We start from the raw sequence: 72,089 nt of genomic DNA on the forward strand, positions 1-72,089 counted from the left end.
TTAGTGAGAGTACTGTCAAGATTTTACTATTTGGATGCTTTAGTACCCGACATTTATTTTATTTTGTAGTGTAACACTATACAAAGCTTCAGTTTTCTTAAAGAAAAATCATCTTTATGATAAGCACTTTTCAGATCTAAACTAAAGGCCAATTTTTAAAAAACTATACAAGATTTGTAAGATAGCTATTTGTTGAGGGTTAAGATTGCGGGGTGACAATAAAACCCTGGCAGATGTATGGTTAACCTTCTCTTCCCCCGCTTCCCCTGTTTGCCCCTCCCTCTCCCCCCTTTCCACTCAGGACAGACGATGAGGAGGAAAAAAAGGACAGAGAGAGAAGAGTTGGAAAAATTAAAAATGTTCTACTAATGCTACTAATAAGAATAGAGAAAATAATAGAAAATATACAAAACCAATCTTGAAAGTCTCAGCAACTGCAGAGCCTGCACCCAAAGTCCTGGATTAGACTCTGCAGCCAACCGGAGCTGGATTCAGTCTGTCACTAGGCCTCAGTTCGCAGGGACGACTAGCAAGGTCCTCTCCTAATGACGGCCATAAGGAAAAAAAGGGATGATATCCTCCTGATCTCCCACTTTTATATGAAGTATTCACGTGAATGGAATGTTATACACCGTTGGTCATTTTCTTGGTCACCTGTTTCTGGTTGCCCCTCTTACGAGATGTCCATCCGTGCTTATCAATAAGTTTGCATTCTATTGTTAGGTTTACCAAAACATGTGTCTGGTTCTCCAGGAAAATGCAGCTATTATGAAGGCTTTAAGCTGACAGGCAAATTCACTAAAAGAGAAACTTGTTTTTTTAACAAAACCAGGACACTATTATAAACTTAAGAAGTCATGTTGAATTCTGTTGAAGGTATCTTTCTTTACTGTGAAGTAACTAAAAGCCATTAGCATTCTTATGATAATCATGTTCAATTTCCAAAATACATGAGCCTCAATAATTCAGTTCCATATACTCCTCATAGTTTTCTGTTTGTAAAATGAACACTCATTAAATGTGAAACACTCAAGAGCACATTGTACAGATTAATGATTGATTATGCAGATTATTGAAATGCTGTTTAAAGAATCAAGACATATCTTAGAAAAAAAAAAGCTGTACTTGTTTTCTGGATGCTCGCATGGTCATTGTTAGTGTCTCCTCTGGAAATATACTGTCATATTCCAGTAGTTTTATCTCAATTATGGATGTTGATCAATCAACTTTTCAACTTGAACCAGCTGGAAAATGGACATCAGGATTTGGAGCTGGTAAAGAACAACAAAACTGTAGGGAATAACAGCAGAGACAGAGATATGGGAAAAGTTAGAAGAGAAGTGGAAATACCAAGGAGGAAAAAAAAAAAAGCACCAAAATTAGATTTATGGAAAGACAGAGGAAATAGAAAGGGAAACAATATATAAATAGGTGCAGGGTTTATCTCAACAGGGAAAGAAAATGTTCAGAAAAATGAAATTGAATAAAGGAGGAACAGATAATGCATATCAGCTCCAAATTACTAAACAGATATGGTCATATCAGTGTAGAGAGGAGGGAAAATAAAGTATGAGAGTCACTCAAACAATGCAGACTCATGTGGTATTAGATTATGATATTTCCTTGTACATTTTAACTGAAATTTAAGGCAAAAGTTGAAACAGAGTAACACTGTATGGAACAAAAATGTTTTAAGTCTTACTTATATGCTTGTAAGTTGCATTTGCCAGAGCTGTTGATGTGCCTGATGGGAATTTTAATTCTGGGTCCTTAATGTCTCATACTACAAACTAAACTGTATTTCCCATGGTGCATTGTTGATTTATTATACTTAAAATTCTGAGGCACTATGTATTCAGTGGGAAATGGTGATAGCATGTCTATGAAACATAATCTTCCTCAAAAATTCTACAACAACAAAGTGATATGGCAGAAACTGCTTTCACTTTGAAATTAGGTATTCTGATTCAGATTAAACTGAAAGGTTTCTTTTCAATTTTCTTCATATAAATTTTTAAAATATTAAATCTACTAACAGTAAATATGTATATGTAACATGGGAGATGATTCCTTGGGCCAGTCAGAACTCATTAGAGAGTGAAAGAAAATTCACATATGGTGTGTGAGCTTTGGAAAATTGACACAAAATGAATACTTGAATTTTTTAAAATCTTATTTTAAAAATTATTTAAACTTTAAAAAATATTTACCACGTTGTTATGTCTTTGAAAAACCTTTCTTGGACTGCTGAAGGTGGAAAAGTTTTCTTCATTACCTCTTGGTCATCAACATGTTCTCTTCATCTATCACATTTACTTGTATCTTTAATATCAAATAGCATTTAATAATTCACTGACTCTCAACACTATCATGTCTTTTTCTTCTCAGATCCTAATCCTACTACATTTTTAGTCCTTTCTAAATATCTTGCGATAATGCGATTTCAGAGTACACTTCTTGCATTTTACCATTGAAGGTGACAGTTCGATGAAAATACAAGTCAATACAGATTATTCCAAGCAGTTCCAGACAATCCCAGCCTAAAAAAAAAAGTATTTTAAGCTATATTCTCCCACATTTTTTCCAACTTCATAATGGAAATAGTTTTAAGTATCTAACTAGTTGTTATTTCTAATGTTTGGAAATAAGACCGTGAAGAGATCTGCCAAATATGTCCAGCATGGAATATTTCTAAAGCTTTTTACAGATTGCAAAGCAACAAACAGGCAACTTAAACACAACTGGGTAAAATAAATTGACACATTAAAATATACTAATAACTTACAAAAAAGAGCATATTAAGTGATTGCTGAAGGGCATTCATTTTTATCAAAGCATGGATTTTAGAAGCACTTTTCCTAACGCAGGCTAAGATGGGATTCTTATGGGAAAACAGAAAACAAACTGACGATAACTGCTCATTTTGAAAAGATGGATGTATTTCTGCTCTGACGTGTTTTTATTACTGAAAATATTTGGTTATCATAAAACCAGCTTTTTTTGCAGTGTTACTGTTTGTTTGTTGTATTAGACACTAAAAATGTCTAGTGTGTAAACTGATTCAATCAAAACATATTTTTTTAAATGTTTAATTTAATTTTCATAGACACATATCATAACCATACTTGGAAAATATGTCACAAGTATTTTTGTAACTTTCATGTAGCTAATTTTCTATCACCATGCTCAAATACCTATTTTTCACTTATGTGTGTTGGTTTTTCGTGAACCACTCCTTCCCGTGACTGAAATTTTGTATGCAAGGTGTTTAATGTTTCACATCAGGAGCTATGCATTTCAACTGTGTGAAATACAGTTGCTGTTTTACAGGGGGGCTGACAAACTCTGGTTTCTGTTTTCATTCTTAATCTGCTTACATTGGGATTTGCATATAGTCAGCATCTTTGAAAGCTGAATCATTGATAGATTTGCTTAAAACAACTGTGAAGAACTTGCTTCATCACACTCATTGTTGCAGAGCCTAATTTACAGACTCCCTGTTGTGTTATAGAAACTGCTTCCCAGAGTCAGGTGCACTTGTTCTTACATGATTTGTAACAGAAGTCATTACCTGAGAACTGGGGTTCGTAGAAAGTGACTGCCTCAAAGTGGGAGATATCTCATAGTTGATATACAGTGCAGAATGCAAACAGATATCAGTGCTCTGTGAGCTGGATTCATACCTGGTGAACTTGGCATACTAAGGTTGAGCTACTTCTCTGTATAGACATTGTCAAAATAACCCAGTATGAAATACCTAGGACAGGAATAACTAACAGCCTAATCACAGCATGCACAGTTTACACTCCCAAAGGATATTTTCAAAACCCTGACCTGCCTGGCTGTGCAGGGAAGATATAATTGCATTTTTTTCCACATAACCAAACCATCAGATCAGTGGATTCTCACATTGCATTCTTCTCCCACTGAGTTTCTATACTAGCTATATGATTAAATATTGATAAGGTTAAAGAAAGTAAAAAGAGAACTTCAGATGCATTCTGCCTGGCATTTGTAATAGCCTGGTGTTTCAAGATTTCTCCCGGAATTACAGAGAATAAGGTACATGTTCCTGGCCCATATGATTATATCCATACTAAGAAATTGAACATGGTCATGATTGTTCTCTGTCTCTGAGGGTAATTTTCACCTGTTAGGATTACAGCCTGGGCTGTGCTGACTTCAGGACAATTTTGTCTAAAGGCCATTCTAAAAAATGCAAGTGTTGACAAATGACTTGCAGTGCTCAGGGATGTTCCCTGGAACTCATGTAGATACAGATATAGCCAAATCACTTTCCAGCTGGTGGAATGCAGGTGCCCAATCCAGCCAGAACAGACCTTTGTGCAGCAGTCTCTTGCACAGGCTGAGAATGACTTTGAATGGAGTGCAGCAGACAAACGAAATAATTCGAGAACTGAGAGCCTGGGATATTTTGTGTATAAGTGCTAGCAGAAATGTAAACATTTACAGGGCAGAGGAGAAGCCAGGCTGACATCAGTAATAATGAGAACAGAGGGAAGTTCTTAAACATATGTTGTGATTTTTGTTGTGGTTTCAAAATGTGGATGCCCAAATTAGGTATTTGGATATATTATTTAATTTGTTTATATTTTACTTATTGATTTCCTGGTTTACCCAAGATGAGAGGCCATTTGATTATCTTCTAAGCTGTTGCTTGAAAAAGAGATAAAGCTGTGCTGGCTTCTGTGCCAACATAGAAGTTGTAGGAAGCATGGTACCGAGGCAGTGCTTACCAGTTGCAAACTGGCCACTGTTATATAAATAATGTTGCTAGTTATTAGAATATGAAAACAAGTAGAAAATGATACTGTTAATTGCTGGGTTAGTGTATTGTTGATATAGGTTGTTATTTAAATAAACTGTACTTCATAACTATTTAACTCTGCTGTTAGGTAGAGAAGTTTTTTTGCCAGTTTTAATTTAAAGGCAGAAATTAGGTGCCAGTTGTCCTTTACTACAGATTTCCTGCTGGTTCTTTATCTGTTTTTTAATGTCAAAGAATAGGAGCTCCAGTTATTCATTAATATTTAAGAGGTGAAAATCTACTTGTTATTTCTTTGAGTAATCCAGCCTATTGTGCCTTACAGTATCAATCACAAAACATTGCAGAGGGTAATGAATTACTATGTGACTGCAGGAAACTGTAAGGGATATTAAACTAAACTTAATCTTTTTAACTAATGATATTATAAAATGAATGCAGAAGATAGAATTTCTCAATAAATGGCAGAGTGGAAGGTTTTCTTTGGAGTTTCTGACATATTATTTTTGCACACTTCCTCTATGAAAGACATAACCACTAAAAATAAAGAAAACAATACATCTTTTCTTTTCCTGCGAACAAATACCAGGCACTGGTGAAACAGTTTTGAAAAAAGCTAACGTTCAGTTAAGTTTCACTCTAAAGCTCTAGTTATTGACTTCCCATGCCTATTAAAAAAAAAAAAAAAAAAAAAAATAAAGGTAACAAAAGCCTTCATTAATATTATGATAGGATCACCTAGGTCTATCTCTCTGTATGAAAACATTGAAAACAACTCTCTGTATGTTCCTTAGGCAGCACCCGTAGGGAAGGTTGCCTCTTGCCCTTCGGTAGTAGCAGTTGTATAGGACTGAGCTTCCTCATACCAACCTCAAGTTTCACCCCATAAAGGTGACTGGAGGGTGTAAAGCCTGTTGATTTTTGAAGAAGGTTACAGAAATTCTAGACACAGAAACAGACCCAAGAAAATTCCTTAAAATGAACTGCCCTTTCCAGTCAGTGTTTAAAGAGATATGATTTGTATGGATAGTCAGGTCCTTTACCATCCGTTGCCTGAATTATGCCTCCTCCTTCCATAAACAAACAAACATACATAGTGGAAAATAGAGCATGGAAAATTTGTTCTGTGAACACATCTGTTCTTTTTCAATGCATCTGCTTAAGAGTTTTTCTCTGCACAAAAAAACACATGACTTTCAGTGAGCGTGGAGTGGTGCAACAAAGAAGTATAATAGGCTGGTGTGTAATAGCTTTCCACAGTCGTAGCAGCAGTAAGGTAATTATTAGATTCCCAGAGTTCATTTGGTTTAAAATCATACTTCTGCCCCAATAAGTATTGAATAATGAGCCCCAACTCCTGAAGTCTAAATCTAATTCTGCTTTGAGTTTTTTAAACTTTTTTTATGTGTAGGTGTAGGGTTTAACAGAAATCCTGGACTACTGTGACTTTTGCTTGAATGAAGGCTACCCTGCTATGTTTGCTGAAGGAGGATTAGAGAAAAGTTGTATTAATAAATTATGAAGCAGTTAAAATAAAACTGCATGCTAGCAGAACAACAGAGTACAAAATCAGCAAGACAAAACCTGTACATTTTATATCTGTACAGTTCAGAATATGAAATAGGCGTGCAGTGCTTCACGCCTATGAAAGTGAATGTTGCTGATTAGCTGTTATCTTTGCCAATGCATTTGCTAACATCTCAGGCAGAGGCAGAAAGATTAATGTTCTTAGCCATTAATGAATTAAAAGTTCTATTTTTACATATGTTTATTTTTAAAATTACAAGAATTAAAAATGCCATTATGCAACATTAAGAGGTGAAAGACCCTCAGATCCATCACTTTCCACAAACTATGTTTCAGCTTTGAAACATCACTATGTCTTGCATATCTTCTATTACTGCTTTCTGCCAAATGAGTTAATGTACTGATCCTGATATTCTCTCTTGTTATATATGAACATGCATTCTAGAACATCTTTGGTGCTATAGAAGAACTTATTTAAAAATAAACAGCTATATGCAACATCCCTCTCAAAATTTATTGGATTCTGTTTTTTCTATGAGAAGACTGCATATACATTAGCTTTTTAGTTTGAATTACAGAGTGATTTTCAAGCGATTCTTCCAAATGTTTCCATTCTCACATTTGTTTTTCAACATGAAAGTGCATCAGAGACCACAAACTGGTTTATTTTGAGCTGATATTAAGATGGAAAATATATGCCAAGAGTACATTGCATGCAATGGCTAATGGACATTGAGTCCTAGGGACAGTCAAAAATAACGCCCCCTGAAATGTATATGTTGTGGGTGTTGAATATTCAGCATCAACTCCATTGATCCACATGTCTACTCTTAATTTCAGCTGGGTTACTTGTTAAAATAGGTCTACCTGTAAGTTTCATGACACTATTCCTTGTTCTATGACATCTTAGAAGTACCATACCTTGCATTTTAACTTTTCCTGAACTATTTTTGTTCCTCTTCCAGAAAATTTCTGCTCTGATTGTTAAAAAGTTTCCTTCCCCCAATTTTATTTCTGGATGCTGTCATGATCAATTGATTTCCATTTGTTTATGTACTAATATTGCTTACACAGGTCTTCTCTTTCACTGATGAAGACAGTAATGTCCTCTTTGAGTCACCTTTTTGTTAAGCTATACTAGCCAAGCTGTTCAATACATGTGTGTATATTTTTATTTAAAATGAAGCAAAGATTGGTAGGATCTGAGCAATTACGGCATTTTTAAACATTTCATTAAATAAACCTTTATATTTTCCATTATAGCTCTGTAATCATGACAACACAGGGATGGAAATTACCTTTCGTTTTTCTTATTCTTTGTTGCCATGGTTATAGTTTTAACCACCACTCCAAATTACTGCAGTACTTCATTAGACTGTTCAATTTTTATTAGATTTTATTAAAATGTTCAGAATAATTGGTCTTTAAAGCCAAGTGAAAAACCATATTGTATTTTAAGACTGAAGTATTTGTAAAATAAAATGCATTTTTAAATACAGTTAGGAAGCTAAGATTTATGATTTATCTTAAAACTTGCATAATCTGGGGAGGGAGGAATGGAGGGTATGTGTATGTTCAGATCTAGTTCTAAGAAACACTAGAAAAAATACTTCTTGAACTTGCTTCCAGTTCATAACAGTTATTCTCAGAATGTACTTTCTGTGTGTCTTAAAATGTTTAAGATGTTAAGAAATATTAAAAACAAAAATTCAAACTATTCTTATACAGGTATTGGAAGATTAGGCAGTCTTACTGAAGAGGAAAAAAGACCTCTTGTTCTTCTAAAACTTTTTAAAAATTCATACAAGTGCTTTGTTTGTCATGCTGTGAATGCTGTTGCTAAATGCTGTGTTTGATTTCCTCACTTTAAGAAAATACCAAGGCCATTTCAGAGTCTCCAAAGTACTGAAATATCATTTGGATTTTGTGAACAGGACTTTGAGGGTCTTCGTGTCACAGTGTGAACTGATTATTTACCTGTTTTATTCTGAGATTCACATTAGTGTGGGACAGACTGACCTTAAATGTTTTCCTCCTTCACTTCAAAAGAATGTAAGGCCCAGAGACACCAGACTTGTGTCTGGTAGGTGCCTCAGGAACATGCAGCTCTGCCTTTGTGCATGCCCAGAACAGCCTCCTGAACAGCCACAACATGACTGAGTGGTTTGTCACTTGCCTCATGCTATTCCCAACTGGATTTTCATCCTTTCCCACTTTGCTCTCCTGCAGAGCACACAGCTCACAGCTACAGCTAGGACCCTCTCAAAAGAGGTGCAACGGTATTTTTTTCTTGAGCACAATGTTCAGGGTACTGACTAAGGAGAGGGGAATGTTATATTTGGTCCCTCTTCCAAATGAAGTAACATCTTCCTACTACAAGCAAGTATTTGGTGCAGGAGTGGAATAATGGTCTCCCAGTTGCTAATACCCATGTCACTGAGCTATATGTACGCTCCTTCCTGCTTGCTGTCCTTCAGGCTGAAGGAATCCTGGATTTGTTGCCATGCAGTGATAATTTACTTGGTAAAGATACTATTCCTTTTTCAGAAGAGCCTGTAACGTGAAGGAGAAAGCTAAATTGTTATTCTCAAAAAAAAGTACTCCCTATAATCTAAACCCAGAATGCAAATAAAGTAACACTAAATATGTTATTTTTACAATATTCCAACATCTTAGAAGACTTCAGTCACGGTTTTGGAATGCTTTGAAGAGCTAGTGTTGATAATGTTGTCAAGAGTACGCCAATGAGGAAAAAAAGACAAGAAATATTTTATTATACATCACTATGAAAATGACCTGCATTTATCCACCAGATGTATATGTCAGTAAGACATAAGGGAGCCAGATAGTTTTGTCAGAATGTCTTAGCAATGCTTAATGCTTTAGCATATGCATCATGCTCTAATCTACTTTGGGAGTGGCTGTATGCAACCCTGCTTATAGTCTTTCCTCACCCTTTCATCTGTGGGTGGGCTATGAGAGCATTCATTTGCTCAGGCATTCAACAAAAGAAAAATATTTTGCTATTCTGTCTTACCTTCTCTGTTCCACTTACAGCATGGCCCCACTGCCAAACAGCCTGACAACAGCATGTACAGTTTAAATTAATGACAAGACAAATATTTTTATTTGTGAAGAGTTGTGATGTTTCTCCTTTAGGGTTTTTTAATAAAGGAATGAACATATGCAGCTCACACATGACTCTGCCCATCATAATCCTATTCAAATGTAATAATTTTCATATCAAAGACCACTCCCCAAACTGGCAAGCTTATTAACTGCCTTTATATTAAAACAGATTCACACACGTGGGAAAGAACATACCTCCACCTAGGGCATTTATATGCCACTGCCTGAAGTTATCATCCACCTGTCCTCTCAAATGCTGCAGAAGGAGCCCAGACCACAGCAGAGACTCTGCATAGGCTTTGGAGTAAATTTTACCTGTGCAGATAACCGCAAGCAGCAGCCTCCTGCTGCTGGAGCTGACACCTGCCCTTCCACCACTTTTTGAAGAAATGAGTATGCCTGATTCCTTATAAGAAGCTATGCCTTCCACTACCACTTGAATTACCAGTTCTAGATAAATTTTGAAAAAACTTTGTGGCCTCAGGTGACTTTTCTGGTACCCTGAAGGATTACTGTGGTCCCATGGCAGCTAAGAATCTGAAGAGGAAAAGACTGATTTAAAGCTGTCCTTTCTGCTTTGCTTAGAGTTTGTAGTCAGAAGTAGTTATAACTACTTTTTAAAATGGGAAACTGGAAGTCTTTCAGAGGACACGCATGGGAAGTTCTTAGGCATTCTGGCTAGTGGTAAAAGCCTTTATAGTATCTGGTTTGTGTTCGTTTTCTCAGGTGTCTATCTGCTTTTAACAACTAACTCATCATAGTGAACCACAGCTTGATCTGCAGTGCCTGTATTTATTATGCTATTTTGTGAGTTAAATGAATATAGGCTACAAGCCTTTACCCTGGAGTACATCTTGAGTAGTTTACTTAATGTGTTTTGCTTCTAATATGCACACTTATGTTTGCTTGTAGCCTTTTACTTTCGCATTTAAAAATGATCACAGCCTGAACCAGGAGAGCTGAAAACCACATGATTATTCTCTTTCAAATGCAGAGCCATCAGAGTCCTCTCCTGCAGAGGGCTGATAAGTGCTTTAAATTTTTCAAATATGGTAGAAGTAGTGGCCTTTCCCCTTTAGCCTTGATTAGGGTTGGGATTTAACACATGCTGCCTCCGTATTTTCTGTGATTAGATTGTCCTTGGGCAAGTGCATGCAGCACATGCTAGGCAGGTCAGTGATCAGTGTTCCACGGGGAAAAGAACATAACCAGGAAATATTAATAATTCATTGTGATCAGACATTTAAGAGTACTCTAGAGATATCTGCTGGTTGTGGGCATTTATTCTACAGTCTTTTAATTATTATTTTACAATTTGCTCTTCATGTCTGTCATTACCATACGCTTTAGTTATTTTAAGGCATTGGCATTTCCTACCTCTGTATACATAAGCCAGAATTTAATTTTCACCATGTTTGCCTGTAGAAATATTTTGTTCTTTCAAGCAGTGTTCTCAGGGCTAAGAAAATATCCTCTATTTAAAAATAAACAAAGCAGGCCGATACATGATCTTGAACTTAATAAGAACTTCTGAATATTAATAGCATAAGATACTTTTCTGCAAGGTTTTAACTGTTTTCTGCATTCCAATGAAGTAAATATACATGGGTATGTTGCTACATAAATATTTACAATGCACTGTTCTCAGTTCTAGAAGAAGTCACTTATTTTTCCTAACTTTTCTAAGCCGTGTTTGAAGATCTTAAATGATATTCTCAACCTGCAGGCTCCTGTTCATAGCTGAACACTGAGCAGTGAAATTTGCCTTTCTGCAGGGAGACAATGTGATTCCTGTGCAACATAAGTTCTACTTAAAACTTGACTTCAGAAAGCTTAACATTTCACAGAATCACAGAATAGTTGAGGCTGGAAGGAGCTTCTGAAGACTGTCTAATCCAATCCCCTTCTACAAAGCAGGGTTAGCTAAAGCAGGTTGCTTCAAGTCATGCCCAGTTGAGCTTTGAATATCTCCAAGGATGGGGACTCCACGACCTCTCTGTGCAACCTGTTTCAGTTCAGCCACCCTCGCAATAGGCTTTCTTTAAATGTTTTAGTATGATTTCCTATATTTCAGTTAGTGCTTATTGCCTCTTGTTCTAGCACTGGGTACCAGTGAGAAGAGTCTGGCTCCATCTCCTTTACTTCCTGCTGTGGTGGGTTGACCTTGGCTGGCTGCCAGGTGCCCAAGAAGCTACTCTATCAGTCCCCTTACTCAACAGGACAGAAGGAGAAAATAAAATGAAACAATTTGTGAGTCAAGATAAGAATAGGTTGATCACTCAGCAATTACCATCCCAGGCAAAAGAGACTTGGGGAAATGAATTTAATTTATTACCAATCAGATCAGAGTAGGGTAATGAAATACAAGAACAAATGTAAAACCAGCTTCCCCACACCCCTCCCTTCTTCCTGGACTCATCTTCACTCCCAACTTCTGTACCTCCTCCAAATGACACAGGGGAATGGGAAATGGGTGTGGTGGTAAGCCTGTAACACTTTGTCTCTGCCACTTTTTCCTCCTCACTTTCTTTCCTTGTTCCAGCATGGAATCCTTCATGAACTTCACTAATGTGAGTCTTTCACTAATGTGAGTCCTTCCCACAGGCTGCAGTTCTTCACAAACTGCTCTAGTGTGGGTCCTTTCCACAGGGTGCTGTCGTTCAGGAACAGACTGCTCCAGCGTGGGTTCCCCACAGATTCACGGGTCCTACCAGAAAACCTGATCTGGCATGGGCTTTCAAAGGGGTCACAGCTTCCTTCAAGGTATACCTACCTGCTCTGATGTGGGGTCCTCCACCTGTTTCAGGGAGGATATTTACTACACTATGGACCTCCATCAGCTGCAGGGGAACAACCTTCATCACCATGGTCTTTTCCACTGGTTGCTGGGGAATTTCTGCTCAGGCACTTGGAGCACCCCCTCCCCCTCCTTTTTCACTGACCTGGGTGTCTGCATAGTTATTTCTTTCGCATATCCTCTCTGCTCTCTCCAAACTGCTGTTGCACAGCATTTTTTTGCCTTTTCTTAAAAATGTTATCACAGAGGTGCTACCACTGTCACTGATTGGCTCAGCTTTGGCTACTGGTGGGTCTGTCTTGGAGCCAGCTGGAACTAGTTCTGTCCAACATGGGGCAGTTTATGGCATCTTCTCACAGAAACCAGCCCTGCAGCCCCTCTTGCTACCAAAACATTGGCACATAAACACACCTGCTTCAGATATGAATATAAATATTGATCAAATCTTCCTGAACCTTTTCTGCTTGAGGTTGATAAACCTCAGGTCTGTTGGCCTCCCGTTGTGTGTCAGATTCTCCAATCTCTTAATCATCTTCATGACCATTCTCTGGATTCACCCCAGTATGTCCCTCTCTTGGGCTGGGGAGCTCCGTACTGGACACAGCACGGCAGGTGTCGGACCGGTGTTGACCAAAGAGGAAGGATCACTTCCTTTGACTTTCTGGTTATGCTCTTCCTACTACAGCCCTGTCTAGCTGTTGGCCTTCTTAGCTGCAAGGGCACATTGGTGGCCCATGTGCAACTTAATGTCCTCTAGGACCTCCTAAATCACTCTCTACCGAGCTGTTTTTGAATGTTCAACCCCCAGTATATCCAGGTGCATGAGGTTCTTCCTTTCCAGATGCAAAATATTACCATTCCCTTTTTAAAAGTTCCTGACATCCTAGTGAACCCATTTCTGCAGTCTGTCTGGGTCTCTCTGAATGACAGCACAATTAACTGATGTGTCAAGCACTCATCCTGGTTTTGTATTATTAGCAAACTTGATGAGAGTTCACTCTGTCACATCATCCAGGTCATGAATGAAAATATTAAATAGTACTGGCCCCTGTGTTGACCTCTAGAGTTACACCTTCTTTTATCCTTTACTTGTTTGGAAATAATTTTCTGGAGGATTTTCTCCATCACCTTACCAGGATTCAAGATTAGGCAGACCAATAAGTAGTTTCCTGTCTCCTTCTTCTTGTCCTTCTTGTAGCAGCATCCTCATGGTAACACTGGTGATCTCCCTCAGCACCTGTGGGTCCATTGCATCAGGTCCCATGGACTTGTGTATGTCCATTTTTTTTACATGTTCCCTAGTCTGATCCTCCTCTACTAAGGAGAACTTTTCTTTGCTATGAAATTTCCCATTGGTCTCAGAGACCTGACATTACTGAGGGCAAATCTTATCAGTAAAGACAAAGGTGGAGAATGCATAAAGTGTCTAGGCCTTCTTCATGGTCTTTGTCACCAGGTCCCCTGCCTCATTCATCAGTGGACCTGTATTTTCCCTCATCTTCCTTTCGCTGCCAGTACAAGCCCCTCTTGTTCACATCCCTCACCAGATTAAACTCCAAATGGATTTGGCTTTCCTAACATCAGAATGGGTCCCCGTTTAGTTCTTTTGTTGATTACAAGGCCTGTGTCATCCACATGCCCCAGCACTTTTCGCTGTCTAACCTGGGCCACATCTTCATCATTTGACTGAGGGTAGCCATCTTCTTTCTTTACCATTCCTAGTTTAAAAAATTACATGGACTTAATATTGGCCAGAGTAATCTTGGGATCCATGTGACTCTGCCTTGGATTTACAGCCATAATACGGGTTAATTACAACTTGAAGCATTGAGCAAGAGTGCAGTTTTTTTCTGATTAAAGCCTTGAAGGAAATTTTCTGATTTATTTGCTCTTCAAAACTTTGTAGACTGTTGTCTGATTAAAACTTTGAAGACCACTGCATTATGACTTTTTTTTTCTTAAAAAAGTACTATTCAGAATTTATTTAGCAAGATAAAAATTTTAATATAGTAAAGACCTTTTAAAAGAAATGTTCAAAAACGTCCATCCTTTTTTTATACATTAAACATTAAAATTGAAGTCTGCCTCATTCCTTTTTCTGATCTGTGAAGTCATGAACGATCCAGTAAAGAGGATGTTCTTCTGATTACTTTGAAACTGTATTGTTCACAATTGTAAGGAACAGTTCAGAATGTTTCTGGAAGTGCTTTTCATAAAGATTTTGTGTTTTCATGAACTCTAAAATTGTCCCTGTTCATCTTGCTCTTGACCTCTGGATTTCTGGACTGGGTTTTGAATCAGAGACATTCAGTTTTCCAATAGTATGCTAATAGACACTCCTCTTCATTCCTGAAGCATTTTTTCTTCCATGGACAACTTGCAGTTGGTTCTTTACTCTGTAATGAATTTCAGTTTGTTCTTCAGCATATACAATGAACTAACCCTTACTATTTTTCTTCTGATCAAGTGTCCTGTCGTAACTATTGGTACTAGATTTAGTGGAGGTAAGTAATATAGCCATTGAAGCTCAGTAATTCAACCTGATACAAATCTTTTATAATCATAGTATCACACCAGATCATAGCATGTTTTTAGATGCTTTCACCATTGTGTACATATGCGTGTTTCTTGCTGGCTTTACTGTTATAGCTAATAACTGTAGCCTATTATTTACATACTTTCCTGTTCCTGTTTACTCTGTCTTCCTGAAGTGAAATGCAGAAATATTGACAAATATAGATTTGCTCACACATTTTTGAAGATATATTTTTTTTATTAATTTATGTCTTCAATTCAACAACTACATTATTCAGCTCTGTGTTGCTGTGTTGCTTCCTTTTAAGCCAGAGGGAATAATCCTATTTTATATAGAAGAATCAAGACTACAACCAATAGAATCATAGAAATGTACAATCGTTTGGGTCAGAAGGTAACTTTAAAGATCATCTAGTCCAAGCTCCTGCCATGGGCAGGGAAATCTTTCACTAGATTAGATTGCTCAAAGCCCCATCCAACATGACCTTGAATGCTGAATATATTGCTTACATGTCAGTAATAATGGCATATGTTATGTGAGCTTGTTCATATTAAGCAATTCTTTTTCTATTTAAAATGCAAGGTATTTAGTAAATATTTCTACAGTGGGGGAAGGAACCTTTCAATATTAAATGTACTCAAAGAGTTTACTACTCAAATTTGCTGTGTAAGGAAATTTCTTTTGTGAAGCCAATATGCTTTCTCTTGCAACTACCATCATTTTCCCCAGTTTCTGATTATTTACAAAACAACAAACGTTTAGGCAGGCGTTAATTGTTTCTGTTCAAATATTTAATACATTCTTCATTACTTTTAAAGCATGTGAACTTATCACCCAAGCACAGTTACAATTAAGACTGATGTAATCATAAGATGTATTGCAAACATTCAGTCTATACATATAGAGTTTGGCAACATCTTAAAGCTCTTCTGTCAGGTTCATTCACTGTTTAATTATTTATTATTGATACTGAATAACAGTGTGACTGTTGTCATTTGTCATTACACTTTATTGTGGGCGCAGATTTTTCATTGTGTGGCTGGTGACTCTGAGGAGGTTTAATTTAACTGAACAGGAGGGATAACATCTTATGAAAGTTTCCTTGTGAAAGAAAACCACTATGTTCTTATGATTCATGAAGAATAGCAACAAATATTGTGACTAATGAGCAAATACTGTACTTTCCAGTACTCAAATTTAACTTGCTTTTCTTGGTAATGATGGCTCCTAACTAAACAAAGTAAGTTACATTTTGAGAATCAGAATTGTCACTTCTTGCTTCCTGCTGTTTTCCAAATGAAATCTGGTAACTTATTAGCTGTCTGTATCTTCATCTTGTCTTTTATCTATGAAATATTACCTGTGACTTATCAAGGAGTAAAGCCTAGTCCTCTTTACTGTCTTTAATTCCAAGCAGAATATACCTTTTTGAACTGTATCAGCAGTGAGGACCACAGCAAAACTTGTAGTTGAACATTTTAAACTAGATTTTTAATGGAAAAATAACCCCTGTTTCAAGTTATTTTTATCCTTTTATCATTGGAATAAGTGAAACAGATACAAATACAGTACACAAGTGTGTAAGTGTGGAGCACACTAAGTAGTCAAAGTTTCTTCTTAGTGGCTGATGTATATGTCTTTCCTCTCATGTGTACACCTCTTCTCACACTTACATGGTTGATATAGCTGTACACGCCATCTATACCATATACTGTACTTTAAAACTTACCTCTATGTTTATTTGAAGCAGAGAGATGAATAAAAAGCTGGGGATTTGAGGTCCTTATTTTCAATCCATGCCAGCATCCATCCACCTTAGTATCTCTGATCTTCTTTACTGCAAAGAAGATGAAGTATAGATCTCTGTAGTTGCTTCCTTGTTCCATTTCAGTCTTTCCCTCTAAATTGAAAAATACCTTTTGTTGAAAGGACCTTTCTCTACAAATGTGGCTTGTTCATTTTCAGGGAAGAAATGTGTATAAAGCCAGTTTGTTAATAGGAAACAATTAAGCTGCCTTCTGGATCAATTTCTGTACTTCTTGGCTTTCTACACAAATGTACTTCCAGTTCTTTTCAGCTTAGCCTTCTAATGCCCAGACCCTGAGCAGCTTTTCATTGCAATTCTAAAACTGCGTGACATCAGTGGAAATCACCTTGATAATGCTCATTTACTTTGTCAAAAAGGTGTTGTGAGGCTTACAAAATTATTACTTAAAAACCATTTGAAAATCTTTAGTCTAAATGATGAGGTTGCAGGTCTTAAAATCTGGGACATGTCTTGAAATCTTAGAGAATATTACCTAATACATAGGGCATTGCTTATGTATTATTTGAGACGACTTCAAATAATGAGATGTTTTTACCTGGTTATAGAAATCCTATTAAATGCAAAATACTAACAACAAGTCTGGCTGGATGCAGGTGGTGAGAGAATTTTTTCCATGAAGGATTCTGAAACATGTGCTCAGTACATGTACTCAGCAGCAGTGAGACTTAAATGGGCTACTTTTGTTCCCTCAGAATGACTCATAACCTCATCTGAAACACATTTGCTGCAGTGATCTGAGGTTGCTTGTTACTGGGGGAGCTCTATGTGAAAAGATTAAATCACTGTGTGCTATGGTAGCTCTTTCATACAAGTTAAAACTGCTGTGACTCATGATAGGAAGCACAGTGTATTGGTCTGGGCAAAACTATGTTAATGTACTGCTTCTGCTGTACTCAGAGCGGTAGGAAGGTGCTTGGTAATAAGGCAAGTTGCACCTCACTCATTCTTTCTTCCCTCCCCTCAATGAAATTTTTCTAGCTCTTTAGGCACTCCTCATAGCTGCTGCCAGGGATCTGCCATTTCTCTTGGCTGTGTATCAATAGCAGCTGACAGCACTCAGGCTTTATTGTTCACATTTTGATGATGTCCTTCTTTCCATACTCTACTGCAATGCTGATGATGCAGTTTTCCAGAGCTAGACTGGTTATCTTAACACTATGCATTGTATGCACCAATGTAGGCATCGGAGTAGAGAGGATTCACCTCATCCATCTTCAGATGTGTGCATCTTAAGTTGTTAACTCCCCTTACAGTCAGTGCAGAGAAAGGCATGTCTACAATTCTGATAATTAATGTATTATCAGGCTTTCATTTAATCATAGAATTGTAGAATCATTTTCGTTGGAAGCGACATTCAAGATCATTGAGCCCAACCATTAGCCTAACACTGTCACTAAACCATATCCCTAAGAACCTCATCTATGCGTCTTTTAAACACCTCCAGGGATGGTGACTCCACCCCTTCCCTGGGCAGCCCGTTCCGATACCTGACAACCCTTTCTGGGAGTAATATTTTTCCTAATATCCAATCTAAACCTCTTCTGGTGCAACTTGAGGCAATTTCCTCTTGTCCTGTCTCTTCTCCCTTTACTTGGGAGAAGAGACCAACACCCTCCATGCTACAACCCCAGGTAGATGTAGAGAGTAATAAGATCTCCCCTTAGCCTCCTTTTCTCCAGGCTAAACAGTCTCAGTAAACCACTTTTTAGAAGTACTCCTAGAAGAAATTTAGAGGCTATCTAGACAATTAAATCTAGGGGTTAGACTAGATGACCTTTAAAGGTCCCTTCCAATCCAAACTATTATGGGATACTATGATTCTATCAACTTTTGGTCATATGCTTCCCATGCTAAATGATAAAAATGATTGTGCAGCTCCGTGATGTGTTATCTACCCAAGGAGATCAGCCATGTCTTATATATATATATATCTGCCTCAGTATTCCAATTTGTACATTATCACAAAAGTTTTGTTTCTGAAACTGGAAGTGTCCATAAGGTAAACTCTGGCTGATAAGAGGGACTGGAAGTGTCCAGTGTATTCATGTTTGTTCTGAAAGACCAATGTTCCCCTGATGAAGGTGAGCACCTTTTTTCAATGTCTCCTCTCATATCCAAGACTTCATTACTTCAAATGAAAAACAGAAGTCATTTTGATTTTAGGAATTTACTGATATTTTTCCAAATATGTAACAGCATTTAGCTATTATTGTCTCTTTTGTCAGTATTTGATGCTGGAATTTTCCAAAACTCAAATAGCAGCAGGGGTTGCTGGTACACTCAGAGTCTGGTTTGACTCATTTGCTTCTATCTGGAGTAAGCTACATCCAGCTAATACAGTTTAAGCTTTGGCACATCTCAAAGAGCTTTTGCAAGTCTTCTGAATTTTTAATACTCAGATTCTACACTTCAGGTGGATTTCTCATCAGTTTGACATCATGTCATTGGTTAGGTAAATGATAGCCAAGTCTATTTTACACTTCTTTTGATCCTCACACTGCAGTCTCTTATCCTAGGTAATGACCTCTATTATATATAACTTTGGATGCCACATATCTTAATGAAATTAAAATGGTTTGCATTTCCAGGTTACATATGGTGTATAAGCATTTGTAATGTCTTCCCATGGATGTTGGCCACATTTTTCTGGCAGATGAAGTTGATTTTTTTCATATTTGACCTGTAGTCTTGTCACAGACATCTTTGAAGCCTCATATTGATTTTAAGACGCTTAATAAATTACAAAGTCCAACACCTGAAATGTCTCTTAACATCTCTTCCTGACCTTCCATTGTCTTGTATTTCCAGCCATTTAAGAAGAGCTCTAGATGATGATTACATGTCACAGTGGCAGTCCTTTTGAAAAGTTATCTTTTTTACCTTATCTGGGTGGCAGAAGCAGCAGCTTTAAAGGGATTTATGTTTCATTGCAATTCAATCATGTTTTGAGTGACAACGGCAACCAAAACTCAGGCATATTATTTCCAATTGGTGCCTTCTTTCTTGTTTCTAATTTTAACTCTGAGTATCCTGTTTCTCAGAGCTACCTTGCATATTGTAGTGTCCTGCAGTGTAGAACTCATCCCATCTAAGAGTAGATATGCACGCGTAATGTTATGCTTATACTAATTCAAGATGAAATTATTTCACTCTGGTGATAATTAATGCTTGATGTTTGGAGATATCATTTCTTGATTAAATTTTAAAGCCGGAGCTTTTGAAATGGAATAAAGACAACTGTTCTAATATAGTACTTGTAAATCAATTAGTATACTTAAAGTAAGGCATCCTATTTAAAATTATAAAAATTTTGCTTCTTGCTGTGTTGCATGGAAAATTCACAACAGTTAATAAATAGGCAAAGATCTGGGTAAGGGGCTAGAAGCATAGACTGGGATGGACAAACAACCCAGAGAAGAGTCTGAACCCTGTGTTATGCAGGGACACTCACTAGCTTTTTCTTTTCCTTTCTGTGAAGCTTGAATCTTCTGCACAGTGAATTATCTTTGCAGTGTGGGGAGGCTGAGCAAGCATGCATGTACACATATATGTCTACCTTATAGCCTAAAAAGCGACTGGGATACTCAAGGGAATGCAAAAGAGTCGGCAACTCTTTCATATCTCTTCAGAATGAGGAGGTACAAAATTTCAGCTAGTCACTCTAGCATAAGTATTGTTTTAAAAAGCAAGGATTACGGTAATTTAAAAGAAAATATGTCTGTGTGCAACCAGAACCCATAGTTATGTGGCAATGTCATTAAAAGCCCCACCGTCTGTTACATCATTGAGAATGTTGGTAGATGGGAGTCCCGAAACTGAGAAGCCTGACACTTGTCTGAGTTTGCACAGGCTCGGAAATTTAACTTCCTGATAAAATATTACGTAACATTTTAAATTGTTTCCAGAACTAAATGGATTTTATCAGCCACTTTTGGAACAGAAACAGTATGCAGATGCAGTCATTCTGCCCACAGTCTTCTTCTATTAGAGCTCTGTTTCTTCAAGAGAATTTTCTTTCTATAATACAGGAGAGATTTCCCATACTGCAGTTTTCATTCTCAGTTTTTCAATTATGATAAAAAACATTGCAAGAAGAAATGAAAATTTCTCTTCCACAGGTGTTTACTTCTAGGAATTTTAGTCTGAAATGCATCATTTATGAATCAGAGAAAATTACTTCTGTTTGTCAGCTCAAGTGTTCCATCCAGCTATCCATATTTTTCACTGATTTTGATCACTCTAAAATAGAATGTCTCTGTTTTAATACATTCTTTTATAATGCCTCTGTGTCTTCCTTGTCACCACCCTGAAAGCTAAGAAAAGGAAAGAATCAAAGTGAAGTTTCACTAAACACTTGGAAATTTTTTTCATATTCAGAATGAAAGCAGGTAACAGAGATTTATATTTCATTGCAGGGCACTGGTGTTTAGGGTCTTAAGGCACCCTTGAAAATCTTACTTCTAGTGACCTGAGAAAATATGCAGGAAGTGTATATGGAGAACTGAAACCAGCGCTCCTTCCTTTAGGTGTTTTAAACTTAAATGAGAATTTTGGCTGAATATATAATGTTGAAGTCTGACATTATCTCTTGGTTTCCTCATTATATATAGATCACATACATTTGCTGGGTCACATTACCTTCCAGTTCTATACACAGGTGAAAGACTAATTTATACATTTTCCCTGTCATTTCTATATTTTTATATTTTACATTAAAATTCAGGTGGTCTTTTTTACTAATATTTTATGATCCATATTTTGCCCTTCTAGAGCTACGCTTCTTTTACATTAAGTTGTTTAGGCTTACTTCCCCCTACCCCATCTCTAAGTAGTCACTACTTTTTGCTGTTTTCCTTTCTGCTTCTTGAGTAAAATCTAATCCCTGCTGTGCAGGTTAACAGTTTTACTGAGAGACAGAAACTGCTGATTATCTTTCCCACATTAATCTCAGTCATATACTGATTACACTTCTACCTTTCTGATTGCTCTGGTCTGTCTTGCATTTCTGCCTGAAAACTCAAATGACCCTTGAGCCCCAGCCATTAGTTAAAGGCATTAGCGGCAACAGAGGATCTCTGGATCTTAATATTCATTATTCTTTCTAGAAATAGTGTCAGAACCTTTATATGAATAACATATGGGCAAACTTTGTATTACTTGGGGTTAATTGCTGCTGGAAAAGCAATGTCTGATTTCCTGTTAAAGCTATTGATAGCAATCTTCACCCACTTGCTAATAAAATCTCTACCTTATGTGTCAGAGGAGTGCAGTGACCAGTCAGCACTTGTATTACTCAGACTAGTTAATTAAAGGAGTGATTTATCAATAAAAAATTTCAAACCCCTTTTGCTTACTTTTATTTTTTGCTTTTGTTGCTTAATTATACAAATAAAAATCCACCTTCAATAACAACATTTGTCCATCAGCCAAAGCTCACAATGCCCTGGGTGACCTCAACTTCTACAATAAGTGCCCTGCAGGCAGCTCGATAAGTTGGACTTTACACGGTAAATTCGTATTGTTAATTGGCATCCTCACTGAAATGTCATTGTTTTTCCTTGTAAAATCAAACTTTAGTAGTCTGGACAATACAAAACTTCATAAGACATTCCATTCCCACTATTGAGAGAATTTTTAAACAAAGTTGTCTACTGCCACAATTTACATATTCTTCTCTGTGAGGGATAGTATTTTAATTTTGCTGTCTTCCAGGAGAAAATATGAATGAAGTAATTCAGAGCCCATTCCAAATTTTCTGTTGCACATCTGATTTAAGGTTAAGTAGTATGCAAAGGAGCGCAGCATCTATTAATGTTTTGGAATGTTTTTAAATAAAAAATAGGAACAGATATATGATACAGGTTCCTGTTATCAGGAATATCTGTTTATTTGTGTCTAAGCCATATGCTTGCCACCGTTGCTGTAAGGACAGGCAGGAGAAGGTGTAGCCTTAGAGGCTGAACATGTGCACTTTCCACACACCATTCCAGGGTGCAGAATCTGGGTGCATTCCATATAGTGTATATCAGACTAGAGAAACAGAAGTACGAATGGCTTTTTGTTGCTGCAGCCCTCCTCATTTTTTCTTCAACATAATATGTTACCAGCTGCCACCAACTGCACCATAAACTTCTTCAGTGTGAGCCCATCAGCTGTGTGCAGGATGAGTTTGTGCTCTGCAGGGCAGCATATCAGGACATTCTGCAGAGATTTCTGATGTGTAGAGTGTAATGCGGAGCGTTTTCCCTGTCAGGACACAGAAAAGATCCTAGACACCCTGCTTGGACTCAGAAATATTCTATTTCCCATCTTAACACTATCACATCATCTTGATGCTTCAGTACTTTTGTTCAAACTATCCATCATGAAAAAGGAGAAAGATGAGTACTTCTTGTCATTCCTAGACAAGACTGAGTTAAATAAAATAAGTTAATTTGGAAGCCATGCAGTCTTGTTCCTGTAGAATCTGAAAATTGTGCACATATCATTTTATTTCTAGTAAGGACTCTTCTAAGCATTGCTTTTGGGTACAAGACAACAACCTTCCCTTTGTTTTCCTGTTTCATGTTACTAATTAACACAGTAAGTGTCATCAAAAGGCCAGTAAGCATTGATCTGTTGATCTCCCAAAGTGATTAGCAACATGAAATTTGCTGATAGGATTTGCCTGGAACATCACTGAAAAGGAGAAAGGCAAGCTCCATCTATGTAGCAACTTAATATGGAAGGTCTGTCACATTCAAAGTGCAGCTGCTTAGTTCTCAAGGTGAATAATACCGATATTGCAACTTCATATGGATGTTGCTTATAACTATTCTTGCAGTGAACAAAGATTGTCTTTTATTACCCTAGCACAAGCTGGCAATGCTAAATTCTTCCATATGAAAAATTTAATGACGATACTTAGATGAAATGCTCTCAATGGGGTTATGAAGACTTGCTATTAATACTTTTGTTATGAAAATGTTTAAAGAGACACTGTGATTAGGTAAGCCTGATTTCAATAGAATAAAGAGAACCTGTTAAAACATCTACTCCATTATTAGTATCTCCATTTCTCATTCAAGTGGAAATGTGAAAAATAGACCGTGTATTTGTTTCTGTGTGTGTGAGAGAGAAAAAGAGAAGGATTTGTCTGAGGGAGGATTAACTGGATGGAAAGTGACAAAGTTTGTCTTTTTGCACAGATTCATTTCATCAGACATTTTCCATAATGAATGAAGCTAAAGGAAATGTAATTGTCTTGTGGAGCTTTTCCTTTTAATAGCATTTAGGTTGTGATTTGATCTGTTGGTAAGGTGGTTGTAGGATGGAATGTGATAAAGAAAAATATTTTCTAAACATTTCCTATGCTGTCAAGAAATTTCTTCTTAAAAGACAAGTGTTGAGATGGTTCTCCACCAAACAGAATACTGAAACAGTATAATTTACATAATAATTGTCTGATTTGCATATTTATTAGTTTAATTTAATTTGCTGCAAACAAAATGTTGTAATCTGGTTTCTGGATAATCTCTAACCTTCTATTGTTCTTCAGTTAGTGAACACACATATGTACACATAGAAACACACAGACCAGCCTTCATCTACATTTCATAGAATGCATGTTTTTTCTCAAAACATATTTCTCAGTTCCAAGAAAGAGATTTATTGTGAGAAATCCCAAGAAAAGAAAATAAAATAGTGATCTCTTTTGTTTAATTGTTCCACATTTATTTTTGTTGTTGTTGTTGATGTTGATGTTTTTTGAGGTCTTTTTTGGGTATATTTATGTTGCTATTTGTGATGCCCGAGCTAACAATTACAAATGCAAAAGTTAGCAATTGAAATTTTTGAAGACACTATTTTATTGATGATTAGCTATGTCTACATTTAATGGTTTGTTGATATTTGAGCTATAGAAAGACTACCTTTCACAAATAATTTAATTGAAATATTTGAAGTTTTTTTCTATACCTTATTATAATAGCTAAGTTAATTAAATATAAATAACATAACTGTATGGCAAAGTCCAATTTTCCAGCTTAATTCTGAAGGATTCCTAAGAAACTCTCAGTGTAAACATATCCACCAGAGAAATAATCCTTCTAGGGAATAAATGACCCTTTAGGGGAAGGGTAGAACCTTGGAAACAAAAAGGAAGACAGATGTTTCTTTGATTGAATGACCTTATTACCATGAGAGAAGTAGATACCAGCTGAAATATGAAAAAAAAAAAGGAAAGAAGGAAATGTTACTTGTTATTTAAAGTCCTTAAGGAACAAGGTACAGAGCAATATATTTAATATTTAATGAGACATATGTAAATATACTGTGAATATTTTTCTAGGAAAAAAACCCACACTTTTTTGAAAAGAAAATTCTTCTTCTATAAATTCATCATAAGAGTTCAGTAACTAAATTAATGTCATGACAAGGGCTTCAGGTGTAAGGATTTTCTGCAAAGGAAATTATTTTGACCTCAACCCAGAAATCAGAGGTTATGATGGGAGACCATGCAAGCTTGATTATTAAAAGACGATTCAGATTAAACTGCTTCTGAACCTTAATGCAAATTTTCTAATAAAATGACAAAGCTATCTATCCTTTAGAAAGTGCTTCTGACAAAGTTCCATATTTGAGATTAGTGACATGTCTACCTCATAGGAGTCTTTGAAAAAATGAAAAGTTGACTGAGGACATGATGTAGAAAAAAAGGAAACAAGAAATAAACCAATTATAAATAGCTGCTACCACGTTGGCAGAAATGCTAAACAGTAACATTTAAATTGAATAAACCCTCTATACATAGTTGTATCCTGTCCATGCCAAGTTCCACTGTAGTCAGTGGAAGCCTTAATTCCAATTTCAGAGGACTTTGGAAAAATCAAGAGAAATTTTGCTTTCCGTGTAATTATAAGATGGTGGTAAATATGCAGCGTACAGTATTCAAACACAACAGAGAACCACTGCAGATGCCAAATAGCATGTGTTTCTGCTTATGTTTTTGGAATACCTTCATGTTGAGACTACAGAGAAAAACAATTTCTGAACTTCAGGGAAATTAATCACATGTTCATTAAAATCTTTTTTTGTTCAAGGAGGTGCCTTAATTCTTGTAAAGATGCAATGTGACAAAGCATGCTTTTGATGATCCTTATAAGAATTGGTGCCTACCAGCCAATAAAAATGTTATTGGTCTCAATAATTGTAAATACTGCTGCCTGCTTTCATGAAGGTACTTATGAAAGGGAGGGCAGCCTTATGGGACATGACCATAATCTTTTTTTTTACACTGAGTGCTTAGTGGGTGGAACAAAATAAGTAATTAACATTTTTAGAAAACTCTTGTCTCTTGATCTCTAGGGGAGTTTCATGGAAACAAGTGCTTTTAACATTACTTGCAGCAAAAGGTGGATTTTTTTTTTGTAAATATGCTAATGAATAGCTAGTGTACAAAAGATTTTCCCAGACAGTTTGAGACTGTTTCTCCAAAAACTGTGAGGAACAGAGATTTTAATTTAGTGCCTCCTAGTGCAGAAGTGTGAGGAATACGGGAAAGAAGAGGAAAAAGTTTTTGTGAGTGGTCTCTGAAAGATTTGTCCCCATGTTATAAATGCTATTCTGCTGTTTTGTCGTACACACTGTTAAAGAAGGTATTAAACCTAAAAGACCATTTGGGTATAGGAGTGTCAGGCAGTATTGTTCTTTATTCGATGTCTGGGTCTGCTGAATATCAAATCATATTGACTCCAGGAGGTACTTACATGTAAATATCCAAATCACTGGAATGATTTCCTTTTTCTTCCCCTGTCAAAGACATTTGGATAGTGGAAACACATACTGAAACTGTTTTCATGGCATTTTTATGTCATGCTGTCTAAAATCCTTCAAAAGAGCCATGTTGACCTGTGACGCAGTTTCCCCATTCTCAGTGTTTGTGATACAATGTCAGGTGTCCTAATATGCTGTCGTCTCTTACTGCAAACATGGGCACACATGTCCCCAAGCCAACATGATTTCTACAGTATTCCTACCATTCTTTAGTTATATATATTTATTTGCTTTAACAAAAGTATCAGTCTCTTCTTTCTCCACTTCTCCACCAAAAAGAGTGGAAAAAAATGTAATGAAAACCTTATGATACAATTGCTACCTTGAAGAGAATGAGGTCTGTCTGATATGTTAATACCCTGTATTTCCAAGGTTATTTTCAAATCTAGCATGCTCTTGCTTATTTTGAGAATATTCTATGTGTCAGTCTTCCCTTACATATCCAGGTTCTGCCAATTTGTCAGAATTGCTTTATCTGCAGGTTGTCTGTCAGCCTACAAAATAACATGTATACAATACTGTTTTATATATGGTAATGCAGTAATGCATTTTAAAAAAGGACTGGCTGTACAATAAAATAATTGTATGTGGCCAAGAGAGCTTTCAACTAATATTGAATACAGAAAAAGCCAATGTTTTTATTACATTTTTGTTGAAGATATGATGTGTGCATGTAAGTCACATTCTATTTCTTACATCTCTTGACCAAAAGTCAGTTCTTCTTATCTTTTATGAGTGCATATATATGGGAATTGTAATCAGGCAGAGTGAAATCGCAGCACTGTGAAGTTATAACCTGAGCATCCCTCCAGTTCCTGCCTAATCCCTACAACAAGAGGGGCCATACACGTTCCTGGGGACTTGATCACAGGCATGTCTTTTGGCAGGAAGCTTCAAATCATTATTAGAGTAACAGACTTCTGTTGCTAGCTTGCAGACATAACATGACTGACAGTTGCAACTGCAGAGAATGTTCCAATGTAGAACACTGTAAGAATTAGTCCGAATGAGAAAAACAGTCTCCATTTTTATAAATTTAGAAAAAATAGAGGCAAAATACAAGTGTTGCACTTCTTTTTGCATTCCTAGTGCAGGGAACAATAAAATTGTGTATTTAGAAAACGCAGTACTACTGCATATACATGGTGTTTAGCTAATTGTAGATGCCTTGTGATGGGATGTAATTTCCTGAATCAATATCCAATTATATATTTTTACTCACACTAATGACAAGTTCAAGAGACCTGAAAGATGTTTTCAGTAAAAAGTGAAGTGGGAGAGTGGGTATGAAATATGGCTCTTTGCCAGCGGGTATCTTACTTTCAATCCCAGCAGGAGGGAACAGTGAAATAATGCAATTCCAAATGCCTTATTCCTGGGTTTTCTATTTATTTTTGCTGTCTATCTGTAGCTGGATGTCTGGTAATGCAAATTAGGATATTACTTCCTATTTTTGCAGCATTAAAAAGAGGATGTTCAGTGATTAAAAATGTTTGAAGCAGATCCTAGATGAGAAATGAAAAGGAATTGGACTAGAGTATTGATTAATGCAGACTTTTATATTGATATGGAAAATAGCATTTGTTTTTGATCATCCACAGACAAAACTTTCAGCTTATTTCCTCTCTCCCTATTTTTCTTACTGCCTATGTATCTTGGATGTTTTATTGTTTGTTAAAAAACACTTTTTTTTTCTTAATTTCTTTGACATGAATATTCACGAGACAGAGAATGTGTTAATATAATTGTTATCTTGTTTTAGATAAAGATGGATTTGCAACCATTAATTCCCTGTAAGGAATATAGTAACCATTGTAGCTTTTTTGGTCATGACACTTCTGAGAAAAAAATTATTAAGGATACTGAAATTTTATGAGTAAATATGCTGCAGTATGGTGTGGTTATGCTTTAGGGTTTTATTTATAAGGGTTCCAATTGATATATTTTGTTCTGCATACATTCCATATAAAATCCTATGGATCTGGAGTGCACAGATAAAACTGCAGCTACTCTGGGGAACAAAAACCTAGACAATGACTTACTAATTAAACCTATAGTTAGTCATGTATCTTTTAAAGTTGATGATGATTTCTGAACAGTTTGAGAACCTCAGGCTTTGGCAAAGGTAATATAAATTACTTTGGCTTAGTTTCTCTTGACATTCATAAGCATAATTTTTATACAGTTTTATCACTTAACCATTTTCAATTATTAAGTATTCAAAACCCACATAGGATTAAAGTGAAACCTTACATTCAGTAAACAATATATCAGATAGTTTACCGCTGCACACTAGTGAAGATTCAGGTGCTTATAGTTGGGGCAGATGAGGATCTGGTATGGGCAAAACAGAAGAATTTTTTTGGGAAAACAAGAACAATAGGTTATAAATATTATAAAAACTGCAACACAATAAATTGGCATTAGCTTCCGTGAATGTATCAAATAGCCCTTTTAGAAGACCAAATGATTAGTCATTATTTTGGTAGAGACACTGATTACTTAGTTTCTTTCTGTTTCCTGTACAATCACATAAGCATTGTGACATTAACAATGAAATCTGCAGACAACAACTGCAGAATTTGCTGCATAGCGAGTTTATCAGTAGACATTCTGCAGGTGACGTGAAGGACTGCTGTAGCGGAGTTGCATGCAGTGATTCTGAACTTAGCTAAAACCAACACTTTTAATGAAAAGTATTTGCTAACTAGTAAACTAGACATGTGCATGTTAGTGTCTTGTCATCCATACTGTCAAATCTGGTCTCTTACAATGATGCCAGGCAGCACACAGGTGTTAGCTTGAGCCAAGGACCACTTCCAGTGAACGAACAGAGTAGGGCCACACTGGTTTAGAGCTAAGGAAGTTTAACTTTGTGGGGCCAAGTTATGCTGCGTCAGCTGTCTGCTGTGTTAGAGAATGGTCCCTCAAGCATTTTATGTGCTAGCATAGATGTAACTTTAGAGTCCAGCCTCTAATAATTATTGTGAATTCACATTCACATCACCTGGCAGAATTTAAGAGAAAATAATCCCAAATAGAGGAATGACCATAGGCACTGAACTCTTCTCTTCAGTGACCAGTGACAGAACCTGAGGGAATGGCAGGAAGATGTGCCAGGAGAGATTTAGGTTGGTCATTAGGAAAAGGTTCTTCACCCAGAGGATGATAGAGCACTGAACAATGCCCTCAGACCCATGGTGTGAACTGTAGTTTTCATATGCCGGGACAGGAGTCCACAAGGACTCAATTATTCTTGTGGGTCCCTTCCAACTCAGGACATTCTATGACCAAAGGATTTAACCCTGATTTTGGATTTTCACTATCTATATTCAGTGGACTGACCTGTATGATTGAATTTCAAAAGTGGGATGAACAAGAAGCATACAGCAAAATATTGCTGTGCTGGTTTGCTCTGGGAGTTAAGTTTTCAACAGCAACCCGATCTTCAAAAGAATGCCTCAGAAGAGGCTCCTAAGGAAATTTAAGTACTAATTTTTCAAGTCTTTTGAATTTGTGAAGTAAGAAGACACTGGCTGCCTCATGCTTATCTATACAGTATTTTGCCAGAAAACATAAGCTAATCCTGTCCTTCCCTGAAGCTTCCACTGAGAAACCTGAATGCAAACCACCTTAAAGCCCCAAGTTTTTGTACCTGCAGCAAGCTAATACACATTGTTTTCCAGAAGGGCTTCAACAGTGCAGAATCAATGTAACACTAGCAATAGCTATGCAGTTTCCACCTTAAAGCTGTCTCTAATTCAGCTGTGCTGGTATGCAGGTGGTTCTCTCTTGCATCCATTTGCAAGTTGTAGCCTGCTGAGGTATCCATATTACAGCATTCACAACAGCAGTTGAAAGCAAAACTTTGAATAGCTAAGGACATCATCTGTCTTATGCTGTCTACAAGTGAAAAAATATTACTCTTACCAAGGATCAAGATGTACAAACTTCATCATAAGAATAACAAGGAAATGTATTTTTAATGAGTAAAGAAGGTCTTTTAATTCAAATTGAACTCCACAACTATTTGTTCCAAGATCTTTTAGGAGCTGAGTTTATGTATCTGGCTATTATTTTTTTTTCCTGAATGAAATTTTTGGGACGTAACTGATACTCCACCACATTGAAGCATCATTCTTTCTGGAGGGTTTTGCTTTTGATTTGAGTCTGTAACAATTAATTCTCCTACTAAATGCAAAAATGTTGTCATTTCTAGACTAAGCAGCAAATCTCAGGAATCTTAGTCAGACCCAGATCAAAACATGATGACTTTAAGACTGTGCCTGTATGTGAAAAACCTTTAAAATGGCTTTTTTTTTTTTTTTTTTTTTTGGTCTGTGGGTTTAGGAGATGAGTCCATTTTCCTTGCCTTGCCTTTCTTTGCCTTGATTTTCAGGCAAATAAAATGAAAATAAATAGAGTAAAATATTTTGATTTATTTTTAAATCACAAGAGATAAATACTTTATGTTTGTTAATATATATAAAAAAAAAAAAGAGAGAAAGTATAAAGTAGGGAAAACAATCAAAATAATAAATTACTGATCTTCCTCACTTGAAGAAGCTCTGCTTTCTAACAGTTCTATTCTGACCTTCCCGATTAAAATACAAGAATATCTTGGGTAAAGTTTGGCAAGTCCCCAAGCTACTGGTACTTGAACTGCATAGATTCTAGCATGATCACTAATGGAGACACCATAGAAGTTTATTTTATAACTTATCTTAAAGGAGATCTCACTTCTAAGTTTACCTAAATGGTTCAATAAGTCTAGGCAATAGGCTATCTCTTCTTGTAGTTTCACATTTTCACATTACTAATGTGTGACACTGTGTGTATCACTATGTATTTTTAATTTTCTTTCTTTAGGATTTATTGACTACATGGCATAGTTTAAAATGCATATTTTACTTTTGCAGAATTCTGTCTGTGCTGGACACACACCACCCTTTTTGCTCCCTTTTATATGCTTTCTGAAGATTATGCTCTTGTAATTAAAAATAAATTTTCTGCTTGCATGCCCTCTTAGATTTTAATTATAATTATGCACATCTTACACACTTATGTTGTTACTACAATAATTAGTGGATGTCCCAGTTTGGTGAAGAAAACAAATAGAAAATATATTGTGAATGTTTTTACAACTATGGAAGATTTTAGGTGTTTTCAAAAAACTTTTAAATTTCTAGTCTCTACAGCAAACAAACAAGCAAGAGCAACAACTGTGAACTTCTGGTTCAATAATGTTGCATACTGACCATTGGGATTTTCAGCTTACAGAATAACTTTATGGAATAAATAAGTTTCTCGTCTTCGGCATAGCTGTAGAAATATATTGTCTCTCATTACGATTGCATTGCAACTTTCCCTCAGTTGAACAGCAGAGCTTTTCAGGCTTTTGGACTAGATTGTTTATGTTGTTAGACAGAGCTCAAAAACATTGCCTCGTGTTTGTTTGACAGACTATCACTTACACTGCAATGAAAGAAGGCATCTTTCTGTCAGCATAATCTCCCTCCAGTTCTTCACTTTCATTATGATCTGCTGCATGCTGATTGTCACCATGGTGTTGCCTTAACCAAGGAATGAACTGTAGGGATGCAGGGAAAAAAAATCGTGCTATCTCTCTGCTCACGTACCTCTGTTTTATTACCAGTATCTTGCAAATCACCAAGCGCCTGGTGACATTAAGTCAGAGACAGCAATCAATGAAGAGAAAGCCAGAGCTCTTAGAATACCTCTGCTGGCTTTGCCTGCTCAGCTTGTTGTGCCCTGTTCACAACATGCAGTGAATCTCAGCTTGGAGTGTAGCACAAAGTAATTTTTTTTTCCCCCACTCAATTATAGATGCTCAGTTACTGAATATTTAATGCTATGATTAACATTGTGATGATTAGTGTCACATTTCTTATTTGTCCCTTTCATCCTGAAGAATCACAAATGCTTTCCATATCTCTGATTACACAAAGGCTACAGAAAGGTTTCTTAATCCAACAAGGGGGAAAAAAATGACTGCTTTAACAGCATACCACATCTCATTATTATTAATGATAATAATAATTCCTGGCACTAGCTGTAAGTTCCACCCATTTTATGAGGCTCTCAGAAAGCAATTTATAATCAGGTATTGGAAGTCTTCACACACAGCAGCTTCACAATACAGTTAAGCTTATAAATTATATCCGCATTAACAGAAAGTGGAGGAACACATATTAACCAAGTTACCGGTCAATTAGAGATCTGGGGACCTTTGAAAGAGTTCACGTATTCTCACTTCAGTGTCCTGTTTTAGGTGTTATGACATATATTTGAACTAAATGTCAAGATAAGGTGTGAAAGAATCTAAGGAAGAAAATCTAATTCTATTCTATATTGGTAATTAGTTGAAAAATCTTCAACTTTTTTTCTAATAAATGAATGCTAAAAAAAACTATCGACCAAACAAAAAAAAAACCAAAAATGGGACTGAGGGATAATATGTAATTTCCAGAAATTCTGGAAAGATAACAGTTAATTTTCAGGCAGAGAATTGCTCTGTTTGCAGTAAAACATTTTAATCATTAGGACAATTCTGATGCATGCGGCACACACCAGAGTCCTCACAGGATGAAAACATCAACCTGGGAATAATGAGTAGTTTAGTTGCATGAGATGTGGACTTGGGAGCAGTTACCTGACACTATGTGTGGAGGTGGGAATATCCATATGCTGTATAACAGCCAACATCAGACCATTTGCTGATGACATAGAAAGTCTTAGTTTCAACTTCATCTCTGTAGCCTGCAAAGATTCATCTCTGCTGCCTCCACCCCACCAGCTCCTTAACCTTTAGACTGCAGACTGCTTTTGGTGTCCTGGGATGGAAATCACAGTGGAGAGACACATTTCACTCCCTGCTTTGCCTCCCATAGAGGCAAAAGAATATACAAGTCTTGGGACTAGTGAGAGAGGGACCTTGGGGAGCCTGGTGTTACAGCCTGAGTGAATGAGGGAAAAGAAATGCTGAGATCTTACCCTGGTGCTTCTCTTCATATGTGCTTTCCTGTCCAGCAATTTTCTTTCCTCCAAAGGATTACTCTGTCTCTTTCCAGTTCTCCTTGCAGTCTTTCTTGTATTCTTGGCTTCATAGCAGCTGAGTTTCTACCAGCCAGCTAGGGAGAATCACAGAATGGTTAGGGTTGGAAGGGACCTCTGGAGACCATCTAGTCCAACCCACAAGAGACTGCTTCCTCCAGGCAGGACAAGTAACATCACAAATGTCAGCTCTTACACTTGCTTCAATTTGCATGTCGGGCATCTACAACTTACTGTTTCGTCTCCTGCTCTAGGATCCTGGGACTGGTTGTCACCATGCTGGGATATCAAAATCTGACTCTGCTAGAAGAAACCTTATTACTTAGGGGAGCATGTTTCCATATGTTGTAAATCATCCAGATTCATTTGTCTCTTCCTCTAGGCGAATATTTGAACTGTGCCTCTTCCTTCTTCTCTTCTCCCTGCCACCTTTTTTGATCACCTTTGCTGATCATGTAGTTTCAAATGCAACAAGCATTCTCAGTGAGAGCTGGATTTGGCAAATAGAAACAGATGCATCCAGCAATTTTCTGTATTCTCTTCTGCCATGTATTGTTATAATTGCAAAGAAGTTACCACTCTCGTAAGACTTTAGTTATAAAATTGTTTCACTTGCTTCTGCAGATAGCCTTTTTCTCACTTCACTACAGTCTTTGTACAGCCCCATTCATTTATCCATTAATTCTGAAGACAAAAACTCCTGAAAGATCACTCATGGAATTAGCATAACTATATAATTGAAGAATCAGCCTGTCCTTTTCTCCTCTCAGAGTTCTGTGATTTTAAAACAAGCGTTGTGAATATTTTCATGTTACTTGTTTTCAATATTTATCCTCATTTTAGAAACTACCAATCTTTCCACGTGGATTGTGTTGTATTTTATCATAAGTACTAGATTTGAAGAGCCTATTACTCTGACAGCAATAAAGATTTTCTTTATTTTTTTCTGTGTCTTTCCCATTCTGCAGACTGGAGATCGGACACATAATCTGAGCCTTTATGAAACAGGTATAAAGAAAATGATTTGTTAAATAGGTCATCTTTATTTAACAGTCATTAATGCTTCATTGTTCATGGTTGGTAACTTAATGATATGTATTTATAGAAATTTTCCATAGCAAAGCAATTAGGTGATAGCAAAGTCCTTATCTTCTGTTCCTTTCTTGTTAAGAAAAAACGAAGTCACCACAAACTACACATTAAGCACTGAGACTGATCTGTATGGCTAAGGAATCAGGCAAGTGAATCAAGGTTGAATGCAGTAATTGTCAGTGCATTCATCTGGTTTTGTGGGTGCTCTGAGAGGTTTTTAGTGTGATTGTACACTGCAAGTTGCCATGAAGAGACACCTTAGTCACCTATCTTTGTGGGAGACTATTGATCACCAAAGAGCCCTACAACATCAGAAATCCTTCGCTATTAGTACTTGATCTCAGGACACATAGGAGAAATGGAAGTTGAAATGGAAGGTTTTTTTTTTTTTTTTTTTTTTTTTTAAAAAAGATTTTATTAGATTTTATTAGAAAAGCCTTTTAGTCCCTTATCTGTTAAATTGGTTTCTATTGAGACTAAACAGGCAATTGTATTTTATAGAACATCAAAAGGACTGAGGGATCATGTGGGATTAGGGTCACCTTTTATTGTTTAAAAGGAATAATAATTCATTCATTATATTTCACGAATATGTTAACACATTTTTAACAACTGCCCAAATCCTTTTCGTAATGACAGGTTTAAATCAGCTGGGTATAAGAACCTATTACAACTAGATGTCATTCTCTTAGTGAAAGTTCACAGGTCATCCCCAGGGTACTGCCTGCCCTTATAAATGCATTAGTAGCCAGAAGTTATACTGCTACCCTTGTATCCTGCCATGAATTTGCCTATGAATATTTAGAAGGCATAGTATAACCCTGTTGTGATAGGGGAAAGATAAGAGATAATATTAAGAAAAGTCAGAGATGTATGGAACTTAAAACACCTATATGCGTTTCACTTCTCAGTTATGAAATTCCTTTAATTGTAAAGTGAGACATTCTTCAAATCTGCTGGGTGGAATAACGCAAATTAGAGTGCAGCCAGCGTTGATCACTATTGTACTGCAAATATACTTGACTTTCAAGAATATAAACTGTGTGGCTTGATCATCACTGTAAATGTGCATTTATAGAGTCCTAGAATTACATTTGGCACTTTGAAGGCAACAGCGAGCCTGATATGGCCTCTGGTGAAAATGAGTTTGACACCCCTGCCCTAGAGCAAAAATGTAACATACAGGAGTACAGAGAGGGGATGGTTGTAGAGGACTTGGCAGTTGATACCTAAGGCACAGAGGCTTTAAAGCGACTCACTAGTGGTCTGTTACTAGTGCTTAAAGGAATGCAACCTTGGGAGTTGGGCGAAATTAATTTATACGACCCGGAAGAGAGCAAAGCAGGGAAGGTTGGATGTACTGCTGGATCAGGTTGACTGGAAAGGAAATAAATGGTCTGGGCCAGCCTATGGGGTACTTCTTGTAATCTGGGGTATTAAACCTTCAGTTATTTTAATTCAAAGCGATGTGGGTACTCAGTGCTGAAACTGGTTGCTAAGTTTGTGTATGCAAGTGTTGCTGTTATTACCTGTATACACGCTACGTTGCGTCTGTTACTTTGAGAAAATTATTAGCTAAGGATATGGCAGCAAATATACATGCATAAATGTGTGTGTGTGTATGTATTATTCTTTTGAATTGTTTGGGAGTAAATAAAAAAAATAGTAATTTGTGAAAGGCATTGTACATATTGTGATTTCCTTTATCTCCTTCCCCTCAATTTCTACTGAAACAGTTGTTTTGACAAAAATAATCAGTGAATATAAGATGTACAAGGAAAAAAAAATAAGAGTAAAGCTGCGAAGTGGAATTCCCCTAAGGCCTTTCTCTGAGAGAGAATTTAGCAGAAAAGAAAGATGTTTTTACTTTTGCGCTTGTGGAAAAAAACCCGCTATTTTCTTTTATATGTTTTCCAAACCCACCAGTTTTGGTTTGGCCCATGAAAATAGCCCTAACTGACAGATGTTCCTACTGCAGTTGTAATAAATCCTTGAAAAACATGACTAAAACAGCAGCAGCACCATTTTGTGTCCTTTTGATGTATTTGTTAGACATCCCCATATAAATTTAAATAGAATACAGCCTCTACCACCAAACCAGTAAGTTGTGAAAGAAGCTTTCATTCTCTTCCAGACCCAGAAGCAACTAGCCACAGCTCAAAGAATTTCAGAAGGCATAATAAGGGTATGATATTAATCAGTCAGTTGGACTAATCTGAATGACCATCAGTACTCCAAGCAAATGAGGCCTTATTACGCTCACAGTTATCACACTGCTGCAGTTGCAAGGTTACTTAGAAAGCTAAACTCAATCATATCAAGCATATGAGAGACTGAAATGCCAAGTAATCAAACTGGAAGCCTTAATATAGCATTTAGAAATGGTGACACTTCTTGCATTGTGCATTCTCATTTACATGAACTCACTTAAAACAATAAATTTCATAATAATGGATTTTTTTTTTAAATTTGGCTCATAAAATTTAAAGAGCTAGCATAAGTGTTGATACTGCATGACATAACCTAGAGCCATTAGTAATCACGGCTATTTCATGACTGGTGAAGATGACCAGATTTTTTTTTCTCTCAAAATATGCTAGAGAGTGTACTTTTCATGTAAGAAGCAGCTTCAACTGTGCTTTATAGCAAGGCCATAAATGGACAAGCCTATTGCATGCTACAGTATGCATCTGGAAGTTAGAAGTAAAGTGGACTGGGAACATAAAAGAAATAGATTTTCTGCTTAAAACTGAGATCTGGGATGACGGAGAACCTGGAGTGGGAACTTGGTTCAAATGAGCTCAATAAATGAACCACCAAGGTCAGTAACAAAAAGTCCATATGAAAAGGAAAGGCACACAGAGAAGAACAGTTTGTTGTGATCCAAACATAAGGGACTGCAAGAAGCACTAGAAGAAATCTAGTAGTGAGAGGAAAATGCTGGTGTGAAGTGCTCTTTCCATTGTCTGGAGTGAACTGACATTTCTCATTGCCATACTCATGAAAGGTGAGGAAGCCACTGAATTAAATTTCTTGACTAGAAAGAGCTATTTTCCTTTCAATTCAACAAAAAAAGACTGAAAAAAAGTGCATGAGAGGGTGCTGCATCAAGATGCAACAGGACAATGAATATGTGACCTAGCAGAGAATGTTATTTTGTTTGGATTCTTCTTATACAAGCAGATGTCTGCTTTCACCAGAGAACCGAATCTATCAGCTCTAAATAAAACACATGGAAACCTGATGCAGGCATGACCTGATTCTGACTTTACAACTGAGCTTAGAAGTTCGTTGGCTTTGAGAGCTACTATTGGATGAGCTTCCTTGCCTTCCTTCAGAAATAATTGATTTTTATCTCAATCAAGTTGTTTGAAACACTAACACAGGTACCAGATGGTAATAGAGAATGAATATATAGCCAGCAAATCTAGTGTCTAGTGGATATGCAAGTGTAGCAGCCTAGGAATATTTCTATACAATATTTTGCAGGTAGATGTGAACATACTCTAGCTGTACTCCAAGCCAATTGGTTGTCAATTGTCTCCAACCTCAAAGTTATATTGAAGTGGTTATGTGATCTACTGTTAAAAGTGATAAGTCCAGATCAGATTACTAAAAGTACCATTCTGCTCATAAAAAATGTAGTGTACATCAGTTTATCGTGCCATTTAAATGAGAAGAGTACCTCATTCTCTTTTGTGATAGCTTATTAGTACAAAAAAATTAAACAGGAGGGTATTCATGCTCTGAGACTTATTTTTATTATCTTCTCAATTAATTTAGAATTTATTTAGAAACCTGACTTCTCTGTTCAGTGTTCACCTCTTCTAACTCTGTTTTAAAACCAGGAGTCTTTCTGACTCTCCTGTTTCATCATCATTCCTGATCCTTTTACTTGCACTCCTGTTGTTCTCCTGTTCTTTTGACTCTGGGCTTAGCAGTTCCTTCCCTCACTTCAGGATGCAACCTCTGGCTCGGATTGCTTTCACAAAATACATAAGAGGAACATCCATCAATCCAGCACCAAGAGGAAAAAAGTTTTGAAGGAATCTGTTTAGCTGTGGAAGCCTTTATACACTCAATACAAAAACATGCAGTATAACTGTTATATACATTCTGTATACTTATACTTCATTTCATATGTTTATAGAAAAATTTATGTATTTATGTATATTTAAATATGTATACATTTTTATAAATTTTATATATTTTTAGTATTTTTTCAATGGCAATAGATTGTCTCAGCATTTTTGATAGGCTACCTTCCAATAACAGATGGTTCAGGTGTATTAGATTCTGTCTAAGTAGGGTACTTTTTAAGAACTACACCAGTAATACAAAAATAAAAATAATTTGGTGGCTTTGTTAATGTGTTAGTTGAGCACAATAATTCCAATTTGCATATTTCAATTGTTCTACAACATCTAAAATATTATTCTTTCCTTTAATAATTGTTTAAAAGCATATTTTTAGTTACCCAGTGTTGGGAGAAAACAGAATTCTTTGTTCTTGCTGGAGAAAATGTACCCCTGTAATTCTTGATTAATTTGTGAAGAATTCAGGTAATTTTGTAACCTTATGGTTCACAGAAAGCTTTCTTTTTTAAAGGGTTCAGCTCAATGTTCATTTTCATTTAGCTGTTCTACAATTAAGTGTTTCTTACTAGAGTTGGTACATAGATAAATCATAAACAAGAATTCTAATTCTTTGCTAGTTATTCATATGAGCTCCATTACAGCCACACTGCAGGCAGTGATGCACTTCAAGGATTGTGCTGATGCTGATGTTATAAAACAGAAGAACAAAATTTAAATGGTCTGTAAATGTCAGCAGAATCCTGATAGTAAATTATGACCTTGCTATTGACTCCTGAGTACCTTTACCTACATTTTATGCATTTCACATAATGAAAGTGTAGTCGTCTTCAGATGTCATAAACAAAAGGGTAGCACAACTGACCAAATTCATGGATCAAAAGAGAGCAACTGATATTTATCAGGAGTTCTGTGAAGTTATTTATAGAAGTTAAAGTCATCTTTAGGAAAGCAATAATATCCAGAGAGTAGTGTTGCAAGAAATACTAGTGTCTGTATTCTTGGGGGAATTTTTTTTTTTTTTTTTTTTTTATTGGAGCTCTAAGTTTCAGCACATTAAACTATCTTTATTCTTAAGCATAAAATTGGAATTCTTGGCTTGCTTGTAATTTATATATTGAAGCTTTGTAGTTCTGAGGGGATATATTAATGTCCACTGCAGTGTCTGTCAGTGGCACATTCCATGACTGAGGTGCCAAGGCAAACTGAATTCAATAATACAGAGTTGATTATGGATAACAGAACCACAAGTTTGTGCCTGACATATAAGTGACCTTGTAATCCACTCCTTAGAATTCTTGCCATCATTCCTCTCTCCTGCCACTCTCTTTTATTGTGTTTTAAAATTAGATTAGAAGGACTTTGGGGCAGAGACCATGCTGCCTGTTACATCCCAAGGAAGAGCTTATTTTTTACTGTACTGAAAATGTATCTATTGTGCAGATCATTTTTTGAGTTCCTATTTTGAAATGTTAAAAGTTCATACCATTCTCATTCACATTCTTTTCATAATCCTAAGTGGGATTCAAGAAAGAAAGTTGTATGTTGCTCATTTCATTTCATAGTAACTAAAATGCACTTCACTGGCTTATTTCTTTTCTCAGAATTACCCAGTAATGCATGCCTTAGCTTTTTCTTTCATATGATTTTCCTTATTGTTGTACATGTGGGTGTAGTTCTAGCAATTTTAAGATTTTTTTTTTTTTTTGTGGCTAACCAAGCCCAGATTTAAGTTGTTCCTTTGTACAAAAACCCCTGCTGTACAAGTGAGCTCAATAAGGCAATTGCTGGATTGTATCCGGTTTAGGATAAACATCTTCCTATGCTGCTGCTCTTTTGTTTGGAACATAAAGGCAATTACAGTATTCCTTTTAAAATGTAGTCTGTTGGGAGAATAAATGAATTTTTTTTATATTTTTTTTTTTTTTTTTTTTTTCAGGCATGAGAAAGAAAATGGGTAGAGGACAGCTACAAAGCAAAAGAAAGCTGTTTGAATGTAGCACCAGTAAAGTCTTTACACAGTCAGGATAGGAATGAAAGCTTTGAAGCCTCCTTGGTAATTGTCAATACCTTAGGACAAGAGTTCTTCTGTTTTAAGAACAGTAGAATCATCAGCCACCTTTAGTGTCCTTATCAGAAATAGCTACAGTCTTCTACTGCTAAAAATGGCTACTGATGAGTTCACAGTCCTATACTGTGGATATATTGGGTGATGTTTTAGAGGACATATTAATTCTGTACATTAGAAATAAAGACCTCCTTCTAATATCACTGAAATCCAAGCAATGCATGAAAATTCTTACATTCGCTGTATCAGAAGCGAACTAGGAAAAAATAATAAATCAGTATCTATTATTGATTGAAGCACTCAGGAAGGTCAGAAAACCGAAGCGTTGAGAATTTGACAGATGTGATCAATAAAAGAGGTGGTTCCCATTTCACCATGCAAAGGAACCACAGACCTTGAAATAATCACCAGAAACCTCATCAGATATTTAAAAATGCCCCACATATACTTTTCAGACACTGATTAGTTATTGGCTGTCCTCACCTAGAGCCAGTGAGGATGCAAATGTACTTTGGCTACAGAAACTGTGGCTGTTAGTGAAGCAAGGTGAAAGCAGGCAACTAGTGGACTCTTCTCAAGGGGTCTTCTGTACTCTTTGAGTTCAGGCAATGAGTAGTTGAGGACAAGTCTTGTATCACCTGAATGGTGAGACAGGATGTTAGTCAGTCTTCTGCATGTGCTTAGGAAACCTGGTGCATCAGACCTGCTGTTTATATCCAGCTGCACTGTTCAGACTGTTCATGGTAGATCACAGCTCTTCCAAGCTGGGAGCACATGGCCTCATCACAGACCCTCACTGCTTATACATCTTCTCACAGTTCCAAGTCCAATGCTATGTATGCCTTCCAGACCATGCAAGGTGTGCTAGTTTGACTGAAAGTGAGTTGATTTTCTTCATGCAGTTAGAAATCTTTCTTTTGCATAGCTAGCATGGTCATTATTTGGATTTGAGAAAAAGAAGATATTAATAATGGCCTGGGACAGATTTAATATTTCTAATTGTTCTGTTCTGAGAGCCAAGGATGTTCTGAGCACTCTGCCCACAGGTGTGAAGGCAGCTAGTAAAGGGGCCCTAGATGGGGAGACCTTGACTGACATCTAGACTGGTCAAGAATAATATTCCATGCCATTAGCATCATGTTTCATATTTAAGAGGAGTCAGGATCTTCTGGCTAGCTTTTTATTTTTTCAGAGCTGGTACAGAGATCTGTTAGGGAGAGTTCTGTTTGGGACTTTCTTTAGTTCGGCCAAGCTCTGTTTGGGACTTTCTTTAGTTTGGCCAGGTTCTGTTTGGGACTTTCGTTAGTTTGGCCTTTTCCCATCCTTCCACAGAGGCCTCTGTGCCTTTTTGCCTTTTTTTTTCTTCTCTCTCCAGGATCAGCTGTTCAGGACTAGGGTCCTGCTTCCTGGGAATGGCTGCTCAGTGTGGACAGAGTTTGTGAGGAATTGCATTGAATATCTTTTATTTTATATTCTATTTTACATATAAACTTATTAGTAGTAGTATATTAGTGCTATTTTGTTATTTTATTAAACTGTGTTTATCTAAATCCAAGTTTCTCCTTTCCCTTTTGAGTATCTCCCCTATTTGGGGATGGGGGGAGTGAGCTAGCAGCTATCATGGTTATATCGCTAGCTCAGGTTAATCCACAACACAAGGCCATTATCCTTTATATATTTAAGTACCTGCGGAAGACTCACTTTTATGGAGCTGTTTATTAGAGGCTGATCACTATAAATATACACGTGCACAAACTTTACATAATATAGAGTCAATTTATCATGAGGTGACGGTGTTCATAATCTCTGGTATTACATACCCCAGGAACACAAACAGGTTTGCACAGACCATGCCGTATGTTGCGTATATCTCCAGGAGTTTTCGTATAAATACATTTACTCAGATAACTACTCCAGAGCTTTCACACTGATTTGCAGTGGAATGTTTGGAGACAAGTAATACAACTGAGCTCAAGATACTGCACACACAGTCTGCTGCAAGAGAAGACAGTTACCTTCTGCTTTATCTTCACTGAAGGAGAAAGACTTAAAATAGTTATAGAATAATTTAGGTTGGAAGGGATCTCTGGAGGTCATCTAGTCCAACCCCCTGCTGAAAACAGGTCTGACCTTATCTGGTTGCTCAAGCCACAGCCAGTCAAGTCTTGACCACCTCCCTCTAAAAAGCACCTTCCACAATGACTCTGGGCAACTTGTTCCAGTATTTGATGAGTCTCATGATCAATTTATTTTCTCTTATATCCAGTTGGAATTTCCCACGTGGCAGTCATACTCGAACAAGACTGCATAAATGCTGATGTGGACTATTGTATTAAAATATTTATTTCCCAGTTTGGATATGGTTATACTAGATTTTATATTAATTTCTGTAAAAAGACAAGAATTTTCATATGACCAAGAGATTTGTTGCCTTTGAATATAAACCATTTTACATCAAAAAATTTTAATCTAAATGTTTAAATCAAAGCTTTTATTTTTAAAATAGAGCTTGCACATGCTTGGCTTCAGTCCATGTTCTAACATGCATCAATTTGCTAACTGAAGAAAACTTCTGATACTTCCCCACACCTTTTGAAAATGCACGATGTTCAAATGAAAGAGAAAAACAACGTCAGCACCTGGCACTTGGTTGTCAGAAGGATCCAAGGTATGTTTTGTACTGATATTTCCACCTAAACTAGATGAAGAATACAATCTGCCATGTTCTGACAGACCATGTTCTGTCAGACAACTCAAGGCAGGGGTGTCAAACTCATTTTCACCGTAATTTTAGGACTGTATAAATGTAACTACTCCTACATTATACAGTCCTAAAATTACATTTGGCCCTTTGAAGGCAACTGCGAGGCTGATGTGGCCCCCAGTGAAAATGAGTTTGACACCTCTGATTTAAGGAGTCTGCTGCTGCCAAATAAATCAGAGGAAAACCCTTCTGTTTAATTTGTTTTATTGTATTTATTTTGTTTTATTTTCATTGAGATGAAAGGAACTTCAAAAGCTATGTATGCCCTTGAGAAAAAAAATAGACTATTGTGCAGAAGTAATATCTTTGTAATAGTGTACTGAATGTTAGTAATTCTGGGCTACACTGACCCATTTTACCACACTGGTCAGGAAGAAGATTAAAACCTCCTGTGTGCTATGCAGTTAACTAGTGACAAGTCCTCCTGCAGGGAAGACGCATGTGCAGGAAACAGTAGGACTCTTTTGTCAGGTACAGTAGACAAGAGGAGAGAAATGAATCTATGAGATATGATCTGCTGGACTGAAAGACTGGAATGGTAAAACATTATTTCTTGTTATCAAGGGCACAAGGCTTTTTTTTTTTTTAAGGTTGTGTAATCACTGAGTCAGGTTTAGCAATCCCTAATGTATAGCTATACGTAGTAGCTGCAACAGTAAAGAGAAACCTGATTGCCTGTCTTCTAGCATGAGGGTCTAGAGTGTGGTGTTCTATAATTGCAGGGTAATGAAGTGGTCTGTCTGATTCAGTATTAGCATTTTAACTATAGACATTGTGGACCTTTGCCTAATGCAACCACCTACTCATGCCAAATTTCAAAGTTGTGTGTTGCTTTTTTCTTGTTAACAGACAGATGATAGTTACAATTAGCAAACACTGTCAACATCATGCAAAGTATCGAATGCTGATTGTCAGTCTCTTGACTAAATCAACTGACAATAATCAGTCTCCAAGAAGTGCTGCCCAGCTCTACAAAGATCTCAGCACCACAGTGATTTTCTTTTTGTTATGCAATAGGACTCAGCAGTACCACTTTACTGACAATATTTTCCATCCCACTCATCAGACCAGAAATAGTAAAAAATAGCAGTAGCAAGGTCTGAATGTATTTTTGGTACTACACTTACGTCCTTAGCTGCAAGCCATTTCTGGACACTACTGTGTCAAATTTAAAATGGTTTTGATATTTATGGTCATCTGTTCAGCAACACCAAAGCTAAGGGAAAAAGATCTTTTTTTCACCACACACTCCTCAGCATATAAAGTGAACCTCCGTGCAGAGAATTTACACTTGCTTATTTAGGTTCTTTTCTTAAGACTCAAAAACAACTCACAGTTCACCCTTCCCCTGAATTTGCACACCACAAGTTGAAGACCATTAACCTACAAATAGTTCCCTTGCCTTCCAAAAAAACACTGGACTCTTACAGTTCAGATGTACTTAGTGGACTACAAGGCTGTCTGGACTCCACTGTGCAGGGGAGCAGAATAAGAATTGGAGTGGAGCAAACAAAAGGTGGCTGCAATAAGTACTGCTTTGAGGCAACTGTCCTTGAAAACTCTGCTGTCCTAACTCTTTAGATTAGTGAGGCTTCTTAGATAGTTTTCTTTATCTGTCTGAGATAACAGCTTTCTGCAACTGTTTCCCACTCTATTCTTACTTGTATAATAGTGTAGTCAGAGCAAAATTAAAGACTAGACTCTCAGTTTATGGCAAAAGGTAGTGCTGCTGAAGTACCAATGTCTGGCTATAACTTCTCATTAACTACATGAAGCTGTGCTTCTTGCCTTCTTGTTTGATGAAAATAACTAAATTTTTTGAAAAGAACATAGCTTAATGCTAGCTGTACTTTGTGTATTTCTTGTTCATAATGCTTGATGCCAAATTTTATAAGAAGCAAATGAACACAGAAATCAAAATCCCGTGGAAAATCAGGAGGAACTGAATGTCTTCTTGGGCACTTTTGAATAGTTTGTTCCATTCTTCTAACATTTCTACACTGATGTACATGTAAGTGTTTTAGATAACTTAGCAGGTTGGTTTGTTCAATTCTTTTTCTTTACCCCCTTTTGGTTGAAAGCTGTTCCCCTACAGAGAATCAGATGAATATCTTAATGTGTTCTGAAAAATCCTGGTGGGAGAGTCCCCATTTGGCATATGGTGTTTGGCAAAGTCACCTTCTGGCATTTTTCCATCTGAACTCTGAGGAAAATTAGATCAACTGTGTGGTACAGATCTCAGCAGGGTGGTGCCCTAAGCGATACTAGAACAAGCAGCACTATTTAGAATTTTCTTGATGTTTAAAGTTGGGATGAAAAAACACCAACCACCTTTAATGTTTGAATTATTTTTATCAACAAATGTCCTAAAAAAGGGCATACTTAATCTGAAGTTTTCAGCTGAGTTTTCAAATTATGTCAATGTCAATTTAGACAGTGTGTTCAAAGACGCTAAGATATTCTAATAAGCTGAATGGGTAGGACCTACCTGCAGTAGCCAGAAGTCTGAATGAAAAATCAGATCATCACAGCTTCCAAGTGCTGTGTTATGGTGTTTCTAGCTGATTGTTGTCTGGAGAGAATCAAACAGAAGCATAAACTTGTGATCTTACCCTGGGAATTACCTATTTTTTTTTTCTATTAATCAGTAGGGCAAAAATTTTGTTTTGACATTTTTCCTGCTAATTAAAATGGGAATTTTTACCTTCATCTATGTACTGATATGTTTTACACTGAGACCTTCTAGGCTTACAATAGCTCCTCGTTTGGCTTTCAAAAATATTTATTTCATTGTCTGGTTCAGAAATCTGTCTACAAATTACATATTCAGATTAAAAAGTCTAGTACATCTTTTTCTTTATGGGATTTGATCAGAATCATTTCTATGCAGAACATAATTGACCATATTTGCAAATACCCTTAAATGCTGAAAATTTGATATGTAAAGAAATATTGAAAAACGAGCAGAAAAATATAACACAAACCTAATTTATCTTTCTTCATTACACTTTTGATTCTTATACAATATAACAGTCAGACCAAATGAATTTATCTAAGAGCTCACTAGATTTGTTTCTGAACATTCTAATAGGAAAGCAAACTAGACTTACATATAGAAAAGCAATTATATGTAAAAATAAGTTATGAAGTACCATATCTCAAACTGAGAAACTTAAGAAACAGGTTTTGAAGTTTTGAGCACATTTGATTTTCACTTTTAGAATCATCAGTTTGACATGCAGTTTATTATTTCTGGATTATGAAACCTTTTTATTTGGAAATGGGTATATAACATGGAAAGAATACAAATAATGAAACTGTGGAAATAAGTAAATTGGTAATTATTTAACATAAGAAAGAATATAAATATAGATTTCATAAATCAGAAATAATGCTTTTTAAAAATTGGAAGTATATGGAGAGGAGACTATTAAATGTAAAATTAATGGAAAACCTGGAAAAAATGTAGACAATTTAAGTGGGCTATTATGGATCACCTCGATTCTGACTTTCATGGCTTTTATACTCTGGGGACATGCCCTGTCGTATTTTTTGGTGACATCTTCTTGATTTTTGGAATATCTGTCATGTTTTTGCTTTACACATTCTATATTAGTGAGTTGCTATGATGCACCTGTAATAGACTCACCTCACTATTTTGACCTTTTTGGCTTTTTAGAAAATGACTATAACTTAAAGTTATCTCTAGTATGTTTTTGGCTTTTTAAACCTTACTTGACAAAAGAGTTCTTCTTTATAAGTGTATGGGATCTTTTAACTCACGTTAATAAATGATCTATCATGCCAGGGTGTCTGATAGCATATAATTTGGATCCATAATTTGTTTAGCTCTGGTTTTCAGGATTGTTTGGAGAGTTATGTTAAAAAAAAGAGGACTCCGTCTTTTCTCAAACCATGTAATTTGTTTAATCTTTTTCACTGTGACAAATTAGAATTAAAGTGTCAGTTCCTAACTTACATACACTAGAAATAATGCTGAGAACATTAGAAGAAATTTAAATCCATTTAGTTCAAACTTGGGATGGTAGATGATGAACTGGATTCAGGTTAACTATTAGAATTAGCACGTAGAATAACGGCTGCTAATGAGATCAACAAGAACAGCATATCTTAGTAGCACGAAATTATAATTGTACAGTAAGAGTTCAGGGTAGGCCAGGAAATAAACATTGTGTGTGAAGACTTCTTAAAATAATTTTATTAATTATTTATACATAACCATGGAATCTAGGAAACATAACAGAATACATTGGGATGGAACAAGACACAAGACAAGATTAGATAATAGAATGGGGCACTCCAGAACTGCCACAGGGAAAGCCAAATAAGAACCACAGGTGAAATGGAGCTGGGACAATAAACAGCAGGAACTTGTGAAGGCCCTCAATTATTCATCAGTGAAAATGTCTCCATGGCTGTTAGTATAAGATCTAACAAATTAAAAATGATGAATGAGCTACAGAACAATGAAATTAATTTTTGGCACTTTATCATTATTCCTACCAAAAGAATTAAAGGAATAAAAAACACAAAACAAAACAAACCCCAAACCAGCCAGACCCACAGTCTATTTATTTTAATGTTACAAGAAAAAGAAAGGAAGCCTTTATTATCTAAAAAGAGCTACCTATCAACACTTGGAAAACCACCTCTGTAACAGTGAAATCTCCCTGTAATATTCTTCCCAACAGTAACCTTTAACAGAAAGTCCAAAATAAGGGTGAAAATAATTAAGCAGGTAGTGTGCTGGAGCCAGAATTTAGGACACTTTGTAGAATGTATCTCATTTTTTTCTTACACTCACTTCATCATTGCTTACAATTAAGCATCAAGCACTATGAACAAGGTGATTTTGAACAAGGTGATTTTTCTGTCCCGTTTCTCTGCAGTCTCTAACACAGCAGGATCCTTACCCATTATTGTTATTGTGATAGTTATGAATCACAACCAATTATCTTGACTGGCGTCTGCCTTGTTTAGGATTAGGTATGGTATAAATGGCATTTCCATGATCTGTTTTGAGAAGCTGATATTCCATTTTACATTCTGCTCCGCATAATCTACATGCACTTCCCTTTTTATTTAGGCTGCTCTTTCATAATTCCCTGTTTCCAAAACAGTGGCAACAAAAGGAGGGAAACAAAGACGTGCCAGAGTCTATTCTAAAGGAATGGAGCAAAGTGTCTTTTGCAAGCCTTTACAAGTGGTGCCTACAGTGCAAATAAATGAGTAAGAAATGCATAATGAGAAATGTCTGATAATCATAAATCAGAGCCAGATGTACAGCTGGTGAATGACAGACCGCACATTTCTAGTAGTGAGCATTTTCATGCTTTGTACACTCTCAAGTTAGATTTTACATGAACTGAAATTAAAGTAATTTTATGTTTAAATATTTTCCAATTGAGAGAACTAGCATTTAGTGAAGGTTGGTAGTTCTCTGAACTTTTGGACAGTGGGCTGTCATAACTTTTTTGTTTTAGGATAAAGAGGATTACAAAGCAAAGAACACAGTGTGTGAAGCAATGACATGCAAGCTTCTTTGCATCTTATTCATGTGAAAAATCAAACTTCACAAACTAGAATGATCATCTCCTAGAGACCCTAATAATTAAAGCAGTGTAATTACTGTTTAAGAGCTGATCGTGGCAATTGCATATCATTTCGCTTGCAGATCATCTCATCGACCATAAACTCTAACACAGAAATAGGTAAAGAAGAAACTCATTTAGAGTAGGTACTTGCTCTGTATGCCCTATGAGCACAATCAGTTTCCAGTGTCCTCAGGTCTTACAGATAACATCTGTTTTTGCAATTCACTTGAAAATTCATTAGTAAAACTATTGCCTCTGCGAATTCATGGCCTCCTACTAATCTTTTTATTCCTTTGGCCTCTAGACTCCATCTCATCCACCATATCCGATCCTGAGATATATTGAGATGTCCCAGATCCTCATTTCCCAGCTGGTAACTTCCTACATGAAAATTCCACTTTAAAAATAATCCCCTGCAAAAGACACCCATCAAAAAACAGCAGCCATTTCTGGTTTACACGAGACGCATTTCTTTCTATGTATACCCTGTCCAGATAAACCATGAAGTTACATCTATATTGGTATAGCAATTATGATTAACCTTTCCATAAGCCATGACATTAGTAGGGGGTCACAGTGGTCATCTAGTATAGTATATTATAATTCTTTTAGTAGATCACAGAATTACAGACTACACTACATAGGAATAAAATATTCTTTAGGGATTATATGACAGGACTTTGTTTTAATCTCCTAAAAACCAAAAGACCATTCTGGACCTTACATCCATCAGAACAATAATTACTTTTGTTTCTTAAGTAGGTATTAAAAATAAAAAGAGTCAACCTGAAAAGAAAATGTATTAATATTTTTCATGAATCAGAACAAATTGGTGGGGTTTTGTGCATTCTGAAAACAAAGTTAACATCTGTTAAGTTTGAAAGAGGAACAGGAAGAAGATGATGGAAATGAAGTTCCATCTTTGTCCTGTTAGTTTCAGTAAAGCACCCAAATATTCCTTTTGAAAATACCAAAGGACAAGACTAAATGCTTTCATTCCTCCCATCCCCGCTATGTTTCATTGCTAAATACTGTTTATTATTAGCTTCCATAATTCCTCCTTTTCCACCAGTCTGGTTTATTACTTGTGGAAGCCCATGAATGCCGCCCAGAACCTTTACATGTCCATACATAGGCCAGATTGCAGAAACAGGAGCAGCCTGGAGACCTTGTCAGGTAAGTCAATGGAAACTTCAGAGGCAGGCGGCTTTGCTTTACCATCCCCATTTCTTTGATTGAGAGGAAGGAGTGTTTAGTAAATATCTCTTTTCTGGGTTAGATGGCAGTGTATAATATTTTCTTTGCCAACATTCATTAGTTGGAAGTGTGATAAGTATTCTCTTGAGTTAAACATTTTTTCCAGCTACATGAATACTTCAGTTCTGTTCAAGAGTTTTAAAAATATTGAGAGGTTTTCTGAGTCACTGGTATAAATAATCAACAACATTTTTAATCATGAGAATTATAGAAGAAAATAATACTTTATACTGGTGTTTTAGGAGTCCAAAGGAGATCAACTGAGAAACTGTCTATCTTTTAGTCTGAGTTTTCAGACCATGAAAAGACTCAATGTTAGCATTTAGTTAGCAAGGAGTTTTAGGCAGCAGTAGTAATAATTAACACCTTTCCACTGTGTTGTTATGGACAACGAACCATCTGAGTTGAAAGACCCTTCCTAGGACTGCTTCCCACCATCTGGACAGGAGCTTCTTGTAATGTGAATAACTGCTTGCATTTTCCTGGGTAAAATACTTGAAATCTTAAACACAAAGGTATAATAGGATCTTAACCAGAATGTGAACCTACCAATTCTATAACATAAATTAAGTACTTTCTAAAGGTAATTGTAATGATTCACTTTGGGCTACAGTAAATATTCTGTGCTTCAGAGTCATTAAATCAAGAGTGAATGTCTTCCTAAATTATGCCACAAGTATTAGAACCAGTCACAAAATTAAATAAAATCAAGAATGTTTTCATTCTATTACTTCAGTCAGGTTCTAATTTTTATTCCCTTGAAAATTCACTAAAATGCTGATTGACTTTTATTAAATAAAATTTAAGTAAACCTTCCAAATATGATGTAATCATTTATGAAGTATATAAACCTTCTGAAAATCCTGTAATAATTTTTGATATATAAAGTATACAGGGCAATTGTGTTTTTTTACTTTTTAAAAGTAAAAAGTATTTATTATCACTTGTTCTTGCTTCTGTATAGGAATAATCAACACTGAGAAGTCTGAATATACATATAACTTCCCCTAATTATATCCTACCATTTGAAATTTGCTTCATTTTTTAAAAACAAACCTACATTTTTCTAAACTTAAAATTATAGATCCCTACTCAGTAATCCATGATCTGTTTTCTTTCCCATTATTTTTCTCTTTCTTTTACAACAATTTGAAAATTAATTAAACAGGTGTTTTCAGCGTCACTTTCTGCAGAAAATTATAAAGGAGCAGAAAAAAATCCACAACAGTTCACTGACCATCAGTTTATTTGAAATCACTGTATATAATTAATATACAAAACCATTGATCCTTAAAATACTTAAAATTTCTCTTTGTCAGAGAAAATCAAATACTTCTGTAAGAAAAACTGGATGTGCATCTAAGATATTCTCTTAAGCAGAATATCTGTTGATGGCTCTTCATATAGCTAAAGATTATTATTTTGGAGATGAAGTTTGATAAACCATAACTGGATAGAAGCAAATAGTTTTTAACAAATGTGGTCAAATAGAGATTCTATTTAAGAAATTACAATTTTAATTTCACTGAAGTTTTCTACTTGCTACTGATTCACTTAATTCTGTATTCTTTCTTAAGGTACCTTTACTTACACCTTACGAAAGCTGAAAACTGGAGCCATTCCTGGCTCCACTCTTACTGACCAGTTCCACAGCAAACCAGCCAAGATCCCGTCAGCCATCCTACAGCCCAGCAAAACATCCAGGCCACGAGAATGCTGGGACACAGACAGTTGCCCAGTCTGCCTGCTTGTTTTCCTTGGAAATTCTTGCTGCTGGAAGCTTTCCTTCCATTGAAACATTTTTTTGCCTAATTAGAGGCTTTTCTGTTGAAAGCATTTATTTGACATAGTTTAATAGTTAGTGCCTGGAACAGCTTCCCACTGTCACCATGACACTGACTTTCTCAGCCCAAAAGTCACATTTGCTGAAACCAGGCTATGCAAAATTGGAGGGAGAATCCTTTCAGCCCTTCTCTGTAAACAGATGCACTTTTAATCGGAGGAGTCTTAGTACAGCTTTGTTAATTTCAGTCTTTCAAATTATAGCTCTCTGAAGCAGTTTGGGTTTGATTAAAATCCAGCTCCCTCTTCCTGTTGGTCCTTTGTCTGTAAAATTCATGTTCACTGCCCACCTGTTGAAAATTCCAGGTGTATGTCCCTGTCCCTCCCTGCCAATTTCTCCTTTCTTCTGCTGCCTAGATATTATTATTATAGTTTGGCAGTGCATCTTTCCATAAAAGCCATTCATCTGGGACTTAGAGGATCCTTTCTTGAGAAAAGCCAGAGCAAAATAAATATAAGAACCCATTCTAAGAAAGAGGAGAGACAAGGAACAGGGTATAAATACTGCGGGTGGGGAAATCCTGTTTTGGTGAAAAGGTAGCTCCTATGGTGGAGCTGTGAATGAAAATTTAAAAGGTTGTGAAGGTGCTCCTGCAAGTGAGTGTCACTGGGGTAAATCTCAGGCCAAACACAGCTCAGAAGAGGAACCCAAGTGGCAAACCAGGAGAAAGTTGGACTTGACAGGCTCCATTCTTTGTTGTTTTTTCAGTGCCTGTGGCTGAAGAATTAATTCAGGAAAGGCCAAATTATATTGAATGTATTATGTATTATCTGATAGTTACAGTGGAAATTATCCAGGATTTGGAGAGTTTGTTGAAGTTAAGTTACTAAAAGAAATCTCAAAGGCAGGTATCGGATGCAGGCAGCTACCTGAAGAACATCAGTGTGTGTTTTCCATTTTTTCTCTCCCCACCAACCTTTAAAACACTGCTTTTTTGTTGCTGTTTTTGTGTCTTTTCCTTTCTTTATTTTGCTGCAAATACACAGCATTGCCACCTACTAAGTACAAATAGTGTTTCAGATAATCACCAGTTCTGCTTGGATTTTAATCACTTGCCAAAGCCATTTGAGCCTCATATTCTCCTGTCAAGACAATTTACACTGCTGTGTGCTGGATGAAAATATCGTGAAAGATCTGCAGCTTTCATACCCTATACTGTGAAAACTGGAGGGGGCTCTCACTTATTTTCAATGTTTAAAATAAAACAAATTTGTGCAGCTTTTTTTCTGATTAAAATAATAGACTCATGTACAACTCAAGTTGTTGATGAGGCAGATAAATTGCTACCAAGATAGAAATCTCTTTATTTTACTGACTACATTAGTGGAATTGTTCCCTTTATTGTTTTTCCACACAAAACAACGTTTGTTCATTATACATCTACTATGAAGAGAAAATTCCTCCAACACAATCTTCTCCTGTTTTACTTGTTTTGCTGCCTTTGTGACGTGCAAACATAATTTTTGTTCTGTTTTGTTCTGCTAAATGTGATGGGAACGGGCATTTTGACAAACTCACACATCAAGCAAAGGGCTGGATTCAAGCTTTTCCGAGTTTGAACCTGATACTTTTAAATACGAGTGTGAACAGTACTTTGATCAACTTACAACAGCATGAACCAGTTCTTGATATTCAGATTAGTGCAGTCTGAAAAGTGCAGAACCCGAGGAGGCATGTCTAAATCATGCTAGTTGCAAAAGTTGAACCAATGATTATCTGATTTTCTCTACTACACACGTCCAAGAAAAAAAGAGAAGGAACAGGAGTTGAAACCACCTTACTGACTGTAATTTTAGTTGCATGATTGCATCTGATAGCTCCAGATGTGACCTTGAACTTGGTATTAGCAGGCATTGTGATAGAAGAAGCAATGCCAGTGGCCCATCAAAAAGTTAAGTATAGAATGTGAAGGGTGGAACTGAGTTGCCGGAACATAGGCATAATTTTAGATGACTATTTAGATCTTCTCTGTCTCCATATGCTGGCTGGAAAGAGTATGAGCCTCTCACAAATACTGTAAAGAATCTCAAATGACAACAGATGTATGTTTAGGTACTAAAATCATGTGGTTAGAAGCAAGCAAGGAAGTATGAGAAGAGCATGACAGCATTTATTAGAATGGTAGGAACTGATAACTGATTTGAAGCATGATGCAATTATCTCAGTGAATGTACAGGTTCGGCCTGGGCAATAGGATGTATCATCAGGATAGGAGATAAAAAGAGCTTGTGTGAAATGTGCTTTTGGAATAAATGAAGCAAAAACCTTGTGAATGATATGCAGACACAGGATCCTAGGCAGAAATCAGAGAAAAGAAAAACACTCTCAAGGTGTGATCTGGTGGGGTAGTAACGAGGTGACATTCACACTAATCAAGCTGGGTGGACTTGGAAAGGAAAAAAGAAAGTTCTAAGTTGACTGCAGGACATCCCATACGAGATTTCAGGTAGTGAGACAGAAAGAGGCAGACCTAAAGGGAGGAGAAGGAGATTCACAGAATCATCAGAGTTTGTTTATCATAAAGATGATAGATGAGTTTGTGCTTATGGCTGAAGTTACCAAAGATAACCTGGAAAAAGATCCCAGAGCCTTGCAACAAATCTATAGAACAATTGCAAAGGAGATGAGAATCACCTAAGGGAGATGCTGATGGATCTTTTAGAGCTAGAGGACAGCCAGGATAGATAGTATTACTGAAGACAAAGGAAGAGTAAATTAAAGAAAACGTGAGTCCAAAAGCAAAACCAGACAGTTCGGGATTATAAAGGGCAGCGTGTTTGTTCTAATATTTGGTTGAAATGAGCTTATCAATAAAAGTATTTTGCAAAAAGTGTAAAAGACAGAATCTAGATTGAAGATGGAATTCACCTTTAGACATGTTTAGATATTTAATTATCTAAATCTAAGCTGATTTTTGAATCGGTGGGAAGGAAGAGCCAGCTGCAGAAGACTGATTTCATTGTCTTGTACAAACGTTTTAAGATTGACCCCCCATTCCCATTGATCAAATAGATGGACAGTTAAGGCTATGTCAGCTATGTCTCTGATATGTAATATCAAGGAAAAACTAAAATAGGAAGTGCTCCAGACAACCAAGAATAGTGTTTTGTTTTCACACAAAAAAAACCCATGTGGTACAGAAGTTGGAGTCATAAACAGAATGAGCTGCCCTTGAGAAAGTACATTCTGTAAAAGGTTTTGTTCAAGTAGGACTTTTCTGAACTGGAGGGTAGCTTTATATCCAGTATGTGCTGCTATGACAGGAATATCAGCAGAGAGTCTTGATTAGACAAACAATCCTTATCTGGTGAAACTCAGCTTCCTATAGGAGGCTGGAAAAAAAAATGTTGTAGTGTTATGCTCTCACGGAAGCAAAAATGCATTATGTAAATCTTGCAATATTCTTCAATGTAGCCACAAGTTTAGGCTGGTATGAATATTCTAGAGGGAGAAGAAAAAGTTTTATTAGATACTAGCTGAGTACTAAAAAAAAGGCTCAAAGCATGTTCAATATCAGCTTTTTGCTTTTTTTTTTTTTTTTTTTTCTGAGAGAGCAGTAATAAGAAACTGCAGAGACGAGTAATAAGAAACCTTGCAGATTATCCAGGGATATTATCCTCTTAAAATACTTTTTTTACCAGTTTAATATTCCATGGTCATTGCAAATAGTGCTGGTCCAAATGACTGATGTTGTGAATGCAAAATAAACTCTCACAATGCATACAGAAATATATTCTTTGTTTCCAGCACATTTTACATCATTTTATTTGACTGTTTGTGTGCTGGTATTGCATGAACCAATACATTTGTGCAATTGATAAATCAGTTCCTCCAGACTTTGTAATTCTGTAGGCACCATCTCAGGTGTAGCTTGCATTTCATTTATAGCATCCTGCCACTCCTTATCTAGAAGAAGTGCAATCAACATCCTATTTAATAGACTCATTTAACTCAGAATCTCTTCCTTTCTGTTCCTTGTTTTCTTTTTACAGCGAGGAAGTCACCCTTGACAGAAATAAAAAGGAGTGAATAGACTGCACTTGCAAAGTGTGAATAGCACTCTTTCAATGATTAGTTTGATCACTCACTTAATAAAACCAATATGGCTAGTATTGTCCTAAGTCTGGAGGTGACCTTTCTGATGCTTTAAATAATAGAGAAATGATTTATGGTGATGTATCCCATGCTATTACACTTTGACATGTATAAATGATGTGCTGAAATTCTATAATGCATCAATTTGCCCATGTTATCTCTGGATATTGCACTTTGACTGAATAGGGGACCACATTTATATACTTCCTTAATATAAAAATGTTTAGAAATCAGCTTAATTAAAAGTAGCATAAACATTAAATAAACACATTTTATTTAATAAACTAAATAAATTAAAAATAGCACGAATATTTATAAAGTATTTTACATTTGATTGGAAGCTATTATTTCAGTTAAGTATTTGTAGATTTAATATAACCACAACACGAGCTTTCAGTTATGAAAGCTTTTTATCTTGGCTTTTTTTTTTTTTTTAAGTAAGGTAACATTCTGTTTTGTCTTTCCTTTCTTGCCTCCTTCCTCCATTTTCTGAACTGAAAAATAAAATATCTGCTGCAGAACCACAGAACCATAGAAGGATTGAGATTGGAAGGGACTTCTGGAGGTTACATTTTCCAATCCCCCTTCTCAAGCTGGGCCACCTAGAGCTGGTTGTTGAGGAACATATCTAGATGTCTTTTAATATCCTCTAGATGTTTTTTAATATCCCCAAGTATGAATACTCCACAATCTCCTTGGTCAACCTGTGCCAGTGCTCAGTCACTCTCACAGTAAAAAAGTATTTCCTAATGTTTCAGTTTGTGCCCATTGCATCTTGTCCTGTCACCGGACACCATATGAGCGCATGTTAGTGATTTTATATTGCCATTAGCTTGTGTTATGAAGAACCTGTATATTATTTTGTGTAATTTCATTTCTCTGCATAAGGTCTCTATAAAGTATTTCAGTAGCTGAGCCACTGATCTGAAGTAAAATCTGGTGATCTTCAGAAGAATTTTCTGGTCAGACTTCCATAAATTCAAAACTTGATTTTCATCTCTATGCTGAAATTAGTTTATGGCATTAGACTAATATTACAGAACATTTATGAATTATACCCAGCTTAAAATCTCACTGATGTTATGTGTCATCCAGCTTTTTTTGCCACTATATATATCTGTGCTATCCTGAGTGTGTTGCTGCAGCTTAATGTCACGGCACTTGTCAAATTATTCATTGAGAGTGAGGTTCATGCAATTTTCTACAGCTATGGCTCATCAAAAGTTTCCCTCAACTACTCCTGGTGGTTGCCTTTATCATTTGTTTCAGGAATTCACCACAGCCTAGGAACCTCCTGTAGTGTTTGTATAATGCCATGTTGATCTTAAAGCAGAAGCTGCAGCTTCCAGAGTGTAAGACCTATGAGTGTAAGACTTCATGAGTTACCTGGGGCAGAGTCTAGTTGGAGGCCTGTATCTAGTGGAGTGCCTCAAGGGTCAGTACTGGGACCAGTATTATTCAATATATCCATCAATTACTTGGATGAAGGAATAGAGTGTACTATCAGCAAGTTTGCTGATGACACCAAGCTGGGAGGAGTGGCTGACACGCCAGAAGGCTGTGCTGCCATCCAGTGAGACCTGGACAGGCTGGAGAGTTGGGCGGGGAAAAATTTAATGAAATATAACAAGGGCAAGTGTAGAGTCTTACATCTTGGCAGGAACAACCCCAGGTTCCAGTATAAGTTGGGGAACGACCTGTTAGAGAGCAGTGTAGGTGAAAGGGACCTGGGGATCCTGGTGGACAGCAGGATGACCAAGAGCCAGCACTGTGCCTTTGTGGCCAGGAAGGCCAATGGCATCCTGGGGTCTATTAGAAGGGGGGTGGTTAGTAGGTCCAGAGAGGTTCTCCTCCCCCTCTACTCTGCCCTTGTGAGACTGCATCTGGAATATTGTGTCCAGTCCTGGGCCCCTTAGTTCAAGAAGGACAGGGAACTGCTGGAGAGAGTCCAGCACAGGGCAACAAAGATGATTAAGGGAGTGGAGCATCTCCATTATGAGGAAAGGCTGAGGGAGCTGGGTCTCTTTAGCTTGGAGAAGAGGATATTGAGGGGTGGCCTTATTAATGTTTACAAATATATAAAGGGCGAATGTCACGAGGATGGAGCCAGACTCTTCTTGGTGACAACCAATGGTAAGACAAAGGGTAATGGGTTCAAACCGGAACACAAGAGGTTCAACTTAAATTTGAAAAGAAACTTCTTCTCAGTGAGGGTGACAGAGCACTGGAACAGGCTGCCCAGGGGGGTTGTGGAGTCTCCTACTCTGGAGACATTCAAAACCCGCCTGGACGCCTTCATGTGTAGCCTCATCTAGGTGTTCCTGCTCTGGCAGGGCGATTGGACTAGATGATCTTTTGAGGTCCTTTCCAATCCCTAACATTCTGTGATTTTGTGATTCTGTGATAAGCATCATATGCTGTCTCCTCTTGGCTAACTGATGTGTAACAGGTTTCCCACAATATCCCTGGTATTTATTTTCCCCTCTGATGTTTGCCCTTGTCCCACATACTCGCAACATGTTCTTGGATGTCATAGCTGCGGAAAGCCAAAGAGAAACTTACTACAGGGCTCTTCTTCCCCATAGGGACTGTTATGCAGCCTACAACACTCTGTGACAGTGACCCAGTCCTTCATGCTATCCTGTCTGTTCCTATGACTCCTGTCACGTCATAGCCACATGACTGTGTGCAAACATCACATTCTTGTTCGCTGCCTCAGCTATGCACATTAGTATTTAGCCACCTGAGGAAAGCTTTTCTGTACCCTCTCTTCTGAGTAAGAATGTGAAAGTCCACAGTCCGTTTCTTCTCTTCATACTTCTTCTGTTTGCATCTCTTCCTCTCTTACCTTTGGACTTTGTTCCCCATGAACCAGTGAAATTAGTTTAAAGCTCTTTCACCGTGTTAGGAAGCCTGATTAAAAACATGCTTTTTCTTTTAGTCACGTGGGTCACATCTCATTCCAAGAGTCCTTTATCCTCAGATGAAAGACCATGATGAAGGAAGTTGTTGCTGACACTACCATCTGTAAAGCCACACATTGATTTCCCAGAAACATCTGCTGAATGTCTCCTTTTCCAGCTGGAAGAACTGAGGAGAGCATCACCCACAGTCTTATCTCCTTCACTTTTGTCCCTAGAGCTTTATGGTTACTCCTTGATACACTCAAGGTTTTACATTGGCATGGTGCCTGTATTGATCAGTAGCCAGAAGATTGGATGAGTCATGTCAGACTCCATGCAATATCAAATAATTAGCATCTGAGAGAATAGTAAAACTCTTGGGAAAAATAGCTCTATCAGCAGAGGAATTCTTTTGCCCCATATGGGCAGGAGCTGCCAACCACTAGCACCACTTCCTTTTGATAGTTCTGTTCTCAGTATGATGATGTGATATGTCCAGCCCAAAACCTCCCTGGAAATTTGTTCCTCTGCCTCCAGTGTCAGGCCCTAGACCTGTATTCTAGGGGAAGACCTGCTTGTGGAGGTGGAGCCTTTGCCCTGTGGCCAGAAGTCACATGCTCCCAAGCTTCTAACCTCTCTTCACTCTAGGGAGTTTATGTTGTTAATGTTTTGCCTTGGCCATACTACACCTCTCATCCTCAGAAGAGTTTAAAGGTGCAGAGTCTCTGCAGAGGGCCTGTTTCACTTTTGATTTTCCCTGATGCAGAGAATCTTGCTTGGTGCTTCTTGCAACTCCTGCACCTTGACACCAAGTTGACTCTAATAGAGCACACTCTCTCACATGGGCAGAGGCAGCCACGTTACCAGAGAGCATATGAGAGATGCATCCAAGAAGGGTGCCTTGTCATGTGAATTTTGCAGCTGTAGGGATCTGTTAGTGAGCTAATATCTGTCTTTGAGTAAGACAGATACTAGAACTTGAGCCAGTTGTCCCCTGCTCAGTCTCTGGAGAGCTTATGGAGTATGTCTTTCTCAAAGCTAATTCCAGTTACTTGATGGGCAAAAAGGTAATCAGATCATGAACGTAATCAACATGATTGCTTTCTGTGATGAAATTATTGTTTAAGTGGATGAGGAGGATTTGGTGGCTATAATGTAACTAGACTGAAGATTGCCTGGACTGCTAGGCTTGAAGAATATATACCAGAGTCCCTATTTTTCAACATCTTCATCAGAAACCTGAATGGTGACCCAGAGGGCATGATTAACAAATTTGCAGATGAGTAGGGATAGTAGCTTCAAACACAGGGACTGTGACAAACTCTCAGAGTGGTCAACAGAAATCCTGTGAACTTGCACAGGAAGGCCCTGCCTGGAGATTATCGATTAGACAAAGCTGTGTCTGACCTGATCCAATGCTTATCAGAATCCCACTGCAGCATATAATTGATCTAGACGTTCAGCATTTCTGCAAAAACGTAGGGTCTTCCCTACTTGCTGTCTTGATAAACAAGTAGGCATACCAATGATAGGCATACCAATTCTTGGCATGGGACCTTTAAGCAGGCTTTTTATGTTATTTACTTTTTTTTGAGAAATTAGAAGTTGTCCCTATGTTAAAAATATGCCCTGAAAAATTAAATATATTTTTTGGTTTATATTAAATTAACAGAATGATGTGTTTTTTCATTACTTTTTGAAACAACCTGATATGCAGCCCTTAAGAGAGCAGGCACTGTTAAACAAAATAATTTCTTATTCAGCTCTATGTGTTAATTAATAATCTTTGATTAATGGGGGTCCAATAATGCCTAAATTTTCACTTGGTTCTCCATTAATGATAGTATATTCAGTAAAGCATGTAATAATTATGAGTGTCTTAGAAAATTAAACTCTGAAAACAGACAGGTCTATTCTTCTTATGTTGTTCCAGTAATTTTTTAGCTGTTGTAGTTTTCCTAGGTGAATTGTAGCTTACTGTAGTGTGCATGATGTATAAACATGCAAAGTAAAATGCACTGCATAATACAGTGCAAAAATACTCAATAGATTCTTGATTATAATGTTATTAAATCAAGAAAATGTTATATATAATAATTTGAATCTCATATTAATTACATCTCCTTAAAAATATCCATACTTGAGACTTAATCCATAGATAACATTCATCCTTATGAAATCTGGACCTTTGAAACAAAATCAGAGACAGGAGAATGCAAGTTAGAAGAGATTTCAAGTAGAAGCTAGAGGTATGGAAATTAACCTAAGTTTATAAAAAGACTGAAAGAGCACATTTTCCTTTACGTACCTGTTGCTCATGTAACCTACAGTGTTGCAGAATCACAGTTTTCTCATAATTTAAATACTATTATTATTTTTAAACAGACAATCTGAGGGCTATAGATGTACAGGTACTGTATATACTGCCTGGAGACATTTACGAAGAACAGCTTAGTTGGGTATTATTGCAGGAATTTTAAAAAATCTTATTGTTAAAAGCTTTTATATGTCCTTTAGCAGAAAAAATATCCCTGTTCTTTCCTCAAAGTTACGCACTTTCTGTGACTCACAAAAAATCACTAAACATGACCACCTTCCTCCTCTTGCTTCCTGCAGTCTCCTCGTTTGTTTGTTAGCTGAGTAGCCCCAGTGTTACCTTATGGAATTGGAATTTATGAATCCATAAGCTGTCTGCCTGTCTGCTTCTTTAATGAGTAGAGGGGGTGACAGGATTGCCTGGGATGCCTTCAGCAGGCTCAAAGCAGTTGCAACTGTAGGAAAATGATGATTAAAATTACAAAGGCCTTCAGTCACTTGCTTTGGAGGATGAGGAAAGACCATTTTCCCTGGTGTAAAGTTATCTTAATGCATCATTTGCTTTTTTGCTTGTTTTCTTTCTGCTGTTGCTGTTATTGTTGCATTTTTGGTGCCTGGTGCTGTGCTCAGGACAAAACAATCATTGTATGTGGGTTCATGAAAGTATTTCCTCCTGCTTTAGCGTGACAGGGACCTGCACACATTTTGCCTTCTTTGCCACATGGGGTATGGGTTGCCTACTAGGATCATCTAGGCATAGCTCAATTCATCAGTCCCCTGCTAATGTAACTAATGCTGTATTTCAAGTGGCAGCCTGGGCTGAAAATCTTCACATAACACAGTTTGAAGAATTACTTTTTACCTTATCAATTAACAATTAACTTCTATACCACATAACTTCTTAATTTTTATACACATGTAACTTTATTAGTTTTTATCCACTCTCATATGACAGTTCACAAAAAATCAAAGTTTCAATACGTTGAAGAAAGAGTTCTTCATTATAGTGATGCATTTTTAAAAGGCTTATATACAGATGTTATGGGGCTCTTTTCCTGGTCAGAGATGCTGTTTTATCTCTGAAATACTGAATTAGTTGTATTACACTGACTATTACTCAACTTGATTTTGATTTCTGTTCCTCAGAAAAAGGGAGATTTTAAAGGGATATTAATACAAGAAAGAAAAGGCCTGCTTCATAATCTGTTTGATAATCACACAAGAGTATGTATACACAGCTCTGCCAGTACAGTCATTTGTTGTAAATGTGGAAGAGGATCATTCATGCAAACATTCCAGTATACAGGACCAAATCACTGCAGTTTTAAATTACATTTAGCAATGGAGATTCTACAGATCGAATAGGGATTCCAGAAGACACCACCCCCCAAAAAAAAGACCAAACCCAAAAATATTAATAACTCTGTGAATCTTTTCTGTTTTATCTGTAAAGGAAGAACACGTTTTGGATAAAATCTGCTTCTGATAATGTCGTAGCAATTAGTTCATCAGCTTTGTGAGCAACAAAATATGTTACTGCCTTTTCTTCAAGAAGGTTATACACACAAAGCTGACCTCCAATGTTTTCCTTTCCTTTTATATGTGAAAGACTTTACAGAACTGAAACACTATATAAGTCCAATGTGACTTGAAATGACCTAAGGAAAATTTCACTCCAGCTCTATCATTAGCTTAATAAGCAACCTTTGTTAAATATCTTTCTTTCTCTGTGCTTCAGTTTGTGTCTCTATATAATTAAAACCATGAGAGTTCTTTGGTTTACAATGTGCTTTGAGATCTCTGGCAAAAAAAAAGTTGAGCAGAGAAGTATAAAAAATACAGCTTTGCCATTTGGTTGGAGGTTGTGCCCCTCCATCAAAGGTACATCAGTTGCATCCCTTTATGTAGCGGTCAATGCATTATTGAATAGTAATATGAAGATCCATTCTTTCTTTTACTTGTCTTCTGTGGTATATCCATCACTGTCTTTTTTTTTTTTTTTTTGAATTGCAAGTGCTAGAGAAAAAGCATTGTTATGGTATACAAAATTGTTACCATACTATTTTTATTATATACTTTGAAGTATGTACAAATTAAGACAATTTTAGGTGCCAGACCTGGCTGAGAAGGTTGATTTTTTCACAGAACTCTAGGTGTCTATACCAAAAATACCTACGTCGGAGTTATTTTCCCAAATGCCCTTAACTCTCAGTGAGGAGAAATAAACAATTAGAGCCATGAATCATTTGAGCTGTTTTGGATACGTCCTTGAGGATGACAACAATTGTGCACTGGAAATGCCCATTCTTTCCATGGATGGAAAAGGGATTAGCTAGGCCTAACATATGTACTGAATCAGATGAATCCCCCTCTGTGTGGCTTATGCCTGATGTCAAAGCATTTGAAACAGAGGAAGGAAGCACATAACATTACTTGCCTGTAAAGAGCAATATTCAGAGGAAGCTCAGCAATATATTTACTCTGTGGTTCACAATCCCAATGAATCATTAAACTACTGTTGTGTAATTTAAACTGTCAAAAAATAAAATGAATACAATAAAATTAATAAATAAAAAAACACGGTTAAATTATTTTGTTATATAATTCATTTACTTAGCTGAATCCTACATTTGGCTTCAATTATTTCTGTTCTACAGTGAAACATTTAAACTCCTTTGCCAAAAAGTCACAGTAAAAAAACACGTAGTGAGCAGTAGCCAGAGAATTCACTCTTGGTTTTGGGACATTTGCATCACAGCTAAAACAAAAATTAGGACCGGGAAATACAGATTAGTGTTCAGCTTCCAGTTTTTACATGACTGAAGATTTCTTTCATTGCTTATTGATTCTGCCCCTTTGAAGAGAAGATGAAGTTGAATAAGCTGTGATTGGAAATGTCCCTAGTTACATCCAGAATCTGTCAGAAGTTCTTCTGCAAATCATGGTGGTAACAGCCAAAGCCTACCTGTCTATATCCTTCTCCCTTGGTAGCTCTTTGCCTATATAATGTGTAGATTGTGGTGGTTTACAGGTGATTTCCAGATGCAGTTCAGAGAAGCAGTTTTGGTATAGATAAGTCTGAAATGGCACAAATCTAGTTACTTCAGAGATTAGCTGGAGTTATCTGCAACTAATCTTCTTGTCATGTTTCCACATGACAGAGCCACCAAAGTTTTACAACCAAACAGAGCCAAGTGGAACGGCTTGTTTTGATCAAGTACTGCAGAAACTTTAGAACTGATTTATTCTGCAAGTTTAACAAGAGCCCTCTTCCTTTATTTATGGTTAACACTCAAGACAACACAAAATTAAGATCTCAAATTTATTTTCTGTACACATCACTCACGTTAAAATTCCACACAAATTATCCCTCAGTATGTATATGAAAAAGCTTTGTGTGGGGGCTTATTGACTCATAGCTTTCTGCTTCATTTAAAGCAATGATAGATACCTGGTTTTGATAGAAGCAGATATCAGATGACAGGAAAAAATACCTAGGGAAGAAAACAAAAGAACATTTCTCCATCAACTCTTAAAGTCAGAAGAAAATTGAAAAAAATATTGTTGACAGATTAATGCAATTTTGCCTATGATAAAACCTTTATAGCTCAATTGTGTTGTCAGTTTAACAGAGCTGATGTATATACATGGAAATCCATATATACAGTACTGTAATCTATTCCTTGTCACATGGATTGTGTGTTGTACAAGGAAGAGCTTAATCCTTCCTCTTTCTTCTCTCCTCCATTTATATATCAAGTTCTTATTTCCTATTGTCTCTTCTATTTTCTTTCTAAGGGATTAGATTTTTTGTATTAATGAGCCTGAAATTCAAGTCCTGCCAGCATTGTTTGCATATCTTTGAGTAGATGGATGTCTGTATTTTTGTTAGCATATTTAAGAAGTGTTCATTTTGATGTTCATTTCATTGATTAATGATTTGGTGATCTAAATAAACACACTCTTTGTCTGTAAGAGCAAATTTTATCCCAACAAAAAAGTCACTCACAGGAAACTATTGCTTATGTTTTCAAAACTAATCAGAATCACAGGAATATTTCAACACAGTTATTAGGAAAAGAGGTTACTCTGTAAGGAAACAAAAAAAATCACTGAAACTGATTACTCCATGCAGAGCATCCTTTAGAAGCACAAACAAAATCTGAGGCAGTACCAGCAGAGAGAATTCTAAGCTGATGATTATACTGTTACTGTATCACACACTTGGGAGTCCTGTGGTAGAAAACTTTGTAACAATTATTCACTGATCTATAGAGTGGATATTAATGTCTTTTAGAAGATGCAACAGAAGTGTTATTGAATCTCAAGAATCTAAGTTTTGACGAAAAATTAAGGAGCTTCCAGTTATCCCCATTTGAATGGAGAAGATTTTTAGGTAACAAGATGAAAAACTTCAGAACTGTGACTCAGGATAATAACATTAATAGGGGAAGGTTTTCTTACTTCTGTGAAACTAAATTCCCCACAAAACAGGGAATGTAATCTACAAGATAAGAAATGTGAAGTAAATACGAGGTTCTGGGAGAAGTAGTTCATACAAAAGATAGTAAATGTATTTAAGATACTAGTGAATAACAATAGAAGCTGAGTTTCTGCTAGGAGGATGGAACTATGAGTGTTCAGGGAAAACATACTACCTTGGATGTGTTTTCTCTATGTAGGCAATCATTAGTATCAGAATCTAAAAATCAAACAAAAAAAACCCACCAAAAAAAACCCCCCACACCTACAGCAGCAGCATCAACAATATAGCACTCCTAGGAAGGTTTCTTTGTTGTTTTTGTCTGTGTTTGTTTTGTTTTCACAACTATATTTAAATTGTATTTTTCTAAGGCTTTTCCATGCCCACACAAGTCATTCTCAGGCTGCACCCTTCTCCCATTGTGGGTATGGCTTCCACACAGACACATGCAGCAGCAAGTGAAATTTGACCTTTTGTTCCATGTTCATCTCAGACCCATCACATGTGGGAATTTGTTCCTAACCAAACTTGAAAACATCTCTGACTTAGAAACAAAAACAAAACAACAGTGAAAACCAAACTCTCCTTGCTTTTTACTTATTTAAACAAAACCAAACTGAACCAAAAAACAAAGCCCACGAACAGAACAATGTTAGCAAAGTCTAATGTTATCATTAACACTTATATAAAACCTACAAAAATGAAAAAAGATTAAGGTTTGTTTTACATATGTAACTTTCAACACTGACCTTTAAAGAACAGAGCTGACTGTGTTGAGCATTTTCTTTTGATATGGAAAAGTATTCTTTGGATATTCTGCTGTTAAAGGTGCAAATACTTCAAATTCCTTCTAAAGTTCAGGACACTATTTTTGTGAGCATGTCAGGTAAGTGTAAATCATGCCAAAAGGTAGGTTTTTAATAAGATGAACACTGGTAATTTCTAACCATGCTTGATATTGATTATAGCATGAATTCAGAAGTCTAGATGGGCAAGGAATGCTTCTTTTCTTTTCTGGAGTTATATCATGGGCATGCCCAATAAAGTCTAGAGGAATATTTTTCAGCAATGTAAAGGAATTATTTATTAAGCTATTTGATTGTCCTAGGAACCTGTGGGATATAATGAATTGTTTCACAGGACAAGGATGTGGGTATATGCAAGCAACCCCATTTTTGTTTGGTTTTTGGTTGGTTGGTTGCTTGCTTGGTTTTATGACCTTGGATGTCATTTTTGCTCATCAGAATTCAAGGGAGTGGCCTCAGCCTATATCATTAGTAACTTAAAAATAAGATGTAGCTTGGAATCAGTCATTTTGAGCAGTTAATCAGGGCCCTAAGAGGAAGGAAAGGATGAGCTTGATTAAGATTGCAGATTGAATTTGAGACATTTTATCTTCATTTCCTCCCTCTGTCACTTCTGGTATTTCTGTCATAACCTTCTGCAAAAATTTTGAGTATACAAACTATTGGTTATCCTCTGATCTGTAAAAGTAGTGATACTACTTCATGTAATTTGATTGCAATTATTTGGGGCAACAATTGCTTCTTTCTTCCTTTGTATTTGGAATATCTATGTGTGGTTGTTTGCTGTTGTTGTTTGGTTTTAAGTACAAAAAACCGTCATTCTCACAGTAAAAAATAAATCCTGTGATTGACTGTATTCCACACTTGCACACATATCATTGGCCAAATGTTGACTCCGTAATCTGTGGGTATACGTAATGTATTTGTATTTTTCATAACTGAACTCAAATCTGCATCTGACGCCACCCCACCATTGGAGATTATTGCTGTTCTCTCTGCTGTAGAAAGGCTGACATAGACCCAAAGCTATACCATGAGGAAAATTGTACTAGAATAGAAGAAAATAATAATTCCCCTAATAAATTAAACCTCAAGGCATTGTTAAACTATGCAGGTATTGAGGGGAAAGGTAAATAACCTTATTGCCAGGTCTGAGGATGGGCAAGACACTTCCTTACTCAACTTGTTACCAGAGCTAGGAAAAGATACTTAGGGAGTGAGAGTAATTAGAGAAATAAAAGCTATTAGATTTAATATTTGAGGGAAGGCAATGTAATTTTGGAACCATCTCTGTTGGAGGTAACTGTTGCTGTACAGACCCCAGTTACAGGGTAAAGGTATACTATATTGTGGTGTAGCCACTAGACTGAGCTTTTTTGTTTGCACTGACTGTGATACAGGGAATGTGGCAGCTACTTCTGTAGCAGCACAGCTTACTCCTGGCAGATATTAAATAAACTGCGACTTCTGCCAGAACTTGTGCCTGTGGAATTCAATTTAGACCCCATCATGAGCATGAGCAGGTGATTTGACTGACTCTTCCTGTGGAGACTAACTAGTTGCATTATAGTGCCTGGATACTTCCAATGGGATCAATCAGGATATGCTAATTGAGCCAAGATAATTTTAAAGTGGTGTAATGGGAAATTTGTTAACTTGGGAGAAATGCTATATTTTTAACAGTAAGGGGTATTGCTATTATTATTCTTTTGAACAGGTGGTCTAACAGCATGGAAGGAACCATGCCGCTGACAACAAGAGAAAAGAGAAGTATACAGAGAAATGAACCAGCAGGAAGTTCAGAGTTTGTTTGGATAATGTGAAAAACTTATTAGTGGATGGCTCATCTGCACCAAGAAATACAGTATACTCAGAATGAAGGGATTGCAGCAGGACTTTATATTGCTTTCTCAATTGCTTTTTTCTCTAGCACAAAAAGCTTTAACAGAGGGGAAAACCCACGATGGCCATCTTTTAGACAGTATTAAAAGCAGTAAAAACTGTTCATTTGGAAGCAAAAGAGAAAAAAAGTTGGGGAAGAGACTCTGGAACTTCTGTTGTAGCTCTTGTTACAAGTCTGATCCTGCCTTCCTAAAGCTGAGCACTCACAAAAGAAAGCACAATTACTATTAAAGGTCATTTGTTTGTCTGCTCCTCATGCTGATTGTTATGAGTAACTGATTATCAAGAGAAAGGCAACCTTCATCCAAGGCCAAGGTAGTGACTTCCACTGCTAGTTGAAGGCAAAATATGATTCTGGAAGAAGGGGACATTGCTGAATGGAGCCTCTGCTAGTAGGTGCAAACTGCTGATGGTAAGTAGCAGAGGAAAAGAGATGAGAAAAGGAGTTCAAGGAGCAGAGGACTGAAGCTTCAGTAGGTGAAATAGAAAGGAACTGGAAAATGAATTAGGTATTGGAAAATATTAGATAGTCCACAATAAACTGAGGATCAGCAGTGTGTTTGCTTCTGTGGTGGCAGTAGCTGTGGGTTAGACCTGGAGGGACTTGCAGTTCCTTCCAAGGACAAACAGAAGTGAATGTGTATTAGTGCTACTCCTGGGCCAGCATTACAAGTGTTCGGGGAAGGACAACAGGTAATCTCCCCACCTCAGGATTTTCTTCTTGGTATGTGATTAAGGATAGGCTGTTCCGTCTTTGATGTAGACAACTTATTCTCCAAGTTCTGGGAGTGTTTCTGACTGTAAATCCTAGTTGGAGATGCCAGCTGCTTCCACTCAACCTTGAATTAAGTGCTTCTGCTGTGGAATAAGACAGAGCTTCAGATACACTCTCCTTTGTTTTTTTTTTTAAGTGAGTTCAGATAGCTTGTTTTTCAGCATGCTTACTATTGCAAACCCAGTGTTGAAGTGATCATCTCCATATGGGGTACACTGACCTTTAGTATCTGTCCAGGGATCATGAATTCCACTTGGGGAGCAATGCATCTAGCAGTTAGCTGACACAAGGCAGGATGATGTGGTGTCCAGTACTTGCAGAAGCTTTCTTATGAGAAAGTTATGTATGTGAAAGGTGGGAGTTGAAGAGGGGAAACTAGTAGTTTTGAGGCATGAAAGAAGCTGGATTTCTGCTGCTGTTCATAGTACTGTTTCATGCCATTGTTGTGGAATCTGGTCACTTCCGCGTGACATATCTTTATGCTTGTTCAGCCACTGAGCAAGAAATAAAGCAAAAAAGCATGTGGCATGGTAACAGACAGTTGAGTGTATGGTTTGTGTAATAAAAAAATAGCACAAACTTTAGAATAAATTTGGTAAATTCAGAAAGAAAATTAAAAATAACAGAAAAAATATTATTCTCTGACCTATTCTATTCATTTTTCACACTATCAAAGTAAATGCTAATTGCACAGTAGATATTAATCAACATAATCATAATTTCATATAATGCTTAAGTACATGCTAGATCATGAGCAGTTCCAGTGACTTGCTATAAGTGTGGGATAATAGCTACAATTTTAAAAGTAGTTTATTTACATTTTAATCATTGTATACAGTCTAAGTTGGCTATTTTACTTGTGAGGATGCAGCACAATATGATGCAGAAATGTGACAGTATGCAAAGTGTCTTGAAATAATAAGGGGTGTTTTTTTCTTCACATGTTATCTGCCTTTAGAGGGTGAAGTGTGCAGTCAATGAAGAGATATATGGTGGGCTGGGGCAGAGCAAGTGGCAAATATGTCCTGCAGTATGAATGCAGTATGAATGACAGAGCTGGTCATTCATCACTGGAGATAGGGAAGCATATTTCTAATAGAGGATTCTTATTTGTCATGTTTATCCAACTTCTAGAATATTTAGCATACCAAGAGGTATCCATGGTTGACTAATAAGTCTCATTTATTAAAGTGTTCAGTGAAATGGCTATTGACAAGATTATAGAACTGTTCTATGAAACGTTATTTAATAATAAAATACATTAGAAGACATTGTTATGACAATGTTAAAAACATGCAGAGATTAAATGGGGTCATACACAAAGTGAAACCAGATCAAAATTTATGAATATATCACTGTTCTCATCTGTGCTGTTATCTTTATTTATTGGTGTTAATACATATTTGGGATGTTTGCTGTATCACAATATATTTCTTACTCTGTGGAGATCTATAAAAGCTATTCCTCCCCTTATCATTTTTTCCAATTTATACTGAAGATCTACCAATTCAAAGATAAGTCAGATTCAGGTCGATATTGGAATGAGGGCTCTGTTTTTAAAATGGTTCAATGCCCACTATGATATATTTTGGGCACTTAGAACTATGTGGGTTAAAGATTCTCTAGGAATCTCAGTCATACCTCTATGGTAAGTGATGTAACTCCTCCTGACTTCAGCAATGTGTGGCAGAACCTTACAAGCTGAGGAGCACTGTTTTCCCTGTCTTTTATTGTAGACAACTTAATTCTATTAAACATTGTGCCAGAATCTAAAGCATGAACTAAAATTAAAATTTTGAATAATATGTAAATATTTAGCTGAAGCAGTGGTTCTGTCTCACTGAGAGTCCATAAACTATTACTAGGAGCTTAATATAGAACCTCGTACTTAAGGTTGTGGATATTCCAAAAAACATTTTTTATTATTCTAAATAATAAGATTTTCTTTCTTTATCATAAATGAAATGAAGAAATGTCCTGTTTTTTCTCCTGGGTTGGTATTAGTCTGATGAAACATGAAATGGTATATAACAACAAAAATTCCCTATCTAGAAGTGGTCAGCAGAGAATGACCTTATCAAATATGTGGAAATTGACCTTATCAAACATGTTAAGCATTCTGCCATTATTCTGGGAGGCTCTTCTCCATTAGCTGCTATAGTCGCTTAACATTTCATTTTGCTGCGGTGTTACAGTGATCATGGTTGTGACCTATGAGGGTTCCCTGACTGGCAGGTGTGCAAAGATCATGACTGTGGAGTTCTCAGCGTTCCACAATACATGAGGACATGGACGTCTGGGTTTCTGAGAATGTCTTTACTAAAAATCACTATGAAGCTACTATTAGTAAAACCAAATATATAGCATATATGTACAAGTCACTGCAAAATTACCACTAGGAGGGCAAGTACATTACGAGCGTAAAGGAAATATATGTATAAGTTATTATAAGTTATTACTGGATTCCAGCTACTGAAGCAAACAAATTAACCTTCACCTGTGTGTTTGCCTATAAATGTATTCTACAAGGTGTTACTGTTAAAACACTCACCAAACTGCTCCAGTCGATGAAATCTCACTTCAAGG

Source organism: Streptopelia decaocto (genome assembly GCF_964273445.1).
Source record: "Streptopelia decaocto genome assembly, chromosome: 3".
Taxonomy (NCBI): domain Eukaryota; kingdom Metazoa; phylum Chordata; class Aves; order Columbiformes; family Columbidae; genus Streptopelia; species Streptopelia decaocto.